The sequence below is a fragment of the Strongylocentrotus purpuratus genome, unplaced genomic scaffold, assembly GCF_000002235.5.
Source record: "Strongylocentrotus purpuratus isolate Spur 01 unplaced genomic scaffold, Spur_5.0 spur5_scaffold_3, whole genome shotgun sequence".
Taxonomy (NCBI): Eukaryota; Metazoa; Echinodermata; class Echinoidea; order Camarodonta; family Strongylocentrotidae; genus Strongylocentrotus; species Strongylocentrotus purpuratus.
In genome coordinates, this window is record NW_022145609.1 from 1,276,788 (window position 1) to 1,338,322 (window position 61,535).

The window sequence follows — 61,535 nt, forward strand, 5'->3', positions numbered from 1 at the left end:
ACAACCAGTTTCTTATTTTCTTATAAAGTCTATCGTGACAGCACAACAAACAAAACAAAACAAAATTATGATAAAATTTAGCGAAATAATTAGCGAAATCATGTTGCTATGGATATATTCTCTCATCTCCCTAAAATCATTTCATTGCTCTTGGGTTTTCGAAATGCCCTATGAGATAAGTTTTATATAATTTATTTATGTACTTAGGCAATTTACAATCCAGGTCGGCCTAATATTAAAGCTTATCTGCCATAGTTTACAGGAGGGATTAGAGCGCCCTGCAAGGTCACTGGACAGGTGGTTATCTCATCAACTCAGCTCTCAGTTAACATAAGAAAAAGAGGATGATGGGGGACCAATGGTCACCGATTATGAATTGTTTGTTATATAGAGGGCGCAAGTAGCTACAAGTAGTGCAGTGGGCCTTTAAAGAAGTTTGCATTTGAATGATATAAGCATTGATAATAGTATCAACATTTTTTAAAATATAGATTCAGGCATGTAGGGCCTACACATAAATGATATAAATAATGGAGCTGAACGAAATATGATAATGGATATTATAACCTGAAAATAATACTTTATTCACAGTTAAGATTATGCAAAGCATTTAAACACAATTACAGCACAAACGAAAAATGAATGAAAATTCGACGTTTATATAAATAAATGAATGTATGACATTGCACCAACATAATCATAAAATTGTAATGAATACATACACAATATAATATACAACGGAACTGGAAAGGATCAATCTTGCTTTTAATATTTATGATATCATAACGTCTTAAAATTTGCATATAATGTGCTTTCCGTAATGATTGTCAAATGTGTTATGAATAAATCTAAAAAAATGCAAAGTTAATCCAATTTGATAACAAGCGTTAATCCTATAAACACAGATTCAAGGTTTGTAAAGCAGACATCGTACTGGTTTCAACCATAAAATAAATGATTTCACACTGTAAGCTTTTAAGGCCCCTCTAAAGTGCTGGGAACCCCAAATTCACCCAACACTTGATGGTAAAATTTCACTTTAATGGTATCATAATGTAAAAGAGGATGTCATAAGTTGTAGTCTTTCATCAATATTTGACTTCATATACACTTGTTTTAAAAATCCTTGCAGAATGACAATCTCTCTTTCACTTTATGATAGAATTTAAGTAAAATTTTTGCCATCAAATTGTTGGGGCTCCCAACACTTTAGAGGCGCTTTAAACATTACAAAGCCAAAACTTCTATTTCTTGCGGATTAGCTCTCATTTTATTCACGGCTAAAATTGATTCAACCTCCGAAAGACATATTCGTAATGCCTAATACATTCGTCAATAATCTAATTATTATAGTTATTTTGAAAACAAATCAGTAGCATATGATTGAGAATTGAATAAAAATGGTGAATAAGTAGCACATCACTTTGTAGACATAACCCAAACGATGAGAATATACAATTATGATAGGAGCTAATAGGATCGAAAGGTCTGCCGAAAATTTCCAAAGAACAGCTAGAAAGAGAAAAAATAAGCAAATGTATGTCCCGAGCAGATTTCAATTTGCTGTCAACTCATTCGAAACTACTTACGAAAATCAACCTTAGGCAATTTCAATGTCTTGTACGTCACATTTTGAGTGTGCGAACATTATAATTACGTAATCCGAATATGATTTCTAATTATTCAATGTTCAATATTTATATTTATATTTATTCATTACATTCTCATTTATTGCTATGATACTTTTGTGTGTTAGTGGTACCAGTCACGATTAGCATTAAATGCTATTTTCGTCCTTGTTTTCACGAAGTGACGGTAGTGAGGAAAATCGTAACGCAAAGTGAATGCAATTTTTTTCACTACCGTCACTTCGTGAAAACAGCGACGTTTTCTGGTCCCATTTATCCTTTGTTAAGCCATAGGAAAGAAATGAGCCTGCCGCATACTCCTGCGGCAGACTTGCCGCAGATCTGCAGCAGACCTGCCGCAGACAGTCATCTTTTTCACATGCAAATTAGTTTTGCCGCAGACTTGCCGCAGTCTTGCCGCATACTCTTTCAGTATGATGAAGAGTCTACGGCAGGTCTGCCGCAGACTTGCTGCAGACCTGCCGCATACTCTTTCAGTATGATGAAGAGTCTGCGGCAGGTCTGCCGCAGACTTGCTGCAGACCTGCCGCATACTCTTTCAGTATGATGAAGAGTCTGCGGCAGGTCTGCCGCAGACTTGCTGCAGACCTGCCGCATACTCTTTCAGTATGATGAAGAGTCTGCGGCAGGTCTGCCGCAGACTTGCTGCAGACTTGCCGCATACTCTTTCAGTATGATGAAGAGTCTGCGGCAGGTCTGCCGCAGACTTGCTGCAGACCTGCCGCAGACTCTTCGTCATGAATATTCATATCTCATATAGACCTGCTGCAGACCTGCCGCATACTCTTTCATATCCAGTACGTGGCAATAAAGTATGCATGTAGGAGAACCAGTGATAAACTGATTGATACTTCATAATCGATATTGGCAATATCGATATTACCAATTAGGTAATACCAATATATATCGATATTACCAATTAGGTATATTCTATTCTCAATTGTATTAACTTCATCACATTGATCATTTGAAGTGTATTCAAGAGTAACATTTTAAGTGACACAGGCTCGTACACATATATATACTAAATAGTTTCTTGGTTAGTAATCAATATATCTATTGCTTAAACGTGAATGTAATTGTAACATGATCAGACAAAATAATCTATTGGTTAATAATGGCAAAAGAAAAATAGAAATCACAAAAATGATGTGCATTGTCTTAATTTGCTTAACAAATCATGATAAATGTATTTTTCTGTCACACGTGTAAAGTAATAATGAATTTGTATGAGATGATTGGTTTCAATTGGCCCTATTAGACTTTAATGGGATTTCCTGTGGCAGACCTGCCGCAGACTGTTCCTGTGGCATACTAGTATGCGGCAAGTCTGCAGCAAAATTTCATCCTGCCGCAGATCTGCCGCAGACTGTTCCTGTGGCATACTAGTATGCGGCAAGTCTTGGAGCAAAGTTTCATCCTGCCGCAGATCTGCCGCAGACTGTTCCTGTGGCATACTAGTATGCGGCAAGTCTGCAGCAAAATTTCATCCTGCCGCAGATCTGCCGCAGACTGTTCCTGTGGCATACTGGTATGCGGCAAGTCTGCAGCAAAATTTCTTTCTGCCGCATACTTCGGCATACTCTTTGCCGCAGACTAAAAGTCTGTGGCAGGTCTGCGGCATACTTTTCACTTTCCTATGGGAACCATTCACATTTGATTGTTATTTTGATGTACTTTTTGTTTTTGGATAATAAACTTCAAATTCAAACTCAAACTCAATTTGTATAGATCTATGGGGTATTGAAATTCAGTGGCGTAATGAGCAAAAACGTTTAGGGGGGGGGGGGGGCTGACAAAAAAAAAATCCGAATCACCCCACTCTAACATGCAGTCCCCGCCGAATGTTTCTCAAAGTGGGGTCTAGGGGCAAAGCCCCGGCGGGGTCAAGGGGCAGAGCCCCCGAAGCTCAAGAGGTATGGGCATCAGTGGCGGATCCAGGAATTTCTTACCGGGGGGGGGGGGGGCACAACATGGCATGGGGTGAAATGTAAGTAAATGGTTGAAGCGACAGAACGAGGCTTTAACGGCGAGGGAGTGGAGCGACCAAGCAGGGGTTGTGTCTGGGAGGGGATTCTGGCCCCCTCCCAGAGTAAGAAGCATTTGCAATTTTAGAAACAAATTAGACGCATTATCAGGCACTTCCTGGAGTAATATGACGTAAATTGCTTTCTCCTACCCCTTCCAAGAGGCCTTCTTGAATTCAGACAAGATTAAAAGTAGAGAACGGTACAACGAATCGTCTTCTTTCTCTAATAATTTAATGAAACGGCAAAGCTTCCGCGCTTCGCGCGGGTGGGGATTCGTTAGAAGTTAGAGAAAAGTGATCTGTCACGTCGTGAGACGTTGTATAAATTATGCCTTGATGCCGCACAATGCACAAAGACGGTGGTCCGGTACTTCACCGTAGTACTTGCAAAAATTATCTCGAGTGTATAAAGTGTGTCGTTATCGGGGGCGCGGCTAGATCTTTTTCAGTGGGGGAGGGGGGGGGAGGGTGTAGAGGCCACCGATTACCGACAAAACGAGCCACCAATTACCAACAAATATAAAAATGCCAATGTCCAAATGCCTACAAATTTAACCCTATAAACCCGGGGCCAGATACTAATTCATTTTTTCAGTTCCCCCCCCCCTGGCCCCCAAGCCCCCCCCCCCCACCAGTACGCCAGTGTTGAAATTGTCTTTGAGTTGATTTCTCGAAAGTAGTTGCGATCGTGTTTTACATAGCCTATGAAATAAATCTGCCTATGAAATAACAAGAGCAGTGGCGTGGCATGAATCTCGTCAGCAGTGAGGGACTCTGCGATCATTGGGAGGGAAGGGGGTGGTACCAGAAATATTGATTGACGATATGCAAGAGAACAAGTCCAGAAAATGATGGGATGGTATGGAAGGGTCGTATCACTTTTTTTTCGCTCACGTCACCCTTCCCATCTTGCTCTATTTTCACCATTTGATAGGCGATGGTGGGGGAGGGGTTTGTGGGTGCCTTCCCCTTGCAGCCATGGCCCCATGACCCATGTAGCTATGCTACTATGAAGGATAATAAATACGGCTTATAATACAGAAGGGCCCGCAACACTGGACCTCCACTCTTATGCATAGGAAAATTGATTGAGTTGTTCAAACGTCCACTATTCTGTTACTATTTCACAAAGAGTTTGGTCCAAGGATTAGAAGTTCTCCTTTCTGAAGTCCATCTGATATTTCAAACATTTAGTTCGGATAATTTTTCCAAGAGCAGGAGAGCCACAGAAGAACACGGTGATTCTGCCTTTCTCTTGCCGTTTCAGATTCTGGAAAACCTGTATTTGGAATCAAATACAAATAAAAACATTGATCATAGATTACGTTTATGTTTTAAAAAAGCCAGGTCTTTGCAAGTCATCACTGGTGCAATATATGACATATTATTTGTTTTGCTTCTTGCCCTGTGCCTATGATGATTTCTTTCTCTAAAGTAAGGTAAATAGAAGCATGCTATAACAGTGGGTCAGTTTTCTGCTAATTTTTTGGTTTTTATTATCTCATACTTCAAAATAGTTGTGAGTAATACTGTTTTAATAATGAAAATGCAAACCTGAAACCAAAGCGGAGCAAGGAATTTAAAAAAAAAGGGTAAGGGCGGGGGGAGAAGAAAGAGAGAAAGAGAGAGAGAGAGAGAGAGAGAGAGAGCGATGGACATAGAGAAAGAGAGAGGAAAGAAAGAAAGAGAGAAAAAGAGACAGGGACAGAGAGAGAGAGAGTGAGAAAGAGAGAGCGAGTTTGTACGATCGTGAATTCGTACCCAGTTATTTAATCATGGCAAGTGTAATTAAAGAAAAGATTAAAACGTACTTCTTCCCAATTCGGCCTTCCCGGCTGGGTTCTCGTCATCAAACCCGTGATCGTATCTCGCTTATTCTTCTTATGGATGAGATCGAGAGCGACGTGGAGTCCGATGGCCTTCATGTCACTGGGTGAGAGAGCTGATGTCATGTAGAGATGGATGTCGAGAAAGCGACCTGCTACGGGTATCTCTGCTTGTTCCATTTCTATGGCGTTCAGAAGGCTGATAAACCACTCGAAAGACAGCTGCTGACGATTGATCCAGAAAAAGTCCACCTTGGAAAAAGAGTTATGACGAAAGAATATAACTAGAAGTATCATCATCATCATCACCATCATAATCATCATCATCATCATCATCATCGCCATCACCATCATCATCGCCATCATCATCATCATTATCACCATCACCATCATCATCATCATCACCACCACCAATATATTAGGAGGAGCAATGTGAGATGGCAAATATTGTATATATAATTAATTCATAATTAGGTTTGTCAAATAATGATATCGGCATAGGAAGAGTAAAGCATACTTCTGAGTATTACCTTCTTGGTTTTAAGTATAGTTGCTGCATCAGCCACCCAGGCATGATGACAGTTTGGACAGTGCTTCTTGGCTGCCTTATATCTCTCGTGGATGCTCTGCAGAATAGAGGCAAACGGTGTGATACCTATTCCTGCCCCGATGAGTACGGCATGTTCAGCCTCCATGATATGCTGCGCAGGTGCCCCATACGGACCATCTAATATAACCTGCAAGATATATCATTTATCATTAAAATCCTGACCAAAAGAGATACACGTTCAGATGATTTGATTCCTATTCATATTGTCTTTTAGGCCTTGAGGCCTTATATTTTCTAATAATATTTTAACAAATAAGAACGTAGCATCCATCTAAACACTGCTGCAAGTTAGGGATGCAGTACATATTTAGAAAATAACACTTGGAACATCATTCACCTTGGTACTTGGTAGGATTCCTCCAAAAGACGCCGTAAAGGTGTTTAAACTGGAGGTGTGTCGTTGTGTGCGGCCACCAACATAAGGTGCTGGTTTTAAGTTGGTTTTAAGCGCAGATTTCAAAGTATTTAAGGAAGGTTGGGCTACAATTATTTAGGGAGATCTTTTCCGGTTAACTCCATTTTGAAGGACGGACAAAACGTGAATTTGTCACGTAGATACACAGCATTATGTCTTGCTGAAGAATATTGTATTATCTGCTCGTGTAAACATACATATCTTTTTCAAAAGAGTTTAAGGGATCATCTTTTATAATCATGTTAATTGTAAAGTGAGTAATGTTCTTCTATGCATTGTCTATATTGTATACAGTATGAGTATCATGTATTGTACTTTGGAACGTAAATGATATCACACTAATGGACATTATGTATGTTTAAAATATGTATGTTTGATATTTGATATAGAAATCAATAAATCAAATCAAATCAAATCAAATCAAATCAAATCTGTAATACTTTACCTCCATTCCTGTATGCGGAGCACCACCTAGACTCCTAGCAACATCCAATGAGTGCAAGGTGTGATTCCTTCTTAGCTTCTTACGACTGTTCTTCTTGCTCAACGGTGGACCTGACTTCCTGCCCACATTGTCATTGAGTTTCTTAGTAAATAACCTCCTACTCAGACTAGAGTCCGTCCTTTTAATCATCACCGGTGGTACTTCAGTGGTGTCTCCTTGCGGTGGGTCTGATGCAGTCGTGTCTAACGCTGTTCCATGACCGTTTGATGCCGGTATAGAAGACCTCATGGCATCCTGGATGTCTATGCTCTCGAGTGAGTTCAAGTGCTTCAGTTGGAAGCCTTTGCCTTTGACGAATCTTGACTCGGTGGTTCTTTCATCCACCGCGGTGACATGGGACGGTGATCCTCCATCTCTGACGGGGGGTTCGTCAGTCTTAGATGTAGAATCACTGGTATTCACAATACCTGGTAACTTCACTCTCTGAAGAGACTCGCTCATTTGTTCCGATAAAACATCATCTTTCCTATGGCTATTACACGGAGTCCCATCCACAAGAGTCGTCTTCGTAGCTTCGGCATCGATCGGCGATTCGGGTTCGAATCCCGAGTTCATTTCACCACTGATGTTCCGCTTTCTACCACTCGCTTTCTGAGGAGAGCCTTGACCAGTCTTACGTAATGGCGAATCTAAGGGGGTATCCCTCTGGCGAGATGGTGACCCAGAGGGCGTGGTCTTGGTAGAACATACTTCAGCTACAACATCTAATGGTTTGTCCATGTTCCTGTGGTTTAGACATGTAGTGATGACGTCATTGTCGATGTCACAAGGATCAGGCTCTGATTCTCGCAGCTGAGCAAGTTCACGTTCTTTAAACACATCGTAGAGTCTCTTTGTCCAATGCCCCAGACATCGTATGTGCAGGGATAAGAACTCTGGGAGAGTCGCAAAAGAATTATAAAAGAGATAAGAATCAAATCACATTTATCATGATAAGTACAGACTCAGAGAAATTTCATGAGATTGTTACATTGCATACTTGCTTTTCGTATACCTTAAGACTTATTTAATTTCAGCATGCAGTTTCAAAACTTAATTTTATACACCTTGAATTATCTATAAGGCAGTTAAAGCAAGTCCCTAATGTCTGTTGCACATGATGCGTCAATTCTGTTCCAGTCATTTTGATGGCAATGGTTTCGAATCCCACCGCTGCCACCATGATGAGTTTGAGGGTCTTAGTAATGGAAGATAACTCAGGATAATTTAGAGTCGGCAGTCTGGTTTGTTATGGTAGACATGTTATTTATTCAACTACAACGGATACTGGATATTCGGATGTGTAATATCGTAACAAATTCCATTGCGCCATTACCTGCGCTAATCAAACCCGTCTGGGCAAGTTGGTTCATACTCCTGCGACCCATTTCACGAAGCCTTTTTTCAATGACAAATGACAAAAATCAGTGACAAATCTACTGATAACCAATCAGAAGCAACGATTTCACTAGCATATACCGGAAACTGTCATTTGTCACTGATGACAAATTTTGTAAAATGGGGCCCAGTAAAACAAAACAATCTTCACATTGTTCGTTTTGTATTTCCTCACATGACGCAACACAAGCCGCGCCACTCGCTGACGCAGCCCTACGTCAGACTAATAACGCCTCGTGTTCAACGGACAAAAGTTTGAATAAAATGAATGAGAAATGTTTTCCTACCTAGCTGTTCTGGCGCACTGCTGATAGTGAACGGATGCCACTCATGAGATGCTATGGAAGGGATATTGACATAGATGTACTCTCCAGCGTGAAACTTGAAATTCGCGGGACGCTGGATGACAAGATGAACAACCTGTGAAGGATTTATCAATTTGTTTTCTTTTAATTTACAGTAATCAATCATTTCAATCTACTTATGTTAGCAAAGGACACCAATAATCTATCAATTTTGATGTTGCCGTTGTAGTGTGGTACGGTATGTAACTGAAACAGCTCCCGCAGGACTTTTGTGCCCAAATATATATATATATATATATATATATATATATATATATATATATATATATACATGTATATATATATTTTTGCATTTTGGATTCATTGGGGTCCAAGCTATCACAAATTGATGGGGTTCAAATTTTCCCGAAGACACCAATATACAAATTTCCTTATAGCGCTTTATATAAGCCATTTTGGCGCCCAATATGGACCCCCAGGAAATGAAGGAGGGGTCTGAAAATTTGAACCCCATCATTTTTGGCCAATTCGGACCCTTTTGAAGCCAAAACAGCAACTACAAAAAAAATAAAAAATAAAAATAAAATAAAAACAAATGGATCAAACGAAATTGAATTTTGACGTCACAATAAACATAAAACATATTATTACTTACGTTAGCTGGTAGCACGTATCCCTCTTGGATATGGATGATGCCAAACCGAGCTCTTCTATACATGCGGAGACGTAAGAAACGTTCTGCTATGTAGATCATACCTGGGACAATGAACCACATCCAAAAGTACTTGGAATGTATGACGAGCAAACACCAGAAGATGATACACAGCTGATGGGTCCAATAAAATACCTGAGAGAAAGGGAAGAACACCAGTCAGGTAAAAGATATTTACACCATTCGCTATGGGTTATAGTCACTCTTTATACGGGAAATAAAACAAAATTTCTATTTAAAAAAAAAACAATAATACAAAAAAATAAAAAAAATAATTGTCTATATGTGAACTCTGCTTCGTGTAAAAGATATAACGGAGCTTTTAATGCATAATTTAGATATGAGATCATGGATCGATAAACATATCGCCAGTGTACCTGAAATAATAAAATCGGAAATAGCCCGATTTCAACGAAACCAAATACTACATCATATCTTTCATGGAGAGGGCATATTTCAACGTTATGAGCCAAAGTTCTAAATCATTATTATGCTTTCCAAGAACTGTTTATGTGACTATTTGAGAAGAAAAAAAACAGAAAGAAAAAAGACAAAGACAAAGACAATTGTATCAGATACCTTTAAACATTACGTCATTTAAAAAAATCTTAGTACGAGCACACTTGCATTTAAATTATTAATACATGACATTGATGGTAAAACATCAAAATAAATTTCATGAGCCACCAATCATGATTTCAGGTATGAATACAATGCATCATCTATGAATCATCTCTAGTATTCACTGTATGGAGCTCAACTGATCGGTGGATGAATATGATAGTAGTCATATTTGTAAATCGCTTAATATTATGTTTCCAAGCGCTCTATATCGTAATTATTATTATCCGGGTTATTAGATTTCATTGCTATAATCCGCACAATCTCCACTTTCTGGGGAGTATTCAGACCAGGCGCCATTTTACAAGCGCACACATGCCAATCCGACCACATTAACATTGGCATCCCACCTGGTACCCATGATCTTACTTTGAAATATCCGTTTCTCCTGATGAAAGGTAAGGAGCATAGTATCATGACGACGAGTACCACTACCAGCACCAGACCAGTGATGTTACAAGCGCTCTCTACCAGCCCAACACCAGGCACAGGACGGGTTATGATCTCCGTGAGCGTCGTTTCATTCAGCATCTCTGCATGGTAGATCAGTCCTGTCAATAAAAAAAACCCCTGGACCTGTAATATTCAAAGCAACTTACATCCAAGTGTAAACATATACACTATTCTTGCCGTATTTATTTGTATCTTCCAATGATTTCCTTCTGTTACCATGGTAACATGATACTAAGTTACTACTGCAGCACTGATTGTAAAGATACAAACTGGATTGCTCGCATTTACAACCCTGGATTGGAATACCTTTAGTGTTGTAAAAACTTTCAAACCCGTGACGGCGCCCCCTGACACTATCAGAGCTATCTTTAATCAAGAGTTTGGACAACTTAGTTTCAGACTTCGAGTCGGTCACTACATGGCGTACATTCTTTTATTTTTTGCTTGCCTAACATAGCAGTATTCGCTATATTCACCAACCTGAACTGGGATGGCCAAACTCTCATGACCAATGGGTCTGGACATTATTGATTCGTTTAGCCCCGTGAAATAGGTCAGGGGGGGGGGGGGGGACTGGGATTAGAGCAGGTTACGGGTCAACTCATCTTCATAATAAGTTATGATCTATTTTACTGTGTATTATTTGTCTATATCTAAGTTTTGTTGAAATGCTTTTTAAAACTGAGCTTGTAAAACTTGCAATGTAATTTAGCTTTCGGGCTACCATTTTGCAGTTGTTCTAATAAAACCATATACTACTACTAGTACTACTTATTGTTAACAAGTACTGTTTTGAGTTCCTTACCGATGTTGGTAAGATGACCGGCGACATGAATAATCGTCAAGATGAGGATGAGAACACCTACAACTTTGTGGATGGTGACATGCTGATCGAGAGGGAGCACCGACATCAGGAATGTATTACGTAATTGCGTCAGCAGCTTTCGAAGCATCAGAACCAGCACAAAACAACAATTGAAACTAAGACAGCGACCTGTGCAGTGATTAAAACAACATAATTTTATAGTCATTTACAAGCTTTTACTGTTTCTTCTTTTGTTTTCGTAAAACCAAGTGTATAAATGGCAATAAGATTATTGCTAAATATGATGAAAATAGTTTTGTTGCTTTAAAAAAATAATTTATCCGTGGAATGATGATAATTGATTTATAAAGATCTGCACCATAATACTTATGACTTATCTCAATGATGAAACATGCTACAATAAAAGCAACAAGAAATTGTAAAGAATATGGAGATATAGACAAGGGGGAAAGAGTGTGTGTTGTGTGGGATTTGTGTGTGTGGGTGTGGAGGGAAAGATAGAGAGAGAGCGTTTGAAGAGAGAAAGGAGAGAATGAGTAGGATAAGAAGAGGAGGAGGAAAAAGAGGTAGAAGAAGGAGAGGAGGAGGGAGAAGAAAAAAGTTAAAGAAGGATAGAAGAAGAAGAAAGGGAGGGGGGGGGGTGAAGAAGAAAAAAGGAAGAAAAAGAAGGAGGAGGTGGAGAGAAGAAGGATGAGGAGGACAAGACGAAGGAGGAAGAGGAGAAGTAGAAGAAGAAGAATAAGAAGAATAAGAAGGCAAAGAAGACACAGATCTTAACCCACCTGTACTTCTCGCGATACAGAGTGCCACTGGATGCCTCTCATCATCGATGCTTTGATATCCTTCATAGGCACCCCATGCTGCCAGCCCAGCGTTGATCATCACGAAGACGGCTGCGAAGGTAATGACCGAGAAGTGATTACGGAGTGTATGATAGCTGCAACATGTCGAGGTAGCTGATTCTGGTTGGTGTTTCTTCGTCGGGTCATCGTCGCTGGTTTGAGGGTTTAGCCACTCAGCAGCACTTATGATGAAGAAAAAAGAGATGAACAAATCGTACATTAGTCGACTTAGAATGGAAATAATAGGGAATAGAACAGAAAAACCTCAAGTTCAACTGATGCAAAATTAGCCTAGTATATGACCATTGCATAAGATTTAGTTCCTGATGATGATCGTAAATTCAGTTAAAACCCGAAAATGATTCTAATCGTATTTTTCTTGAACGGTGATATTTATAAGATGAATATGACGTTTTTATTTGGTTTGAGATTGATACCTAAACGTAGGCCTATCAGAACAATAGTTTCTTCAATATTTATGACTTTATAAGCCTTTCCCGGACTCTGACAGATTTCTAATCAGTCTCTAGATGACGTGGTTGTTTATTTATATGGGACTAACGGGGTATGATTTATATACGGGCAGTGATGAGAATCATTCCAAGTTTTCACACTAGACAAATAATATTGTAATAAGTGTTATTGTCCTCAATTATAGACGATCAGGAAAGTTCGTGATTCTGTATTTGCTTGGAATGGCATTTTGTAAAGGAAAATTGATCCAATTATGTTAACAAATTGGAGAACATCCCCTCCCCGCCCCAAATGTTTTCTATTTTCTATTGGAAGTTTAGCTGTTGTGTAGGACACACAAGATGAATCAAGAGTGATTGATTGAGGTTTTTCAAAAATTATGAAATGAATACTCCGAGGAAATGATGACCTTGTTTCAGAGCCCTGTGGAAATTAGAAACGGATTATCCTGATGTCTTTTGAAAAGAATCAATAAGACAATCCGAGGAATTATTTTGGGAATCGAAACTGAATTTAATCCGGTTTGATCGATGATCAGATCACTACATGACGTCTTCATCATAACATACAAAAGGTCAAAGGTCATGATTATTTTGAGAAGATGGTATTTGACAGCTACATGTACATGTAGTACGAGAATACTTTACGGGTCTATTACCATTGCTATGAACTACCTGTAAGATCAGTGAGTTATATGGTTATATCAAAGAGATACTGGTTATATTAATGTAAATCCATAATACATCAACAAGATGGCAATGTGAAGATGCTCTATATGATTTCCAAACCAGCTCAGTTGGAACCGAGGACCAATGCAAAGGCTTTTCTTTCAAACCTTACCAGCAAACGTTCGACACTCGGTATAACATTTCAGGCCTATGAATATCACACCATTATATCATGGACCTACTAGGTCCATGATACTGTCAAACTTCCTTTAGGATAGGAAGTTGATTTCTCACGAGAGTTACATACGATAGTATGTAGAAAGTCGCATTATGGGTTTTTAAAGAATGTTAAACTTTTAAATATAAAAATTAATTTCGTGACTTTGTCAATGCATTATTTTTTCCCAAACACTTTGGGCCGTCGAATTCATGTACATGTACTACGTATTGCATTATTTCTATGCTCATTTTAACATCACCCTTACACCCTATGTAGGACACCCTTAAAAGTTACTTCATCTTGAAAACCAGTAACATCATCACCATCACAGTCACTGGCATCGTCCTCTACATCATGTCATATATCATCATCCATATCACAAACGCCAATACTTCCATACCACACCAAACCATCATCACACCCATGCACCACCACTACCACCACCACCACCACCACCACCACCACCACCACCACCACCACCACACCCCACCACCACCACCACAGCCACCAATATCGCACCAATCACCATCTCAATCATGACTTCCAGCCAGCCATAGTGACTCCCATCACCCCTCCATCATTTCACACCCTTATACCATTATCACCACACCCACCTCCATTTAAATCATTACTCCAAGCCAGCCGACCACCTAGATCAAAGTCGCGCTCTTCCACCTGTTACCATCCAGGAGATTAAATCAACATCGTCGCAACCTACCTGTACATTGATTTACGTATCCTAGGGAGTCTTAGGGTCCACGGTGCCTCCCACATAGCATCATCACCAGTCGCGTTATCTAAAGATCTAATAAATAGGTCACGAGGACGATAGGTAACCAGGCGTAACCTCCATTCTAATAATGGTATAATAACAGGTGAATTGGAGTTGGGGGAAACTCCTTTGGTAGGTAGAAGAGTTAAGGGAAACCGCCACCAGCATGCAAGCGCTATGTAGTCCGCCTTGGTTTTTTGAATGACCATAACAAGTAACTGAAGTTTATGTAACACATAACCTCGATTTTTGTATGTTTGGCTGTTTGAAACAATTTTCCATAACCAGGATGTTATTACAAGGCACCGTTTCTTGACAGAATGCCAGCATACTGACCTTACAGGGTTCAGTAAATGAAACAGTAAAATCAAACGACTTAAAAAACAGCAACTTACGAAACTGTTTACGAGTGGGCATATGTTTTTCTTCAAGCATTAATGTAAAATTTCTTCTGACATGAATTCATGAATTAATGTAACGAGTAGATTTGAAGAAAACTTACAATGAAGACCGCTTATAGCCTAATGTTACCATGGATACAACTATCGTAACTACAATAAGTTTAGGAGTGTTTATGAATTGCCCAACGAAATTATTATTTTTCCTTTTAATTATATGAAGTCATGTTGTCTGGTGTCTATCCTTGGTTGACAGTGCAAAACATTAATTATCACATACATGGCGGCTAATCTCTTAATCATCAAAATAGACATCATATTTCGACTATAATCAACTCGCTTCATCACACTTTAATTAACCCCCGTTTTAAAGACATATACATGTACACGTGAAAATGCGACATTAATTACTTTTTGTTCTCTTTTTCTGTCAGACTTTAAATTCACTACTTGTTTTATCTTGCTATCATGTAGTTATGTATGTACGCGAAGTCATCGTTTTTAAAACTTCAAATCATGTATATAATGATTTAATCTTCTGTTTCGTGTTTTCTCGCAAATAAATTTCAATCTAAGATCATACACCGACAAGCATTTGTTTTCAGAAATCAAGCCCCTTTGGATTCACGTAATTAAAAGTACGCAGTAGTTTTATGTGAATGGACCAATCAGAGGGTTTACTTCGAATCATGGGGTCGTCGAGTTGGGTCGGGTGGTCGCGTTACCCTACCTTGTGTGGAAACATATCATGGGATCTGCCCCTTTATTCATAACATGTCTTGGTGATGTTTGTGAAATAAAACCCTCTCATCTACAAATTGTCTGGTCCAATTTATCCGACACTGAGTGAAAACCATACGGCAAATCTACGAAAGTTCGCGTCATCTTCCGGTTTCGTTTCACGGAAAGTCCTGTAACGCGACCACCCGTCGACCGAACGCGACGATCCGATGATTCGTGGTTAGCCTATCAGAGTATGTATAGGGAAAAAATGATATGGTATTAGGGGTTAAATTCCCTGTTATAATTTCTAGCAGATAAGCTTTTGCCATTGCATTAGTTATTCCCACCACCAAGCATAATGACAAACAAGGTACGTGCTCACTGCTCAGACTTGATTAGTCCTTCACTAACCACTCTACATTGCTCTCCACATTTCAAACAAGTGAATAAAAAATATATAACTTTCATTATACTGAAACAAAAACTAAATCAACTTGTTTGCAAACTTAATTAAATTGCATTTTTGACGCCCCTTGGAGGAAGGATTTACCAACGAGAGTATTTGATTTTTATTTCGGAACTTAACCTAAATTATGCGGAGTGACTAGTCAAATTTTGCTTAAAGCACATGACTTACAGAGATCAGTGAACGAGTGCGATTCAATATGACGTTTGCAATAATTAATATTTGTACAGTATGAAGGCCTAATTGAAAATTTGTGCACGCTCCAATTTGAAAACACCTGGATGTAATAAGTATTTACACCCAATATAGAAATGCTGTGTTCATTGAAAACTAATGTGGTTCTGGCTCATCTGCGTATTCATCGTTCAGTTGAATGATTTGCCAGACATCCATTATTTTCATTCCATTCACCTCCATATCCATCCATTCATCCACTAATCAATCCATCCATCCTTTCATCCACTGATCAATCCATCCATCCATCATTTATCAAAAAATTAACAACACAATATTACATGTATAGCCAGTCCAAATCACATGGATATACCATTTAGTGAGACGAGGACAGATGAGGGAAGGGGGAGTGAGAGGGAAAGCGAAAAAGAGGGTGAGGGGAGAATGAGAGACGGAAAGAGAAGTGAAAGAGAGAGAGAGAGAGAGAAAGAGAGAGAGAGAAAAGAAAGAGGTGAGAGAGAAGGAGGGAGAGAGAAAGAGAAACAGAGAAAAAAGAAGAGAGAGAGAGAGAGAGGGAAAGAGAAGAGAGAGAAACAGAGACAAAGAAGAGAAAGAGAGAAGGAGGGAGAGAGATTTAGAGAAGAGCGAGGGGAAGAGAGACAGAGAGACAGAGAGACAGAGAGAGAGATTTAGAGAAGAGCGAGGGGAAGAGAGACAGAGAGACAGAGAGACAGAGAGAGAGAGAGAGAGAGAGAGAGAGGGGGAGAGAGAGAGAATTGACACAGGGCGGGGTTATCTATTTTGGTTCCATTACATTTGAATTTGGCAAAGCTGCAGATACAGTAGAAAAGCATTATTGTCACAGGTCCCGACATATAAGCAAGAGTACGAAAAGGCAGGCACATCAGATTGATGAAAGTATACATGATACAAAATGCGGCAGGAAAGCATCTTTTAAAGGCAATGATATTTGAGGATGCATGAGGAAAGTCATAAAGATTGAATATATCGAAATCATTTAGAAGAAAAAATATGGTGCAGATGGGTTGGCGTAGCAATGTGAAGACCGCTTGTCTATAAAGCCGTCTTCTTTTCTCCGAAGATAACAATTACATGGCATTCTTAAATAAAGATGACAGTATTTTAATCGTTAATGACAAATTCAAAATATTCTCTTGTATATTCAAGAATAAAAGCGCATATTATTCAGGATATTATTGTGATGCAAAAAATGAAAATCATAAAAACATCAGTAGAGAAGTTATTTACTTTGAGTCAAGCTTCGATGGAACGTTTTAATGTTTTTCAACACCCAAATGTTGTTCTGCTGCGATGAGGAGTGTATTGGTAGTATGCGATGCAGTTCTCTAATTCACTAATCCAATATATCGCATGAATATTCATGCTGAATACGCAAAAAGGTGTTCTTGATGAAATTGAGTGGATTAACAATCATGCAATTAAATAAGTAAACATGTGGCATGATTTAATTGCGGTTCCTAAAATAGACTGCATGCGATGCAAATCTTCACGCTGTGGATGTTTATTACTGACCTCAAGGCCAAGCGGATTAAACTGATTACAATATTAAAAAACCGGGAAAAAGCAACACGTCAGCTTTTTAATAGCTTTAATGTTCTCTTTGAAGTTGACTTGTCATGTTGTTACATTATTACATTTTTTTAAATGAAACGTATCGAACATTTGCATGTATGAGACTCAAGCGGGAGCCTTATATTGACTTTTGGATGATAAGCGGCAATGTCAATGACAATTAGTTTGATATTAATTAATTAAACATAATTTTTATCAAAACCAATCAATGTATTGCTTTTTATATACACCATCTGAAACGTCAAGGTAACTTATTTTAGATTTATTTAATTGATTTTTAATGAACCATTCGGCATTCATTTTCTAGAATCGGATTCGATATATACGTTTCAAGGACAAGCAATTTGATGAATCAACATGTATTTGATCCATTATCTTTAAGGGTATTTTAGTTGATTTAGCAATTGCTTAATTTTCCATTGCATGGTTAAATATGATTGCATTTATTGATTTTAAGAGCTTAAACGATCACAACTTAGTATTTACATTACTTTTGCAACCACCGTCAACATGCAAGCGACATACATTTTTTAAAGCACCGATTTGTAACACAATGAAAGCAGATTCTATGTTAAGACTAACTTTATAGTAAACAAATCGAACCATAACCATATGAATCAATATATTGTTTTGATTAGAAAAATAAAAACATAGACTTTTCACAGTATATACATTCAGGCGCGTACACAGGGGGGGGGGGGGGGGGGGGTTTGGGGGGTTAAACCCCCCCCCCCTTTGGTATTTTTTTTTGTGTGTAAACCCCCCCCCCTAAAACCTCCCCCCTTTGGATTTTTTTTTATTAAAAAAAATAAAAAATTCCCATGGCTGACCTAAAATAGCTGACCGTACCCCCCCCCCCCCAACGGAGCAAAATGTCAAATTTTCAAATTTCGAGACCAAAAAAAATAAATGAATAAGTCTCCTCTTACCCCCCCCCCCCCCCCCCCCCGCTTATTCAGCGGTCGGCTGCGTCGTTGCGATTTTTTTGGGACCAAAAGAAAAAAAAAAGTGACCTCTTACCACCCCCCCCCCCCCCCCGCTTATTCAGCGGCTGGCTGAGTCGTTGCGAAATTTTTCGGCCCGATTTATAAATGTTAAAACCCCCCCTTGAAAAAATCCTGCGTACGCGCCTGTATACGTTTAAAAATGAGTCAGCAAAATATAATTTTACGAATACACGTTAAAAATTTCAGCTCATAATGACGATAATTTTACAATTGCAAACTTATCTTGGGGCCTTCATGACTTGGCAATGACTATGATAACATCTAGGAACTAAAACTGCTTAAAAACGTATCGTTATACGTATACACCTTTATTTTCTTTGATAACTCTAAGGCGGACAATAATAACGTAGTTTCCGTAGTATAACAGACACACAGTCCATTTTCTCTGTTCTCTAATACCTCAGAATAACTAATTGTGTTTTCTCTTTATAATGAATACAGGGGGATTGTATGCTATAGCCTATTTAAAGGAAACCAAAACCTTCATACTAAGTTACTTTTATTGTAAAGCTTAAGATATTTGAAAAATATCAGTGAAAATTTAAACAAAATCGGGGAAGGAATAAGGAATTAAGAGCTTTTTGAAATGACTAGTCACTAGAGGGCGGTATTCAATTTGATGACATCATCTGTGGACAACTCTCCATGCCTTTTGTACATCAAATTTCATGTTTTTCCTTCTTTCTTGTGATTGAGATAATATACTTCCCTGAAAGCAAGATATAGAATGCAAAATGATATTCTACTTCACATGTTATGAAGTCGGATCAAGAACACAAATAAATACGAAGAAAACAAAAAAATTGTGAAATTTTATGTACAAAAGGCATGGAGAGTTGTTCACAGATGATGTCATCAAATTGAATACCGCCCTCTAGTGACTAGTCATTTCAAAATGCTCTAACTTTCTTATTCCTTGCCCGATTTTGTTCAAATTTTCACTGATTTTATTCAAATCTTTTAATCTTTACAATAAAAGTAACTTAGTATGAAGGTTTTGGTTTCCTTTAATATGCATTCACCTGCTTTCGTTCAAAAATATATTTAACGACGTTTTCAATATATCAAGAGGGTCAGATATTCATCATAAAGCAGGCAAAAAGCTGTAAATTTTTCATTATGAATATCCTTGGATATTAGACTGACGTCATCGATAACTGAGGAGAGATCGACGTAATAGCCAGGAAACGTCTGAACAACGTAATATTTCATTTATATTTGGAAAAAACTCTCTAAACTTTCATATTCTTCTTAACATCTGCCATTGCCATCATTCGCGCAAGGATGGTTCAGTTTTCTTGTTTTCTTTCATCGTCTTTCAGTGATATTTCTTTGACTTTTTGTTATTCAATTCTTTTCTCCACAAACGTACCAAACGCGACAATATATGCTGGGTAGTGATGGTTTAAGATCGTGATCAAAATACAAAACAATAAAACAAGAGTATGAAAATAAATGCAATGTTTTGAATGCCACTTAGATCTTTAAATTTACTTTTGTTCTCATTAAAAAAAGTGTCATAGCTTAAGGTATTGGTAGATCATTGGCTAAATGAGCAGATGGCAATAGCAGTTGTTTATAGCTAGGCTCATTATTATCCAGGGAACATAATATCTAGGAACGAAAAAGATTGAATTCGGAATATTTTATAAAATAACGTCACCCTTCCCATTCTAACCTGATGCTGAGATTAGCAGTGATGCCAGGGTACCGCTGGAGCTGCTCAGAAAGCTCTTCAAAGCTGACCTCACCATCGCCATCGACATCGGCATCGTCGAAGAGAATTTCAGTGAGCTCCGTCAATGTTTCATCACTCAGGGTCAACGCACTTTCAGCCGTGCATGAGTGAAGTACTGTCTTGAGTTCATCGAAGTCAATGAATCCGCTCCCTGATAGGGTTACAAAATGATATGATTTGATTTTTGTAGGTTGTCTTTTTAGATGTCATTTTAAAATCATTCATAAGTAACAAGGTCACATAGTGCCATTCATTAAACACCTCTCTCTCTCTCTCTCTCTCTCTCTCTCTCTCTCTCTCTCCATCTCACGATCTCTTGCTCCTTGTAGCTATTACAACCCCCTCAATATCTCCATCTCTCTGCCCCCCCCCTCTCTCTATCTCAATATAGCTTTCTCCTACACCAATGTTAATTTGCCCTTCGACGTATTTATTTATGTCTATTATGAAATCTCTCAATCGGGCTCCTTGTCTGATAATGATTATAAACCCGTCACAAGATCTTCTTTTAATACTGAGTAAACCTACTGAGGGAGTGTGTTAGAAATGGCCCAGCATCATCTTCAGCTGAAGTGGGAAGGCGCTTATCTTCTGTATACACAAACCTTTTTGAAGTACGTCACATGAAGTTGTACTCTTGTATATTATGATCGGTCGGGTACCAAGGATGATGAAGATGGGTGGAATTCTTGGAATGGATAATTACTATTTCTAATGATGATGCACTGGTGAATAGCTTTAAAGGTCACCAATGTACATAGACAACTTCATATTGAAAGAAAATACAACCTTTTATAAAAATGTCTCAGAGAACATCTATTTTATATTGTAGTCGAAACAAATGAGGACCACGTTGAAGGCCCATGGCTCAGATACATTGTTTGAAATATCAATGTCGTAGCTATGGAAGGGCATGGGCACGGGGTCCCTAACTTAATCTCGAAGAAAAAAATGATAAGGGGGACACGGAGGAAAAGAGAGAAAGGAAAGATGAGGGAAAGGCAACGTGAAAATAAAATGATATTACCCCCTACCACATTCTATCACTTGACGGCACTATTCTTTTTGATCCACCTAGTAAGACTGGTGCCCTCAGAGCCCCGTCGATAACTAGGTCCATTCTATGCCCCTGTCAGACCAGGGCCCTCTTTCATAACAATTTCAAAAACAAATTCTAAATCTATATTACGAATTTGCTGTCAGCCAATCAAATATACGATTTCAGTAGCTTATAACAGTTTGTGTAACATGTTATTGATAACAAGTTTTGTGAAACAGGGTCCATTTATGTATTTTGCATGCATCGAGCTTACCATCTGCGTCATAAACCTGGAAGAGAAAGTGAAGTTTCTCTTGTTCTGTTCCATTGACAAGAAGCCGCAGAGCGCCTATCAGTTCCTTCAAGCTGATACTCCCTGACTGGTCCGTGTCAATTAGCTCAAAGAACCGCTCAGCAAAGAAGGACTAAATATAGGGGAAATTAAGGTGATCAAGTTTACTTGCACTATAGTTAATGTATTCTTTATTTCATTCTCTATAAAAAATAACATTGAAACATACAAACATGATATACAGATAAAAGATCGATTACAAGAATACAAACGGAAGGAGCTAACAACATTTTATGGGAATGTGGGGATAACAAAAAGGGCAATTAGCTTTATGAACGTCAACCCCTTAAAAAGTATACACTGTATTGTTAAGGGGGAAAGGGAAAAGAAAAGCAGTGAAAACCTGAACACCAGGCATTCAGAGTCGATATAAAATTTCATGCTAAAGGAAACAAAATCAAAATGTTTTGTAAAACAAATCTATCTACAAATCTAAATCATGAGTAAGATCGCACTGATTCTCTCAATGATCCTTCATTGGGCGATATGTAAAGGACTTAAAATAATTTGCTGATATATCCATGCTGTATTTTCATTCATTTATTCATTAGAACAAATATATATATTATTTTGATTCTACTATAATACGGTTGTTGTCTTTAGTCAATGAAAATAAAACAACATTTTAAAAAATTCCTGTGGAAAGTTGAAGAACAGAATGATACCAAATTTGCTGAGGTAATTCCGTCCAAGAATTCTTTTTACCTTGAAGCTTTTTGTAAAATATAAATATAAATAATATTTTTATCTTAATTTGACAAGCCAAAGCAAGAGCACAAAGTGATCTTGAAAACGTTATATATATATATATATATACACTGAACAAAATATATTCGCTTTCTTTTCATCATAAATACTAAACCTTCCACCTAACATGCCTCCATGCAGCTCAACCCTTTCCTACAAACGTACTTCGCTCTGTCACTCTCGACTTGACTTGGTCACAAAGTGAGTGAAATTAATCAAATCTCAATTTGAAACATTCAATTTGGAGGGATTGCTAATGGCTGCAAAATACGTCAAAATGATTTCCCCTGCACCGATATGAGGTTATTAAGCTCTCATCCGAAAGTCATTGAAAATACTGGTTAATATCAGCAAAAACATCCACAACATGTATGCCTAGCCGTATACAAGGCTAGGAAAGTCATACACTTTTCATTACAATGATTTTTATTATTAACAAAAGCACGGCGACATTTCAATTTCGATGTCGGTGCTAATAAGCAGTAAAATAAAATTACATTGTTGGTCACATTTTTATTCATATTATTGTCAGAATAGTTCACTCTTAAATTGAATAATAGACAATAAATGTTAAACCCCAAAAGCCGAAGTCAATTTCGCAAACATAGAACCAATTTCAACCAGAAACTATACACATTCTATAGGAAAAACGATTTTAAAAAAAATAAAAAAATACATGTATATGTTTACGTATACAAAATTTCGATAATGAGAGCGATGTTCTTTGGTATGGTGAGTGAGTTATAATTAATTTAAATTAAATACTTTAACTTTGTTCGGAAAGCGTAGCTGATGCTTTTGATGTAAAGCGTTTTCACTCTGAAGTTGATGACCTTTCTCCATGACAGGTTACTTAGGGTGCGTTTAAAGATAAACTTGAGTTCTGGTAAAAAAAGAAAATGAATTCTCACAGAATCTAACGAAACTTACACTGAATGTTCAAGATTACAAATAAATGTCATGTGCCAAACAATTTTGGAAGAAAATGTATACTGGCTGAGTAATGAGCATAGAAAGATAAGGAAATCAGGGTAGTCCTAGCCCCGACACCATGTGTGTTGTCCCCATATACATCTTTCTGTGTAAGTGATTGTTACTTTACCAAGACTCTGCCAAATTTATGATGATTTTGATGACTCCAGAACCTTGCATTACACACCATTACTAACATGCTATATGATCAACTTTTCTGATCCATTCCACACCTTTTCTTTCACAATGCAATCGCATTACCAGAACTCAAGTTTATCTTTAAGCTTAAATTTTGAAGGCAGAATGAGCGATTTGTAACGCTCATCGTAATCGCAGTTCCATGGTGTACTGTTTATGCTCACTTCTCTGGCTCCTCCAGGCAATTCTCCCTGGGTGGCCTTAATTGGCCTTGCAGCTAGATTCGCAACCTTGAAATGCGCATGCTATGTAGACCATGATCCATGCGTAGACCCACTAGAGGTCAGTGCGTTGACCCCATTTAAACGCGTTTACAAATTGTAAACGCATCTTTTTGTGAGTTTACGATCGGCGATCGTGATCGCCGATCGTAAAAAGTTAAGCATAAACACGCCCTTAGTAAAATAAACATGCAGTTATGAAATTCAAAGAGTAGCCACTTATGTTAGCAAACAATTATTGAAAGGATGACTTAAGAGAAGACAATGAGGTACGAAAGGAAGCCAACATGTAAGTGCACAAAGTATTACAAAAGATGATTGATGTAACCAATGGCTAATGGAATGTTGCTATGTTACTGTTGTATTCTTCAAGTCCATTAAATAATTAATGGATCGGAACAAAAAGATGACAAACATTACGTCTTGGTTACATGTATATGTCGAGGACTTTTATCAAAATATCTCAGGAGGCTGAAGACGGGGCAGAAAAACATTATTGTCGAGAATTTTATCTCAATTTTTTGAGAGATAGTGTGTTTATCCCAAACAGATCATGAGACACCCTGAGGTCGTAGCCTCTGAAATAACATTATCTTTATCTCACATCGTTTGTTGAAATTGTCAATCATCTATTTCAAGATGTGAGCGAGCCAGCTTGATAAACAACAACTATCAGGATTCGATGCCATGGTCTAATCTCTGTGTTAGTGGTGTTAAGATATGGATGCATTTACACGATAGGTGGAGCTCAAAGGCAGGGCCGACGGAGTTAAGCCAATCAATTATGATCTCGTCTAGTGGATTAATCAAGCGATAAGCATGACAGCACTCAACCATCATTCCTGAACCGTCTTATGGAGGTCATGAAAAGGTTCAGCAATTAGAAGACCTTCTTTCAATTGCTTTTTTAAAATAAAATGATAAACTAAACATTGTAAACATGACTATTAATTTAACCCATTGTCTACCAGAACCGAGGGGTTCTTCTTCTTCTTCCTCATCCTCACCTTCTTCTGGGTCTACTGTTTCTTCTCTTTACAAAAATGTATTCGTCAAATGTAGGCAAATAATTGTATTGGAATGAAGCACATCTCATCACTATAGGTCTGTACAGATACTCGATACTCGTACTGACATCATTAGAATCAACAACTTTCATCACATCTTTATCCCGCCAAAATCTTCGGAAGAAAAAAGGATGAAATGTTGTTTTTCGTCTTGGGACTGGGAGAACCAAAACACAATTTGTTTCTCAGGCAAAGGGTGTCAGAGAGCAACTTAGAATAGATGTTATGGGACGAGGATATGAAAGACTAGATGTTAAGGTTCACAATACATGGCTGAAAGTCAAGCCCGTCTATAGCTGAGTTATGCCTAAAGCGTTTCATATGAATTATAAACGCACTTAATAATTTGCCGGGTGTATTTTACAAGAAATAATACAAGTTGTATTAAAGGTTAAGTTTCCCCGTATTTTGCCTAGTACTACGTCACCAGACACGTGATCGATGACAGGAAGGCTACGTCATTGAATACGTCATTGTACTGATCCTTTGTACCTTATTAAATATTACATTATACTGAAACGATCATGAATCGGTTCAGGGTCGGTTTAAAGTCGGTTTCAGCGGTGTGACTGAGGAGGTATGGCATGTATTTCGGAACTTGTCCCTTTCGTAAGCACAGTTTTATTTTAACGAATTTCATTTGGGCCAGCTATTTATAAATAAAAACGAAAATAGGTCATTGTATGAGGGGGAAAGGGTTTTAATGCAGATGACGATATGACGACAGTGGGTTTAAATAAACCATCACATATTATATTCCACGTTCTTGTTTTCTATCCTTTAAGATGGATACGGGAGAGGATAGACCCGTTTTTCTATCAGTTTAATAATTATTACCTTCATTATCCCGATATAGTGTCTGGAAATGCGGGTTTCAATGTAAAGTGCAAATCGATTCGAAGCCCCCCTATGTTGACTGTCTGACTTTCATTGATCCAAGCCGCTAACACCTGTTATTAACGAATAAACGATATCTTTATGATATCACAATGCATTCATGCCAGAGGCAATTTTGATGCATTTTCTTTTACACAAAAGGTTCCGCTTTCATACGCCGTCTCATGCCACATCGAGAGAAAGTGCCCATAGCCCCATACCATTAATTTTTTTCTTTAATGGAGTGTATTGACTAATCTGCATTTGACAAACCAATCAATAATTTTACCGAGCTATTAAAGGTAGATTTTTGTAAAAATGAACCCGCAGAGAATGACAATAATAACATTAATAATAATAATAATAATAATAATTAAAAAAATAGTAATAATAACATAACAAAAATAATAATAATGAATTTGTTTACCCATGGAAGCCTCATCAGCTGTTAATGCTGTTCTTTCTGAGGGCCCGGCTGGGATTCGAACCCTCAAACCTTGGATTGAGAGTCATGTGAATTAACCATTCTACCACGACACTCCTCCACACCTCAATATTCACATCGATGCAATTTCTTTATCCTTCTTTCATCATCATATATTTGTTATATACATATGAAATAAATACAACAAACTTTTAATGCAAATGAAATAATATTTCTGAAATTTAATTGAATATATATTTCAATGTTTGTATGACTTTTATAGAACAAAAACATGTAAGGAGAGCCTCTACACCGAAATTATTTGACATTCCCCAGGTAGGCCTATATATTTCTTTCCGTTTTTGTTGTTTATGTACCATTATTGATATTATTTAATGTCATGTTCTTATACTATTCATAAACAAACGGAAAAGGGAATTTAATGTATTTTTATATTATTCATAAACAACCGTATATTGGTTTTCAATGTATGAATACGACATACCTTCTTAACGTTCAGTGCGCTTTTGAATTCTTCCAAGTCTATCTGATTATCATCGCCAGCTATAGCATTAAATCGCTTCTCCAATTTCGCCAGCCATTTCTCGTCTCTTTCTTGCCTAAATGGTGAATAGAAGAAGAAGGAGAAGATGAGGAGGAAGAAGAGGAAGAAGAAGATATCATACACACATTTAGATAGACAGATAGTTTATTGGTTTCCACGATATCTCATTTTACGAAGAGTAACCTATTGATACAACAATCATCAAATCCAAACGATTACTTAGAAAATATTATAATACATTTCAATGAGGAACATTTATATTCCATTGTTTTCTATTTGATATGCCGTGGTAACAGTCGGATACTTTTTAAATTTTACCGAAGAATGTAAAATTAGATTATTGTGTCCTTGAAAAAGATATCATAAAAGGGCAACTTCAATGTTATAAACAATGACGCTTATTATTTATCTCGGACTTAATCGGATAAGCATTTGGCTATTTTCATCATTCATTTCACTGCCAAGAAGAAAAAAAATCTTGGTAATAACTAATAAGTGGCAAACAACATAATTTATAAAAATCAAATATCTTTTTCCACGAATTGGAGAATATTATATTAGATCTTAATGATCCTCTTGTAATTATGTGTGGGGATTGGAACCTACTTCAAGATTTTGATTCGGACTCTTGTAATTACGTTAGATTAAATAATAAAAATACTCAGCGCAAAGTTTTGGAAATGAAGAACAGTTTTCATTTAATTGATCCATGGCGCTGTACCCATCCAGACATAAAACAGTTTACCTGGAGACAACCTAGTCCTTTAAAACAAGGGCGACTAGATTACTTTTTGATATCAAACCAGCTATTTTCTTTAGTATCAGATTGTAAAATTAATAATAGCTATAGATCTGATCATGCAGGGATTAGTTTGGATCTTATGTTCGGTACTGGTCTAAAGAGACACAAATATTGGAAGTTTGACAATTCTCTCTTAAAGGAAGAGCAATATGTACAAACTGTAAAGGATAAAATAAAAGAAACTACTTTAGATTATATTGAAAAAAATGAACAAGATTATACAAGGTTTGAGGATATTGACAAAAACAGTTGTAAATTTATTCTCAATGAACAAGTTTTTTTTGAAATTCTTTTGATGGAATTGAGAGCATGTACTATTATATATAGAGTAAATAAGAAAAAAGAAATTGATAAAATAGAAAAACAATTAGAGGACAAGATCGAACAGTTGGAATTGAAGTTGAATTTGGGCATTAGTGATAAAGATAGCATATTAGAACAAATGATATCCCTCAAAGAAGATTTGGAGACAAATACCATACCCCCTCCCGCTCTGTCCTCTCTTTCTTTCGCAAACAACTTACTTTCGTCCTCACTTCCCCCTCTCTCTTTTTCTCTCTGTACTAATTTTCTGTACTAAATCAATTTACACATACAATAATAACCTCTAAACCAATTTTCTTCAATCTATTGTTCATGTGACGTCATTCAGTAGAACGATGTGAATTTAAGTGAACAATTGTTTCACAATCCACCTCAAATTTACACTTCTCTGATGAGTTTATTCACTCGATCTCGTACGTAAGTGATTGTAAGCAACTGATATGACCAGCGTCCAAGCTGTGTGTCTTGTATTGATCCTTCCCACCTGCGCTTAGTGTGTTATTGGATAGGGAGACAGGTGCATGGAATCTGATAGATGGTGTTAATCGGTGCAACAAGCTCCTCACCCTTTGGCGATACATTTGAACTTTGAATCGCTATGTTCTGAAGCTAATGACTTATGTATAAGAGGTCAATGATCCTAGGTGAAACGATTTTTCTCCTTTTAAACGTTTCGATTTATCTAGCATTGCATCGATCCTCGTGAGCGTTGATCTCATATATTCTATACCTGCCGAACTATCATCAAATGTCCATTCAAAGTGTTTTGGACATTAACTTGAATTGTACCGCCGAACGTATTGTTTACGTATCTTGTATTTTTTTAAAAATAAAATAATGAATATATCCCTAACCCTATGGCGATAAAATCTAAAACTAGGTGAAATAATGCAATCTTCTAAAATAATGTTAAGAGATAAACTCAACATCCATAAATAGCATTTATAAAACACAAAAGAAAAACAAAGGGAAAAAATTGATAAATTCTCTTTCTATTAAAAAATATTCATATTTTGACCTGCAACTTTCCAGTAAGCATTTTCAAGTAGTTCAGACAGACTGATGTATACGCCAAATCTATTGTCGTTTTTTAATCAAAATGTTAATTAAAACCTTAAATGAAGTACGTTAATTCAAGAATGCATAAATGTGGAACATGTATACAATGATGGAACATGATCAAAACTGAATAAAGACTCTATAATATCAGTGTAGCATGAATACAGTTTAACAAATTAATTTCATATTACAGTCAGTAACATAAAAATAAGTTTCTGTGTTCAGAGAAATATTTTTCTTCACATGTTGTTGTACAAGCAATTGGAATTGACCGTCGATCTCCAATTCTATATGTATATCTCCATCTATCTCTCTTTCTAGCTCTCCCTCTCTCTATCTCCCTCCCCCTCTCTCTCTTTCTCCGTATGTCTTATTTCCCTCTCGTTGTCTCCACCGAAATATAGATTCTCTATACTTTCTGTCATCCTCTTCTCATACAATAAAGTTCTCTGTATCCAAACGCTTATAATACTGTTTGACCAATCTTTTCCTGTGTTTGATCTCTTTCTCTCCCTTGCTATCAATCCACCTACTTATCTACTGAGCCATTCTCATCTCATCTCTTACACCTTACCTGCTCAACCTCCGTCTAAGAACCGACCATTTCCTGCTAATAAGGTGTTCTAACTCGTAAATACTCCCTCTTCTCGTCATCTTGGATAGAATTCTTTTTCCTCCTTCTTTGATCAGACACTTATGTCTCTTCAAGTGCTTCGATAGTGCTTATGAGCACGTAGAACGTGAAAAATCCAAACACTATGCTTCCAAGAGATGCCTACTCGGACTAGAGCACATCCCTGTGTATCCTTTGCTCTTGAAGGCTCTTGCCTGGATACTCGGTAACGCTGGTAACGGATGATGCGATCCTCTGGAGATGGTTTGCTATTTGCTCCCGATCAAAGACCATTCTCCAACGACGACCAGCAAACAGAGATGAACTTTCCGACCAGTCTCACAAAGCAAGCCTACCACTACACTAGGTAGCCCTCTCATGTTTATTACCAGTTAACTGCATCAATTACCCAACGCTCTGGTCCCTTCAAAAGTGGATGGGAGAGCGTTTGATTCACTTGAAAACCAACGGTACTTAATAGATAACACTATAAGGAGCAAATATCTTGACCATGCCGCTAAACGCACCAATGAAAGTTGCTCTTTACGCAGAGTATTTCGGTGATTCGGATTAAGGATACCTGCACGATGTTTGATGCTATCAATCCAATTGATTATGGGTCCCTGTAGAATATCAGTTTCCCCTCTCCTATCATTTCCTCACTTCGCGCGTGTTTCCCAAACACCCCTCTTCGAGGTCCGTTCGTTGTCATTAATAAGTTAGTCTTAACATTCAGACGTAGCCTGACTCTTTTCAAACCATGAAAGTTGGGGTATATTAATATCTTGAATCCGCCGAGGTATAAATCAGATCCGAACTAATTATCTTTGGTTCTTTGAACATGCTTCACATAATACTTGTCCTTGATTGATTTAAAAAAAAATTGTAAAGCCCATCGAAATATTGACGGTATGCGCCATATAAATAGGATTTATAATTATAAATTGATGATGATGGTGATGGTGATGATGACGACGAAAGTTATGAATTTAATCCAATTGTTCATTGAACAATTTAGATGAATAAATTTATGCTTCCCAGATCTCAAATGTTTTAAGGCTACATCCATTTTATGGATTTCCTTTCTTCAAAATGAATAGATTGTTGTTTACATTGCCAACTATACCTCAGATTATATCAAACGATGATAAATAGTTTTTCCTGACCCAAGAGTGTAAGTTGACATGTGCGTTTTAACCTACAGTTAATTAGTTCTTGCTTTATCGAAGTCAACGGTGAAATTAATTTGCTTTTTCTTTTTTCTAGCATGAGTGATGAATACAACATATGACGTGTCATGACGATTACAAATGAACATGCATCAGTTTGTCGCCATGTTTACAAACCAATTAGACATGCTAAGCACGTCTTTAGAAAGACATGACGCCGATTTTAATATTAAAGGGCTCCCTCCCCTCTCTCCCTCTCTCTCTCTCTCCCCCCTCTCTCCCCCCTCTCTCTCTCTCTCTCTAGATCTCTCTCTCTCCTCTCGCTATGACTTACCCATTCTAGCCTTAGGACGACGACGACAATTTTTGATGATAGAGTATCTGTCTCCTTTTATTCTCTTATCGACGGTTTCTCTTATAATCTCTCTCTTCACCTCTCTCCTCTCTCTCTCTCTCTTCCCATTATTTCTCTTTCTTTCTTTCTATTTCTCTCCCTCTCTCTCCCCTCTCTCTCGCTATATCTATATATTCCTTTCTCTCTCTATCTCTCTATCTCTCTCGTTCTCTCTCCCTCTACCTTTGTCTCCCCTCCATATATTCTCTTTATCCTTCTCTCCGTTCAAGTTACTATGATCCAAATAAAAATACTTGAAAAGAAAAGCCCCAAAATAAATTTTCGATATACTTACGATTTGGTCATATCTGATCTGTGATTGTCCAGTTCACATGTCTCTCTACCCTCCGGGTCTTTACTCACCTCCCAAGCCTGTCTCGGATTCTACAACAAACAACCAACAAGAAATATAATGTGAGCAATTATTGTTTAACGAGGAACGTGTTAGGAGGGGAAAAACAAGGTATTTTGCAAGAATTTATAATTTCACTATTTGTGGAAACGTCGCTCCAATCGTACGGAAGGAGATAATTCGATCCTGTTTTTTTTTTTTTTTAAATCCTGAGAACCCGTCAATCAAATATCAAACATAAAGTGTAGCAAATGAAATTACCTGTACGCTAATTTATAAGGGACCTATCCCCAAACATTGTGGTCTGTATGGTTAAAATAGGTACGTGGCTATTCTATATAAAATTAAGACCCTCAAATACTGTGAAAGTCGGGCGCCTGGCTTTCCGCTCCCCAGGGAGTGGAGAATGTGCACACATTGCGAGCAGGCAAGCCTGAATCCGATGACTGAGGTAATAAGATTATTTCTGTAAAGCGCTATAGATTTCGTATATATGTATAAATCGTTTTATGAACCGAGAATAAAATTGTTATCATTAGTTTTTCTGCAAAGAGGTATATGTGTAAACACAATCTATATTAGGCCTTTTAGAGGTGTTTTAGTCTAGACCTATGATAAACTCTCAACCGTATAATCTTTAGAAATGAGTCCCTATAATATAGGATTTCCCGGCCAAATTCGAGTGTTTGTCATTCGAATTCATTTACTTTGCATTTAAGTTAGCGCAGATCGGCTTTGCCATGCCAATTATCATTCAATTTTCCAGTTTTTGTATTTAATTTAGGATTTTGGTCGAAGAGTTTCATAGATCTGTCATTCAATTTAGAAACTGCTCAACTAGCATTCAAATTAATATTCACTTGTCGAAGCGTAATTTTTATCATTCAAATTAACACCTATCATTCGTATTCGTAATATTTGTATTCAAGTCAGGAATGTTAGGGGGAAGAATTGCAACAAACTTTTACAGTTTTTAAATAATGTAGTTGAAATGCATGATTTGCCATTGGGGTCTAAGCTGTTATTCCATTTATTTATTTTGAGGACAATGCAGATATGGTGTAGTCAGACATTAGGTAAAGAAGGGGCGAAATCAAGGGATATGGCATTTCTGCACGGACATGTTCATATACCCGGGAAAGGTGGGGGTACCCTCAATCGCCCCTTTTTACTACAGCTCGGAATTTTACCAAAGTAATTCACATCGTCTCTTATACCCGGCACACCCCTCTGTTTTTCTTAAAGAGTTTCATAGTTTACTTTGCCCGCCAGCAGATCGATGGCTAAAGACATGGCTAAATAATGAATCATGTTCAAATTGTTGACTCTAGTCCCTAACCCAGTCACAATATTGTACCCTTCTTCCATAATGAAATTATGATAAAATTATGATAAATTTATAATGAAACATAAGACAAACAACTTCCTCACATGAACATTTACAAATATACTGAGACCATCAAGTCCGTAGATGCAAGCCGTTTTTTTCTTCTTCACAATCAAACTTAAATGCTGATGAATATCAGATAAGTATTAGTGTATAAATGCAAGAAAATAAAGTATGATGAAATACACATGAACAAATAATCTTGAAAGAAAAAGAATGAGCTATAAAAAGTGTGAAATAAACGAGAAATGTATATTGACCATCAATTGAAGTGCACAAAGTGCTAATTTGAATGCTACAAATGAATAAGAATGCTAAAAGTACGTCGTCGCGTTGTCAGAAAATCGTGTTGCGCCAAATCGAATGACCAAATAGCAAAAGAAGCACACTGTTCATTAATTTGAATGAAACATACGTAGATTCTAACGAAAATTCCATAGATTTGAATACTAGAAAAGGGAATATAAACCCGAGATATACCTGACTGCACTAAAACCGTCGAATTTGAACGCAAGACAAATTAATTTGAATGACAAACTCGCGAATTTGGCCGGGAAATCCTTTATAGTGGCTTCGATGACGAGAAAGACCTATCCTTTTGCTAGAGTAATTTAAATTTAGATCAAGCGCTAAGTAATAACTTTACACAGCAATTTCATAAGCTGATTATATTAGAGCCTTTTAGAGGTGTAAAGATCTATAGTATGATAAATTCTCAACCGTAAAATCATTAGAAATGAGTCCTTATATAGGATTTCTCGGCTAAATTTGCGAGTTTGTCATTCAAATTAATTTGTCTTGCGATCAAATTCGACGGTTTTAGTGCAGTCAGTTTATCTCGGGTTTATATTCCCTTTTCTAGTTATCAAATCTATGGAATTTTCGTTAGAATCTACGTATGTTTCATTCAAATTAATGAATAGTGTGCTTCTTTCGCTATTTGGTCATTCATTTGGCGCAACACGATTTTCTGACAACGCGACGGTGTACTTTTAGCATTCTTATTCATTTGTAGCATTCAAATTAGCATTTTGTGCACTTAAATTGATGGTCAATATACATTTCTCGTTTATTGCACACGTTTTATAGCTCATTTTTTTTCTTTCAAGATTGTTTTTTCATGTGTATTTCATCATATTTCATTTTCTTGCATTTATAAACTTATACTCATTAGATTTATCTGATATATATTCCATTTAAGTTTGATTGTTAAGAAGAAAAAAACGACTTGCATCTACGGACCTGATGGTCTCAGTATATTTGTAAATGTTCATGTGAGGAAGTTGTTTGTCTTATGTTTCATCATAAATTTATCATAATTTCATCATAATTTCATTATGGAAGAAGGGTACAATATTGTGACTGGGGTAGGGACTAGAGTCAAGAATTTGAACATGATTCATTATTTAGCCATGTCTTTAGCCATCGATCTGCAGGCGGGCAAGTAAATTATGAAACTCTTTAAGAAAAATAGAGGGGTGTGCCGGGTATAAGAGACGATGTGAATTACTTTTGTAAAATTCCGAGTCTGTAGTAAAAAGGGGCGATTGAGGGTACCCCCACCTTTCCCGGGTATATGAACATGTCCGTGCAGAAATGCCATATCCCTTGATTTCGCCCCTTCTTTACTTTATGTCTGACTACACCCATCTGCATTGTCCTGAATATAAAAAAAATGGAATAACAGCTTAGACCCCAACGGCAAATCATGCATTTTAACTGCATCATTTAAAAACTGTAAAAGTTTGTTGCAATTCTTCCCCCTAACATTCCTAACTTGAATAAAAATATTACGAATACGAATGACAGGTGTTAATTTGAATGATAAAAACTACGCTTCGACAAGTGAATATTAATTTGAATGCTAGTTGAGCAGATTCTAAATTGAATGACAGATCTATGAAACCCTTCGACCAAAATCCTAAATTAAATACAAAAAATGGAAAATTGAATGATAATTGGCATGGCAAAGCCGATCTGCGCTAACTTAAATGCAAAGTAAATGAATTCGAATGATAAACACGCGAATTTGGCCTGGAAATCCTATAATATATAGTGGCTTCGATGACAAGAAAGGCCTATCCTTGATTGATAGAGTAATTGTAACTTGGTAAGCAAATAACTACCGTTAGTGAAGGTGATGGGACAAACTATCACTTCCGAGGCGATCTGGATGTAGCTATCTTTCCGAAGCGAAGCTGAGGAAAGATAGCGTATACATTCTGATCGACGAGGAAGTGATAGTTTGCTATCGCCTGAAACCAAAAGGTGATTATTTGCTTCATATTCCACATCAAAAAACAATTTAGCTACAAAAAGAAAAGGACGTGTATGCATCTACATAAAAGACACCATGCCCAAATTCACACCAAAAAAGTTTAAAAGTTTAACCCAACCCCTTGAGGGTACGGTGGGCGCATGTGTTTGCTTTAATTGCGCTCATTGGTAATGCGCGCTTAATTACGCCTGTTTTAGTGCGCTTTTAAATAATCTTCAGTGAAAGTGCGTTGCCCTGTGTAGATAGTACCTCTATCTTCAGTGAAAGTGCTTGCACTGTGTAGATAGTAGTACTATCTACACAGTGTAACGAACTTTGTGCTTCTCCCATCAATAATGGGCGAACTATCTTTCATCACGCGATTTACTTTTGACCACTCGTAGAGCAAGATTCTTAGTATGTGGAATACAATGCTTAATAACAGTGTTTTTTTTTTTATAAGCTGATATTTGTAGATAAATTTGCTAAAGGTAGAGATGTTAGAGCCGAAATGAAACAGTTGCAAGCCTATGCCTATGCACGCAAACCGTGCATGCTGATATAGGCAAGGCGCTGTGTGTATATAGTGGCTTCGATGACGAGAAAGGCCTATCCTTGATTGATAGAGTAATTGTAACTTAGTGTTAAATAACAGTTTTTCACAGCAATTTGATAAGCTGATATTTGTAGATGAATTTGCTAAAGGTAGAGATGTTAGAGCCGAAATGAAACAGTTGCAAGCCTATGCCTATGCACGCACACCATGTATGCTGATATAGGCAAGGCGCTGTGTGTAAAATTAAATGTTATTGACAAGATGAGCTCTGATTGGCTGTATGCACATGAGTTCATACTGGGGGTCCAGAGCTCAAGTGGGAAAAAAAATTACGCGCCCCGGGATGTGGAGGTGTACCCAGAGTTGGGTGTGTACGGGGGTTTCCCCTACATGCCCGACTCTTCATGAAGAGTGCAGTGACGTGTCTTTGACTGACTCGCGGGAAAAGAGTTTGAGATTGAGCGCAGAGCAATCTTCGACGGAGCATGTGGTGTACAATGTTTCATGTCCCCTTGATTAATCCTGTTTAGCTGTAGTTGTGACACTGACCGTGAAAGAAATATGCAGATGGGGTTAATGCACCATTATTTCATGAAGCAACGTAAATAATGACGTATTTAAGGATTCCGAAGTAGTTTTCATAGTTGTACGGCACAATGAGGGTCGTATTTAACGTTCATAAGAATGACTCTCACTTTTGCCTGTTCGCAGATCAAATAATATCCATCTCTCATCTTATAAACAGAAACATGAGAGAAGCTCGTCAGTTAACGTTTTGTTTAATTGATAAAGAGTAAATAAAGTTCTGGCATTTCAAATTTGGAAGATCATCATAGCAGGTTCACACCGAAACAAAAAATCACTCAGAGACATCGTAGAAAGGGTATCACACGAGGGTTGTTTTAACACCAGAATTCTTCAAAATGCGTCAAGAGAATAGAAAACTATTGATTACATTTGATATTTTAGTATCCAACAAACATTTTATGACCATAAATTATCAGTTTTGTTGTCAATACGTTTTACTTAATTAATATTAGCTTATGGCATCTGATTGGCTGAAATCATATTTGTCAAAACGATTAAGCATTAGTTATTGATAAGGAGTTTTATGACACAGGGTAGGCCTAAACATTGTACTTTCTTAGCGATCGATTGTAGGAATGTGTGGGAGGCGATTGTATCATATCTCTCACCTCCTTTACTCTCTCTTTCTCATTTCATTTTCTCGTTTTTCCTTCCCTTCCCCCTGCATGCGCTTACGCCATCCTCTATCAATCTCAAACTCATCTGTCGATGTCTGATGTGTCCGAGGTTACACAAGGGCCAAGCCAAGCAGACAGGGGTAAGTGCCCCCTACGAAATATTAGCAAGAGGTGCACAAACTGAGAGACTATGAACAAGCGTTCAAAATGTTCAAGTTTTAAAAAATTTGCTCGGTCGTTCCACTCCTTCAGAGAATGTACAATTCAATGCTCCAGTAAACATACACGAAATAATATATCTTTTTTTTTGTTGAGAAAAAGAACGAGTGATATTTCGTGGAATCCCAATATCGCAGAAAAGTGGTGACCAAAAGCCAGACCAGAGGTTGCCAAAGAAATTGTTACAAGCACTTTAGAGGAAAATATTGTATAGTAAAAAAATATGTGATTTTATTGATAACATTGTGCGTCAACTGTATTTGTTCTCACAACTTTATTTTGATGTTTGAATGTAAATAAACACCTCATTAGAGGCACACAAAAAAAAATCATAAATAGGGGATGAAGTGGAGAGGAGGGTCAGATCATAGACCTACTAAGAAGAGAGAAAGGGTTCGTTTGTGTTAATATTATGTTAACATGCTATAACATCTGGTGCATACGGGTAGACTTATAAATCATAACTGGAAATTTAATGGAAAAGAAGAAGAATTTCTAGGATTCTGTCGTCCCTTTAGCTTTAGGACCCCATACCATAGGTCCATACCCCTGGCATTATCACCTATTAAAAGGATTCATCTTGAAATCTGATTCATATCTTCTGTCAACAAACCCCTTTCTTCTAAAAGCATGACGGAAAGCTAGCTTTATACTGCGTGGGTCGAGCCACTGACCCTCAGTAACTCCGGTCTTGGGTTTCGTGTTGTAAAAGCTCACGGTGTTCAATCATTTCAATTCTATTCATCTGCCATCGACAGACTGGTCTATGTCCCTCCTAGGCAATGGGCACGTGGGGAAACCATTGACAGCGTCTGGGGTGACCTTTCAAGTGGTCTAAGCTAATGGTCCGTAGAAACTGTTGGCTCTTGGGTTTCACCAGGTTTCACTGAGAAGATTTGAGAAGACATCCGATCGAAGGCTTGTGTCAACGCGCCAAATTAAACTCACAATGCAACATACTTCATAGACGTAAAGGCTCGATTACATCTTGGGTGTAAGATTTACAGTCTAGTTACAACGGTTGCACCCAGGGGCGTACGCAGGGGGGGGGGGTTTGGGGGTTCAACCCCCCCTTTGGTATTTTTATGTGTGTAAACCCCCCTAAAAAAACCTAACCCCCCCCCTTTGGATTTCTTTTTTTTAATTATTTAAAAAAAAAAAAAAAAATATGTATGCCCACGGCTAACCTAAAAAAGGTGACCTTACCCCCCCCCCCCCCAACGAAGAAAAATGTCAAATTTTCAAATTTCGAGACCAAAAAAAAAAAAAAAGTGTCCGCTTGTCTCGTGGGCTGTCTATATAATCCCAGATAAATCATAAGCAGGATTCTATTTAGTTATCTTTCTTGATTATGTTGAAATATTTGTCTTTACCATGGCAAGATTTTACTAAGCGGTCAGATGGAGGGTGTACCAAAGAATAGTTGATAGTGTATGTGTTGAGAGGGGTGGAGGAAACTGCCAATGTCCATATTTCCTGAAAAATCAGAGAGTACAAAAAATATCTAAAAAAAGAAGCAACTTTTCGGCCCAGAATTTATTTTTCACACACTAAATAAATCAACTTGAAGGTATTTTAGTTATCCATCTTTTGACACCATTTCCATTGGTGATTAGTGGTTTTGATTAAAAATTAATTTGTAAAACTCGATGTAAACACTTATACACATGTGGGCAAAAATGAAATTCTTGTGGAAATTAAAATCTAGATGATATAAAATTCTTTCATATGACATCAAATTCATGGTGGTTCAAGGTTTAATCCTTAAATCATTATTCACAAAATACTATTTTTCATTAAAAGGGCCTAGTTTTGGACGCCCTCTCCGATTTAGGGTGTTCGCTACAAATTATTAAAAAACACCTCTGAAATATTGTGTATCAGGATAAAATTTTTCAAATGGCAGGGAACTCAAAAATGATATTTGATTTCGGCCGCTTCATTCTATTTCGTTGAATTAAATCAAGAGGGGGGGGGGGATTGGGGATTCCTGCAAAGGACTGTCGGTAATCTTTCTTGAGCTTATAGTTGTAAGGAGAACTATAATAATAATAATGATAATAATAATACATATGATTTATAAGGCGCCAAATCCACTTGATAGTCAAATGCTCAAGGCGCAGCTTGTGCAAGAGATGAAATACATACATGATACATATACAAAGTGCGATAGGAAAGGTACAGACATGAAAGGTTATGGTAATCAATTATAAGCTAAATTAAACAGATATTTCGTAAGATTGTTTTTTAACACTTCAGCATAACTGCTATTCTTAATCAATTGAGGGAGAGTATTCCATAATGAAGGCCCAGCATGAGCGAAGGTTCGCTCCCCCACTTTGTTTTAACCCTAGGAGTAACAAGTAAGCCAGAGTATAGCGTCGGTTGGAGAGGATGGCTCGACGTTTCTGCAAATCTGCAATTAAGCGCAAAACTTACGCTTTATTTTGGGATTCGCAATGATCGCAACTTTCTTGCAACGCCCCATAGGTCACTTTAATGAGTCGTGACACTTCACAAGTCAACGTTCATCTAACCAACTATCCTAACAAATGAAACTAAAAGAGGATTCTACTTTTGTTGACGAGAATGACGTTGTGAAGTCGAATGACGGTTGCAAGTGTTTTTTAAGTTTTATTTAGATATATTTATTTAATATAGCTACGCTATATAATTTAATTGTATATGTATTCAACTTGATGGATAAAATTATATCACCATGTCCATATCAACTCAATTGCAACTTATCCAAATAATTCATAAATAAAACAATTTCATACAAGAAAAGTATCAATGGATGTTTATCGGCAAAATAGTATCATGACTCAGTGTTATCCCATTAGATTTGTTTGAAGCTGTAGATTTATTGAGGAGACGTGATGGCTCACTGGTAGAGCAAAAAGTATTTGCCTGCAGTCAAGTAAAACACAATAATCAACCGCTATCTACTGGTGGTAGCGCTTTATTATTTTCTATATTTAATGAAGAGGGCGACCTCAATGTGTGTCTCTACCCTGAGTATTGATCGAATTTACAATGCTATGATGTCAGCAAACGTGTCACATTGTCCTCACTTTTTTCACTCAAACCATGCCGGGGTAGCATGGATCTCTGTGGGCATATCTGATTTTCATTATTTTTAGGGATTGGGGCGGTAATATTCAATTCAATTCAAAGTTTATTCAACACTCTTGATAAAATCATTTAAAACATACATATACAGAATGGAGTTATAAAAAAAACAAGAAAGTGATAACAAATACAATGTCAATTTATAAGAGCATTTGGGATAGGCAGAAAGGAGAGATTCCTTATATAAAAGCCTACCCCTAAAAATACACATACAGTAAAACGAGAACAAAAGAACAGAACAAAAGAACAGGACAGAACGTACTAAAACTTACTATCATGCACGATCAGAATTTAAAAAAAGTGTCAAAATTTGCCCATGCCATTAATACTGATTATTATACTTATTTAACAGAATATAAAAAGTTTTCGGTATCATTATTTATTTAGTTTAATCATCCTTTGGAAAATTTGGGGGGAAAATTTCATCGGCCATGTTTGCTCGCTTGCTTGTTACAGGGATGTAACAAGGGTTGCTTCACCGGGTAGAAGTGGTAGACACTGGCACTGACCAATTCATTTATACAACCCCCCCCCCAACAAAAGGGGGCAATTATTTTTCATTATTTTCTGCACTAATTTAATAGTAATTCACATTTTAAACCTGCGGGAGCTCTACCGCTAGTTTTGGCCTACGTCAATTCTAGGCATGCACTATTGGTCTTGGTTTGTTTAAACTCATTGCTGCGTCTTGATCCGGGGTCTCGATAAGCCAAGTAGATATATCTTCACAAAATACAAGGAGTGGAACTTACCATTATTTTTGACGTTGAATTTTCGAACAAAAAGATATGGTTCCGCAGTCAATTAATACCATCTAGAGTTTTATGAGAAAGGTTGTTCACAATAAATTGGTCACACCAGCAAACACAAACTCTGTATAAGGTCCAAGGATGGCAAGAGCGAAGAAGCCTGAGCGGGGGAGATTCTCCTGAAAGTTCACGTCCGTGTCGAATGGTTCCTTACATAGCATGCGTACCGAGCCTATACACCGGTATCATCCACCTCGACAAATGCTCAAATGTTGAAAGCTGTCCCCCAAAATTTGATCAACTTTGTAAAAGTCTAGAAATAGTTACTTCGTTGGACGAGGATTTACTTTCAAACAAGTTTCAAAGCCTTGCTGGTCGGAGGTAAATTACAGCAACTAGTAAACGGTAGCTAGCTGCAAATGTTCATCTTTGAATGACAAATGGACTTAATTGGATCCTTAAACCTTTCTTATACGTCCAGGAGAATATACTCGACCGGAACGTCAACTTTTTCAAAGCTGGTCAAGCGAAACAACAACGATTGGTCATTCTTGCTGGCAATTTTTTTTACGCAAAAGTTATCAAACCCTAGAGGGCAAATATCCTGCCGTTGAATGGACGTTATTAGATAGCTTTCATTGGCCTTCATAGAAAAGTTGTGTTAACACCGCCTTTTTTAATTCCCTGGTCAAGCGAAACAATATCGATTGGTCATTCTGAATGGTTATTCGATTGCATGATAAATACGGTTAAGAATTAGTACAACAGGATCCCTGAACTGGCTTGACCATTGGTGCACCCTTTCCTGTCAATCAAATAGCTTTACAACCCATGAATAATATTATTCCTCAGTGAACAATGATACTCAATTTTCTTTCTTCCTTTTTTATTGGGGGAGGTAGTGCCGTTCAAGGGCTGAGGTTTTCTTAACAATATATAGTCATGGTGATTTACACATTTTTTGCCGTAGATCCAGTGAACATACAAAAATCGGGACAATTTGATATGAGAATATTCAGACTCCTATACTGATGAGACGGGCTGAGTAAGTATTATATGTATTTGTAATTTCCTGCATTACTATTATGTCAGGCAATTGATACGGTAATGTTAGAAACAGGTCCGAAAGCCTTCTCAACATCTGATAGTAAGGTGTGTGGTTCGACCAGGTGCCGTTAGATCTCATATTGCGCTGTATTGTAAGCAGGTACGATTATCACCTTGAAGGATTATGTACCTGTTGTACTACTCAGAATAGTCGCTCTCAATGTTAAAAATACTATGAAGACAAATCGTCTATATATCTTGCTATAATGAAAAGACAATATAGTTTATATCTGCAAGATGATTTTCAAATTTGTATAATTTTTTTTTCTTATTTCCACGGTACATGACCAATCATTTAGGATTATGCAGCCTTTTCATTTCCATCCCGTGTACTAGTTATATCTCAGTAACATCACAACTAGACTGAGAATTCCTTGGGTAATCCAACATTATTGAAACTGACAGCGTTAAGACAAAATGTCTACAAAGGTACACCACAGATTCTCTTTTGTCACTGTACTCTTCATTTCGTAAAATATCAAAATATTTTGAATCAAAACATTCTGATCAAGTTCAGAGAAACAATTGCATTCTTTTATCGGAGATCTTAACGCTTGAGAAACGATTCCACAGAGAAGTAATCCTTCAAAAGTCTTCTTTGAGACATAAATATAGCTTTCAGGATGCAAAAGCATCCAAAACGATTATCCAACGACTAAGAAAGTATGATGAGTACGACGGTTTATTATGACGAACAGTTATGATGACGACAATTTATACTGATGAAATCATGTTATGATGACGATGAGCTTTGATCATTTATACGAGCATGGCATGGCGAGATAATGATAACGAAGAGCTTCAATGAAAAGAGATATTACAACGACAAACTTTAATAACGGCGAGCTCTTATGGCGACGAGCTTTGGTGACGTCGAGCTATGATGACGATGAGCTTTGGTGACGTTAACTGTAAACGTTTTATAACGAGGACGATTTCAATACACTATTACCAGCCGATGAAGTATTACTACGCTGATCACAGGATCAGAGAATACCATGATGTGACATGAAGCATTCTCTTTCCGAACTGACCCAAAACCAAACTTCGAAGTTGAGGACGAGATGGATATCTGATCTGTCTCCTCCTCCCATGTACTCCTGATTCTTCACTTCCATCTTCTCTCAACAAGAGATGTCACACCAATTCATCATCATTATCCCCCGCAGAGTGGTCGAGAGCTACAGGAATGCTCTCCTAATTCAACAACTCAATTCTATCTCAATTTACTCTCACACTACGTCATGGACGACTTTTAGTTTTAAACTTTTAGACGATGATCGCAATATTATATCGTATGTTGGGATCCAGAAGGGCGTTAACTCGGTGTAAATGATGATAGTTAATATACTACAGGCTCAAAACGAACAATATCCGATATTTGTAAAGGTTTTTAGTCAAGATCAAGACACTCTATAAAGAATCATACGGAGCAGATTAATTAGCATACTTACCACAGTCGCGTAGGCCGGTTGTATGTCATCAAATCCATAAAGAAAGACTTCACTGTTTTGCTTTCAAATTTTGAATAAAATTGCGATGCAACGCACTACAAGAAGGATCGTAAATACTAGTATTTGTGAGTATCGAATCTTCAACAATATGAGGAAAGAAACTGTCTACTATAAACGGAAAGAAAAATTACATAGACAATCCCAATCTAAAACTGACGAATAAGACGATGGGGTTTGATAAAAACACAACGACAAAGAAGGATAATAATAGTTGCAATTAAGTAGGTGACACCCAACTCACAACGCTGACATTGTTTCCTCGGTTCGGCAGTCGGATATCAGGTATCCGATACAGTTCGGTGGGACAAAAGGGTTTTTATGACAGGGTGCAAGGAGAATATAAACACTGAAGTTTGAATTGAAACACGAATATATCCTGAAGTGTCATCGTAGTGTGTCTAGTGAAAATGAAACAAGAAATGTTATTGCTGTTCTGAAACGATCCTGGCCCAAGCTTTTCTCTGTATAGTATGATGCAACATGATATAGGTACAGTGGCGTACCCAGGCCTTGGCGGCTCATCTCAACTAATTGTGATCCATTTATTTTAAAGCCCCCCTAAAAGCGTTGAGAGCCCCAAATTTGATGGCAAAATGTTACTGAAATGCTATCATATTAATGTGAAAGAGAATGTCAATTAAGACAGTTTTGTAAAGATCCCCACCCCCCCAAAAAAAAATTGTTTTTGAAGACAAATACTGATAAAAGAATACATAATTTTGGTTTCCCGTTGTACGCATGCAGGAAACCTAAATTTTGTATTATTTCATCAATTCCTTGCAGAAATGTGTTTTAATTGACATCCTCTTTCACATCATGATACCATTTAAGTGAAATTTTGCCATCAAATTTTGGGGGCTCCCAATACTGTAGGGGGCTTTAAGTAAACAAATTAATCTCTGATGCCTTTTTTCTGGGAGGTGAGGGTATCGCCCAAAGGGCTCAGACTTTGACAGAAAACAAATGTAAAACTATGTAAAAGATTATCTTTCTATATTGTGAGTTTCTTGAATCCGGTCATCGGATTCAGGCTTACCCGCACACAATGTATGCACACTCTCCACTCCCTGGGGAGAATTTGACTTATCTGCTAACTATTTGAGGGAAAATGTCTTGGACAGGAATCTTTCAGGAGGAAAAATTGCCGCTTTGCTCTTCATTCAAATTCGCTAGTATGTAGACGGCCTACTGAAAGGTATAAAAGTATAGAGCAAGTAGAGTAACTGATTTTGTTTGTTTATATCTAACAGTAACGAAATAATTTTTTTAGTGTCATTCTGACAACAGAAAAAACAAGGATTGCGTTTATGGGTATTCTTTTTATACAGATTGGATATCACAGAAATTAATGGAGACCCATTTTCCATTCCGATTTTAGGTAAAGACTGTCTTTTCTTAAGGGTATGCCGTTTTTTTTTTCCAATTCGTGGTTGCAGAGTGAAAAAAAAAACTTTCTCAGCTGGTCAAAATGAATGAAACAACTGGAGCCATGGCAGGTGCTAAAAAGAAAAGAAAAAACCCGAGACAATAAAATTTTCAATGAAAATGATAATAATGAGTGGCATCACATTTAATGTAATATCATCCATTATGGTCACATCGTGTCAAATTGGCAGTGACATGTCTGGTTTATCTGTCTGCTAGGTGAAGATGATCCCATCAGAGAGTCGTCATACTTCTGACAGATGTAAAGGGTTATCACACCCTAAGGCATATTTCGTGATTTCATCTCAATTTTCCTTTCTTTTCATCGATTCTTTGTAAGGATCTTGTTCGTTGAACCCTAGAGGTGAGATGATTTAGGTTCAAGGAGAAAGTATATGACAAGTGCATGTAGATTCTTTCACCTCTTGTCAATTCCTGTTTTAAACAAGAACAACAGAGCCATCCAGGATCACCTCCCTCAGCCATCTAACCTCACTCAGTGGGAGTGCAAAAGTTGAGATTTAATTTTCGATGGACAGCGGTTTTGGGAATAAAATCCGTTCGCTATAGTGGGCGTGATGAGTATAACCTACAGATTGAAATGCTCTTACCCCCCCCCCCCCGAAATAAATATCGACATGCCCGACGATTTCATAACATGATTTATTCATCAATTGGCAAACAATATAATCCAAGCTTCGAAATTTGCATAAATTATTATTATTATTGGCAATAAACACAATTAAATATTTGCTAGAGTATAATACCAACATTATCAGTTTTATCGTCCATTATTAAATTTCATCAACGCAAATCACCAGTACCTGATTTCATTTTTTTGGTTTTGTTTTTTTGCTGTGGAGTATAGAAAGTGAAATGGTCAGAACAACAGTGCAACCTCGTGTAAGGTCGAATGAAAATAGCGAGAAGATGTTGAACGATTTCATTAGGACAATTCAATTTGTCGTAAGTGGGATGATAATTCAAATTCATGCTCTCCTTGGCTGAGAATAGATTGAACATGTAAGAGCCAATTACATCCTGTCAAAAAATAAAGCAATGAACCTATTTACCTACTTAGCCTTAGTGAGAATGAGAGAGTGAATAAGAGAGGGGAGGGAAGACGAGAGAGGTAATTAAGGGGAGAAATAGAGAGGGGTAGAGAGGAAGAGAGAGAGAAAGAGAAAGAGGGGGTGTAGAGAGGAAGGGAGAGAGAGAGAGAGAGAGAGAGAGAACGTGGGAAAGAGATAGAGAGAGAAAATGAGGGGAGTAGAGTGGAAGGGAGAGAGGAAGAGAAAGAGAGAGAGAGAGAGAGAGAGAGAAAGAAGATAAAGAAGACAGGGGGGGGGGATGTCAGTGAACAATGTCACAGATTAGAAATGTTTGACATGTTCAGGCCCCGTCTTTGAAAGAGATGCGGTTGACCAAAATCATTCGAAAACTGACAATTTTCTCCTATTTGCCATTGATATCTATTTCAAGAATAGTTGTGATCGATTCGAGTCAATCACACACTTTACCGTTCTTCTTTTTTTCTTTTTTTTTGAAGGGGGCTTGGGCAAATTTGTTATGTCTACCCTGTGTAAAGCGAGAAAAGATAGAAGAGAAATTCATTGTCCAAGGAAAAGGGGAGGCAAATATTTGTGGAGGTCCCGCCCTCTATTGGCAGAAGTGACCAAAGAATTTGCATAGTTATATTCAGGGACGATTCTAAAAGAATAATTATATTCGGGGATTGCGGGGGATGGGGGGGGGGGGGGCTTTGGGGTTCTCTCTTGCCTCTCTATTTGTTTTTGATCACCCAAACCCGTCTAGAACCGCTGATTAAACATCGACTTACTCATTATTAGACATGATAATCATGTCTAATTTTTAGATCGCAATCATTGCGATCTAAAAATGTTCAGTATGATAACTCCCTAAACCATTGTGGAGTTTTTAAGAAACAATAAATTATTTGTCATCGTCTGCTTCTTCTTGGTAGTAGTTATCGTATATTGTTGATTAAATCGCTTTTTCGTGACAGTTTTCCAGCTATTTATTTTCTTCCAACATAAGGAATATTCAACCATACGCTTTTGAGAGGTTTCACTGCAATTTTTCATCAAGTTCTGAGAAAAGTGGAAATGTATTCTCTTTGTTAGAAACAATGGTTATTTCTTTCTCTCTATATGAAATACGCTACTTTCAATATTGCAAGAATTCTTTTTTATAATGGCATGACAGTTATCACTGTGATACAGGTTAATTGGGGTCGGAAAACCATACTCACATATTCCGATATCGTTTATAGCCAGGTTTGAAGAAAATTGACAAAACAAGAAAATGCAAACATTCCAAACAATCATTTGATTTTAAATTGCACTCATATGCTGGTGATATTGTGTGTGTTCTTGCGCCTTCCTTATTTCTATCGCTCCCTTTGAATGATAATTCAATGATTCATGGTTAATGTACCGACAAATCAATCGCCTTGGTTTGTGGATAAGAGAAGGGTTGATATCAATTACTTTTAAAGATCGTAGGGTTAGTCATATGATGAACCACACGTGCGGTAGATCAAATAGCGGCCGCCTTCAGAGGTGGCAGGTGATCCGGAGTGATATCAACAAAGGGGGGGGGGGGGGCGGGGGCACTTGCCCCAAAATCAAAGCCTTTGCCCCTTCCCCCGTTAGTAAGATCACGTAAAAAAAAAAAAAGTATAGGTCACAAAGCCTTGACGTTAACTTCCCCCTCCCCTCGCCAATGTTTCCGATTGCTTTTTAGTTTCAGCTGTCCTCTCTCTCTCTCTCTCTCTCTCTCTCTCTCTCTCGAAATTCTTCCACATTATTTTTGATACGTCGCAGCTCCCTTTTAAACTCTAGTTGCTGTCACTGCAGGTGGAGTAAATGCCCACACACCAATAGCTGTTGCTGATGGATCAATGATCTAAGCGAAGCCATTAACCTTACGTCATCACGTGTTAAAGCATTTTCTAGTAAATAGATCACTATCAATCTCCTATCAAAGATGATATCATCAGCTAAGTCTAGTACCATTGGTGAATACCAATATTTAACCAAAACAAATGCAAAATGAACTGTGAAACAAAATAATGAACGGTTTAAATTAAAATGTTCATGAAAGTTCGTGAAAATGTTTTCTTAGGATCCACCACGCAAGGTGCTTAATGTCCTCTAATATTTTCCCGGCTCATTGAATTCCTTCCTGTACCCCATTAATACACCTGGGTGGAGGATAGCAAATGTAGATTAATGCTTTGCTAAAGGACACTAATGGAATGCTGAGGCTTGGACCCGTGATCTCTCATCTCCAGTAAAGCGACTACGACACCTATCTTTATGACGTAACAATACACAAATTATGAATACCTATCGGATTCTCTAAACCTAACCGCGGAGAGTAGATATAATGATTTATGATTCATGTCAACTATATCAGATGTCAATAGTACAATTGTGTCATCGAAATATGAAGATCTTTGGTGAAAAAGAATGTTCATTGTGTAAACAGACGTTTTCTATAATGGCCTAGAGGTATGAGTGACGTCCCAAGGCAATAGGATTGGATTCCAGCTTTAATAAATACTGACTTCTCATCTCTAAATGTTGACAGAAATCGGTAGGTTTTGTGTTGTGTGGAAATGGTACGTGTGGGAAGCATGAATCTATCAACAAGAAACACTTTCACTGGGATTCTCGTCTGTTTTGGTTGCCCTTGCAGTGAAGTGATCCCAGGAATCTGGGAATAATCCCATTTTTGAAGTATACCCTGGTTACAAATCTGGAGCGTAGATCCTATATCCGCTATTCACCCATACCATGTATACAGCAGAATATACTTCAGCCTATGAAGGCGTTCCCCCAAACAGAAAAAACTAAAACTAAACAAACATATTATATATAACAATATACAAAACGGAGAAGAAAAAAAGAAAGAAAACAAAACGGAAAAAAAGAGAAACAAACCACCTAAACGAAAAAGTAAGAAATAAACACTACACAAAAAAATCAAACAAATCAACAGAATAGATTTGGAGAAACAGATACAACAAACAAACGAGCGGAAAGTAGGGAATCAACGCGCGCGCTCTCTCTCTCTCTCTCTCGCGCACTTTCCCCCTCTCGCACTCTCTATCTTCCCTCCCCCTCCCCCTCTCTCCTCTCCTCTCTATCTATCTCTCTATCTTCTCTCTCTCCTATCACCCTCTCTCTCTCTCTCTGATGTCGAAATAGCCTACTTTGAAATGTATTTGAGCCCATGAAACAGCTTGCTCTAAAGACATTGATTTTTTGTCATCATCTGAAAAAGTGACTTGGAAGGGATATTCACAAAGAATGTTTCAATAAAACCATAGCCATTGTAAAACCGTTCTGCCTCGGAGGTATTAATGAATCAGGTATCATTTTTAGATTTTACTGATCCAGACCTTAGCCCAAGGAGTTCTTGCTTAGCCTAGATATATACATGCTGGGAGCTTGGTAGGGTATGTACTTAGTATTGAGAAACTTAACGCTCAGAATAAGATTTCCCTGTTGACATGAGCAGGCTCACCTTTCAATCATGTGCGAGTCTGCTTGCTTTATGAGAATTATTAGATAAATGTTAATACTTATAAAAAGGGTAAAAACAAGTACTTTGACAATAACGCACATATTATGATGACAATCATTAATGTACCAGAGTACCAATTTAGAATATCAATTTATCTTATACTAAATAATATCAGACAAATTATTACATATCCACCCTGACAGTTAAAATGAATATACAACTGGATATTCATTAAGAAGACTCTATTATATGAAACTTAATTTCGATTTATTATATCTATTTAATTCCATGCAAGATAAAAACAATATTTACAACTCTGCGTGGTCTCGTCAGAATCATTAAAAGGCATTTCACACTACTTTCTCTCGCAAACACATGAACAATATTTGTATCCTTATATGACTATATCTTTTAAAATGAAAGTGTTTTTCACTAGTTATTTTCTCTTTATTCTAACATTTCCGTTTTGTTTGACCCCCAACTTGAGTTTTGTTTCATCTGGACATTGCTTGTGCTATGATGTCTTTACATTATTGGTGAGAGAGGGTCTCTTCGTCTAGGACTTAATTTAGCTGAAAGGGGATGTCCTCATACAATGCAAATACAGTGATTCATATAATGTGAATAAAAGATTACTGTTGTTGTTCATTATTGTGTGTATTTTAGTGTACTTATAGTTTTTCTTCTCTATGCGCCTCGAACACATTATTCATGTGTAGTTGGCGCATTACAAATACTCTATATAATAATAATAATAATTATTATTATTATCAACACCAACACCAGCAATACCTTTCCGTCCCCTCAGACTCTTCGGGGTTTTAAGATGATAACACATGACCTTCAGCAAACAGCAAGGCAGAGGATGAACCGTGATATTGATTATCAAGGAAGCTCCTAATCACAGAACTAGATAATTCCTTCTAATTCTCACGACGCATGTCGCTTCTTGTTTCATCTATCTTCATTTGAGAAGCCTCTCACTCGGTAGAAAGTAATTTGTACTGCACATGCAGTGACGGATTGTAAGCGAAAAGAGTGAACTATGAGAGAAGCATTCTGTTCACTTCTGTCAATACAAGACGCGTGTAAGAAAGGCTCCGAATGGCACTTCCGTGACCAGATGATTCAACCTTTTTTTGTCGAACACTTGGAACAGATTTATCGAGGGCAGACTTCCTCCCCCCCCCCCAAAAAAAAAAAATCACAATCAGAACAACAAGAACAACAAACTAGCAACAACAAAAAGGTGATTTTATTTGTAATTGCGTTATATCGTTTGATATGAATTAACCTCAGGAAATAAACAAATAATGTGTTTACATATTTTGTAACCTAAATGCTGTTTCATGTCTATTTTATTCATCAGATCAAACTGGAAATACCTGTTGATCACGTGAATGTATTGAACCAGTTGATGACGGTTTGTAATCAGATTTAAATGTTCATGATTGAAAACCTTCGAGTCAGCTCTCTCGGGCTTCTCTTTCTCAAACATGTGGAGCAAATAGACATATGTTTATAAACCAATGCACCTCTTTCAGGCATTTATTAATATTATTCTTCAAAACCAGATCAACTTCATGTAATTCTCATCCAATTCCATAGATTTTTATGCTTGCCATGAACCGTTCATGCAATCTTAAACAAAATGACCCTCTCTATACATCTTTTAGTAAATTGTCGTGACGAGTGAGCTAGTGAATGAATTGGTGAGGAATCATAACAAATTGAAATTCAACAAAGTCAATGTATATACATGACTCGGAACGAAAACAACAACAAAATGATAATGTTAACTTTAATATTCACTGGTGACCTTTTTGGATACACGGGAAGACCTATTTCATCCACTTGTACTTTTCTTTACTATGATATATTCCTGAATACGATGCCGGAATTGGGTCGGTATCATAAAGAACCGACTAATATAAAGAAATGGATTAAATATGAATCAAATTAAAAAGTCTGATTTGTTTTCTTTGGCAATTTTTTGATTCTTCAAGCATTTGTCAGGTTACGCTCCTGTTCTCTGTAAATATGTGTGTAAAGGTATTTTTTACTTAAAATTTCCAAGTAAAAATTGAGGCGATTGACTAGCATGTAAAATGTTTGAAAATATAAGCTTTTTATGAAACATCGATCTCCTTTTTACCATATTTTTAAAATACACCATGCGTATCATATTGGAAATATTCATGTCCATAAAAAATCGATTAAATATGTGGTTGGATATATAGCACAACAACCTTAAATAGTATAGCACACATTATAGTTAGAAATAAAAGTAAATAAATAAGAGTATGCATTACATACACATCATATAATGTATGTTATTTTAGTATGCTAATTGCACATTGATATTAACTGACATATAAAGTGAAAATTTGATCTGTCTGATATATCAGGTCATGTTGATAGGTCATGCTATATACAAAGTGGAAGGGATTATTTCTGTGCTTAGCAGCATAACGTGATAATTGACATAGAATTCGGAGCTGTGTTACTGTCAAGATACGTCCCCCAATATGTAATGCTCAGTATAAACCTGGTATACTGGCCTTTCAATTACTAATGTTCATTTATAAATTCACATTCTCAGCATGTACCAAATGTGTCTATAAACTATGTGGGATTTAGATCATATACATATTAAATCAGATAAGAGGATGAAGATTCTTGGTATCGTTTAGTCCAAGGGTTCTCAAAATAGTTCTTTGACGACATGATGCATGATAATACTTCATGCTCACACTTCTGCCCAATAAATCATTCCAGTTTCATCGTATTTTTTCCCGAACATTCAAAGAGCATTGACCTATGTTCGTTTCTCATAGGGTAACAACATGTGTTCAATTTTGGATACGAGTATTTTAGATAGCCAGAAATATTATTAATGATATTCTATGGGTAAAAGGTTTCCATACTTGGACATCCATAGAAATTGTTCTGTTCCACCTGTATGTTGAGAAAAAAGAAAAGGCCATCTTAAATCGTTTTTCGTATTGCCTAACAAAACATATCCGAATTGCCAATCTGCTGATCTCCATATCAAAAGTGATCTGACTTTTCTTAGGTTAATTCATTTATTATTCTTTACTGGATTGATACCAAACTTTCTTTCATTCGTTTTTCTGAAGAAAAAAAAATCCCTGCCTTCATTCAGATCAGGGGGTGTTTCACAAAGATCCTAAGTTGAACTTATCTCTAAGTTGGACTTAACAATTATGGAAAGCCGTTAGCATCCTTGACAATATTTTGTAAAAGTTATTCTAAAAGGCATAAAATGTTGATTCAGATCGTTCATATTTTCAATTATCATGGGAGATTTCATGTTCTTGATGTGGAATTTATGAAAAGTCTAAAATACTTGAATTTTTGCTTTTGAATATACTTCACTATAAGGCTATACATATGGCTCTTCATAATATTTAAGTCCAACTTAGAGTTAAGTTCGACTTAGAATCTTTGTGAAACACCCCCTGATGTACTTTGTATGAAGGTGGTCATATAGAACGACTCCGGCCTGGACAAGAGATTTGAATCAGCGACCTCTATCAAGCAGTTGTACTTTGTACGAACTGAAGGTGGCCATTTTGAACGAAGACGAAGATCTAAATCAGTGACCTATATCAAGAGGCAGATGGGTCAAATTAGTCACCGACACCCACAAGTCCACAACACTCAAACAGAAAGCAAGACTTAAGCTTAATCTTCAAATCTGGTTATGGCAGAAAATAGAACGCCGCAAGTTCAAATGAATCCTTCACCAAAATGTTCAATATATGACATAAATGATACCTGCCGAACGAATCTAAGTGAACAAAATCAATCTTTTCGTCTCGACCGCGAGCAGAGCAGACCCTTATTTTCACTAAGTGCAATTTCGAGTTTTGTTTACCTCATTTACATTTTTCTGATCTAAACTACGCCAATATTCGGACATGCTATTCCTCAGTACTCTTCAACTTTAAAAACACAAGATAGAAAGTGAAACAGGACTTTGAAAATTCCGTTTTCTCTCAAGGGATCTACAGGTATAAGAAGAAATATTTGAAAGCAAAAAGGAAGGATTGAAAAAGACAAATTATGATTTTTCGTTAAATTGACATGTGAAAATAATGTGATGATGAATTATCTACCAGGTCATGATGACTGACAGTGATATACACCATTTGTTTAACAAATGGAGAGTCATTTCTCTTAGTTGGAGGTAAAAGAAAGTTTATGGTCACCAATTTGGAGGATTTATAGATTCTGCGTGCCCGGTTCAGAGTCGTTACATCACGATGAGACGCATTGCGTGCATGCAATATCAAAGTTGATTCAGTATTCGTGATAAGTAGTTTGACAAGGGGGACATGGTTGGCATAGTTTGTAAGTCATAAAATCACATACAATCTATCAGAAAACAACATGAATGTCATCTAGAGTTGATATTGGGTATTTCATAAAAAGATGGAAAATTTGTAATTTTAAGCTTGTGCCTGCTATCGCAATTTGAATATGTGCTGATACAGGATATATTCTTTTAAGACATTCTAGATTTGTTTTAAAACAAAAGGAAATTCAGTGAATTTGTGTTATGATGTCTGTAGTTCATATTTTATGATCGTAAATAAAACCAACTAACCAACACCGTTATTGCTAGTTAGTGTTATAAGGCAATCCGTCAATTTCGACTATTATCACTGACAAATATAATCTGCATACCTACATGTATAAAGGAGATAATTATATAAAAAGTATAGCAGCGATTAAAGGAAACCATACTAAGTTACTTTTATTGTAAAGTTTAAGATATTTGAAAAATATCAGTGACAATTTGAACAAAATCGGGCAAGGAATAAGGAAGTAAGAGCTTTTTGAAATGACTAGTCACTAGAGGTCGGTATTCAATTTGATGACATCATCTGTGGACAACTCTCCATGCCTTTTGTACATCAAATTTCATGTTTTTCCTTCTTTCTTGTGATTGGGATAATGTACTCCCCCGAAAGCAAGATATAGTCAATGCAAAATGATATTCTACTTCACATGTTATGAAGTCGGATCAAGAACATAAATAAATACGAAGAAAACAAAAAAATTGTGAAATTTTATGTAAGGCATGGAGAGTTGTTTACAGATGATGTCATCAAATTGAATACCGCCCTCTAGTGACTAGTCATTTCAAAAAGCTCTTACTTCCTCATTCCTTGCCCGATTTTGTTCAAATATTCACTGATTTTAATTTTAATAATTATTATTATGATACTTCTGCTATTACTACTACAACTACAACTACTATAAAGAGGTAAATAGAGAAGAAGGGGTAGGAGAAGAATCATTTCAGCGATATTATTGAGTATATTCTCAATGACTGATGCATACACATAATTTGAGAGATTGTTGACGGAGACGGTTTCAGATTTGAAATTTGAGAAAGAAGATGGCATTTTGAAGGGCAAGTTATACGTCGCAGATTAAAGAACATGTCTTAGACTATCTAGAGAAATTTGTTAGAAGTTTGTAGGACCTAGGATAGTGGAGATAGAAAGGAAGATAGAAAGGCCTTAAAATGGAACAGAAACGGACAAAATGGCGCCTGGACGTTTACGCATGAGTGCTTTCAGAAAACGAAAAAGTAGGTGACCTAGATTGGATATCAGAGATTACGCCTACGAAGTTTGAAAGGAATCAAGCAAGAGAAAAGGACCTAGATAGGAATAACAAGCACTACGTGCAAAGCGAATGGGATTCTGGACGACAAGAAGAAGAACCAAGAATATTAATAAGAAGAATGTGAACGAAAACAAGGCAATGACGAAGGTTCGTCATTGCAACAAGGATCTGCTACTATAGTATACTACTAGCGACAAAGTACAAGCAGTCAAGAGTGTAGACGTAAGTAGCTGCGACGAAATACAAACAGTCGTGCGGAGAGAGGTAAGTATCTGCGACTAAACCAATCGTAAGAGGATGCAATCTATCATCGAGACTGAATAAGAGGAGAGAGGTGATGGTTGAGAAGATTAGTGAGGATATAGAGTGTGTCACATACTGTTTTATTACAACGTGATAGATCTAGAAAGAATACAATCCTACCTGACAAGCTGGACACACGCTTCCTTGTCAGAGTTACTTACGGATAGAAGTCTGCATGAGTGAACCCATGGGGAGGTAGGGGTCTCAGCGGTTTGCACCCACTCCAACAAACAATACTACAGCGCCTAGAAACATTATGTAAATGTTACTATCATCATTATCATCATTTTGTCACCATCTTCATCTTCATCATCATCATCATCCTCATCAATATCATCATGATCATGATTATGATCATCATTGTCTTCATCATCATCATCATAACCTTATTCATCATCATCGTCATCCTCATCACCATCATCATCATCATAATCATCATCATCATCATCATCATCATCATCATCACCTGTCATAATCATCATCATCATCATTATCATTATCATCATCATTATTATAACAAATTGAATTTTTCACTGACTATTTCACTACATTCCTATTTCGAGGAGTGCCAACCTCTATACATTAATGATTTTATGCACATCTCCGAGTCCTTTCTCTATTTCATTACCAGAATAAATCGTGATCTTAAATGACAAGATAATTTACAATCTCGAGGTCCCATGTCCATTTGCAAGATGTATTATAACGCAATATCGATGACACATTCCGCCATAGATCGGGATGAAAGAAGGGGGGGGGGGGGCTACAGAGCATATTTTATGCAATTAATGATAATCGGCTCTTTGATTGTAACACAGAGTTACTCCTGAAGACGGCCAATTCACATAATATTATATCAAATCCAGCAGTCACAGCTGCAATCATTTAAAACAAAAAGAAGTAGCGGAGTTCAATGATCATTATAATCTAAATCGATGTGGAATTCACGGGGGCGTAATATAATGTGCATACCAAGAATGTATTGGAATTACAGATGTATGGAACAGAGATATGAAATTTAGCGGGATGTCTAGTTAGATATCATTATAAGATAATATGATGAGGACCTAACAAAATGTTGATCTTTAAATTAAAAAAGCAAGGTTTAAGCATTCTTGTCTTTTCACGAGCTCAAGGCGCCTGCCTGTAATGTATGATGGTATTTATTCTTCATGTATAGGGTATCTTTCGTTTAAAATGTTTGCCTATTTTTTAAGTTATTATTTTATGAAGAATAACAAATCATGCAGTATTTGTAAAGTGGTATAAAACTGCTCTCACTTTGGTTGTTTCTTCTTTTAATGAAAATATCATAAATAATCAGAACACAATCTTTTTCAAACTTTGCTGCATAAAAGTATGTCAGTAATGTCAGGACTTGTCATTGAGTTTTAGATTGCTGTAGCGATACCACTTTACACTTTGCCAAATCAAAAATGAAAAGAAAGAAAGAAGAAAAATACCAAACAGAAATATTTACAGAAAAATAGAAGAAGAAAGGACTCCCGGAATTCGGCTTACGGCATATTGAATTGAATCTATTAGTAAGAATATTGGTCTATAGAGACGAAATGCGGGTCATTCAGTCGGTCATATGATATCATCTAGATTGTGATATATGATCTGATAAAACTAACAGGTGGAGACACTTGAAGAGTTCTGGGACATTCGTGTCTCTGGAGAAGACTGACTGGAAACAGTAACAAGCCCACTTTATTCAACGCCCCCATATTGGGATCGCCACCCCTTCCCTTTGTAACCCACTTTCACTGATCCATCGTCTTCTTCTCGACAGGTTGTTTTTAATTGAACCCAACTTCTCATAACATTTTATATTTGCATTCCGTGTCCATATTTATTTGTGGACTGCATGGCTTTTGAAATAAGGGCGACACCATTCAATGTTTTTTTTCTTCTAAATAGTAATATGCATTATTATTGTAAAACGAATATATATATATATATATATATATATATATATATATTTATATGTGTACCTTTTTCTTCTTCATTGTATTCTAGGGTAGAAGGGCAGAACATGAATCAGTAAAGGGATTCGACGGACCATGCATACAGATTCCATAGTTAAAATAAAACAGTATCATCGGAATATATAGGGTGAAACCGTGTCGAGGTCTAGACGTGTGGAGGGGGTTCTTTTTCCCAATCTCCACCTCCCCCCTCTCACTCTCTGATTATATTGCCCTTATAATTATATGTCATTCGATTGCAAGGATTGGGGTTGAGGGGTTGGGGGGAGGTAGTGAATATCGAAAGATCTGTAGGTAAAGTTTGTATATAAAATGACAAACTTTATACAACTCGTTTTAGATGTGTTTGTAAAACTGATCTACCTACACACAGTGAATCATGTTTCCTATAGTATTGTTTCTCAATCCCTTTAGTATATGTTTAGATTGACACATAATTCAACTGGATTTGTAACAAAGTGTATTAAAATTTAACAATAGAACCTTTACGCCACATATCGTGTTAAAATAAATCCCCCAATATTATCTTCTTTGTAAATTAGTCTTCAGAATGAATAATATCACAAAAAGTGTGAACACATTTGTCAGTTCCATTGAAAATGTGAAACCGACCTTTTCACCATGGATCTTTTAGATCCGTGGTTGACCATACATTGCGAGACAAACGAATATCACTAGAGATATTATTTTCGATGAAAAGGCTCGTTCACACATGGTGTCATTCCATTTTGTCATATAAATGTACAGTCGTTTGTAATATTCTCATAAATGATCATTGAACTAGATTGATCTTGAAAGACATGAGGGATTGTTAAAACTTCGATATGAATAAGTAATATTATTCAAATGGAACGTAACGTATAGTATGTTGATGTGCAGCACTTTCGTAACATTGTCTTCTTCAACCTATGTTTAGAATGTTTCTATTAAATTATTAATATGTTACCAACCATTTGAAAATGTATTATTTTTTTTTTTATTGTACTTTTTTTTATAGAAACTTGACTAACCATTCTAGCTATATAAATACCCCACATGATCTTGACCTGAAACTTGAGGCAATGTGGAAGATAGAGATCTCAGTTTGAGACCTTAAGCAGCTTTCAAAAGGTTCCTCATGACTCCTGAGAAGAATATACATTATACACGTGTATACTATACAAGGATTATCAGTCTGCACGATGTCCCGATATTGAACAAAAATAAATGACTGTGCGTACTTCAGTTTTTGCCATTCATAAATATTTTGTCTGATGTAAGGTATTTTAGAAAAGGGTATTTTAAGTTTCAGCGGGTTTTTAGAAACTATTATAATTTCTTGTAATTGTGTAATATTTTATTCCAATTAAAAATTACATTCCTGCCAGGAGTATTGCTATCAAAATTATTATTATCAATAGTTTATATTGATTGAATTAAATGTACAAGATGCATGTTTGAAATGCTTTCAATCTTAAAATAGAGATAGATATTGTTTTATTACTCACCATGAATTCGCAGACCGAAATCGATTTGATAATGACGATTGCTTTTTGGTCTATTTATAAAATGATTATTTTTCGTAATAAGTATGTGTATGATAATAGAGATTTGAATTTGATTTATTTAAGAGAGAAATGACTAACAGAATAAAAATCAATTTACATTTGAAAGTACAAAATATGAAATTTCCTGCGAATTTTCTTAGTTATATTTAAACAAATAATTTGTGTATTATTGATGTTCCATTTTTTGCTAAATTGTAAGTGAAATTATTTTATTGTTTGAATATTGAATAAACGCCTCTGAATGAGGACAAAGAGAAGAACAAAATGTTTGATTATGATCAGTTCGCTTTATGTCAATCAAAATATGAAGTTTCTCGTTTCTTGTGTTTAGCAAGCTATAGTTTAGCGTTCTTTGTTATTTCACTAATCAGGCTAATTGTCTGTGAAATAATAATTTTCAGCCGCTCTGAATGCAACATAAAAGGAAAAAAATATATTTGGTGACAGTTTTAGTAACCATCTATAATAAAAGACGCAATGAGACTCATTACGAAGTATTTTTTGACCGATTTGTCATGTTCATCATGAAAAGTGAAATTTTGTGGAAATCGATCCACAAAATATTACCAAAATTTGCAATGAAAATAACGCAGACGATATCTGAATAGTACATATTTCTGATAGTCTACCATAAATAATTGGGAAGGGGAAAAGGCTGGCACATCAAGCATCAATTCATTGTGTTAATAAAGTTGAAAAATGAGTCACGGGGAAGAATAGCGAGAGATTGATATAATAATAGAAAACTGTTGCAAGCATTGGAGGTATGTGGATGTATGAAGATGTATTTTTAAAAAGGATTATAATATAGCCTCAGTCCTTTAGATGCATTATAATAGAACTGAGATAACATGGGCGACAGCTAGAACTCGTATACTCTTCAAGTATGCAAGTGTGTTTCTTATCATTCACCTGGCTACCAAAACCGCATTCAAGTTATTTATGAAGAAAAAAAACCTGACCTAAAAAACCTTTAGAATTGGATATTTCCTAACATTACAACATGTTTTATATGCTCACATGTCCGAGAACATTCGATAATAATAATATTGTCAAACAATAAAATACAAGGAAATAATTCAAACAAATAATCCACGGTTAGTTTAACTGAAAAATATGGACGGGGAGATTGTATCTTAAGCTGAGATCGAAACAGTGTTCTATATGAATATGAATAAATTAATGTCTAAATCGCACAAGAGATGGCATTAATAAACACGGTTTGTTATCTGAATAATCATCCTCTTTAGCTGCAAATAAACCCATGATCTTCAGTCAATCATGAAAGATAAATTATTATTTGTTTTGTGTACAAAGATAAGCACTGTTTATATCTAATTAATGAATTATGAAGTAATTGAAGATTCGTTCATTCTGATAACGTGAGTAAGGTGATTATTTATAAGCAATATTATACGATGGAGCATGATGATGATGATGAGTATGTCTTCCTCTTCTCCTATATGCCATATCCTGAGACGTTGACGACCATGGAGTTCCACAACTCTCTATCCCATATTCTATGAAGTAATTCATTCTCCCCGAGATCAATTCCACATTCAGAAATCCCACTGAGTATATATACTTCTTTATATATCACACATCTCTGATAAACGGAATTCAATTTCTTTGTCTATCATGGATAATGAACAGAGACAGGGTAACAACCAGCGTATACTATATACCGAGCACATGTGATGTGGTCTTTTCAACAACTATAATCGCTTGGTATAAAGAACAACTATATATCGCCAAAACTACTGGTCTTGACTCATTATTCTTGCTGCTGTGAAGAAGCAAACACAGTATACTTTACATGAATAAAAAGAGATTGGTTGCTACAAGGTGACCTTCCGCCATCAGTACTTTTGAAGGATGAACTTCTGGTGACTTGGGTTATAAAATATAAAACAACAACTCCTTTCTTCAGCTCTTACTATTGAAGATTTTCAACGTTATATGTGTTTAGAAGATGCCAAGGACAGAATAGATTTCGCTCTCATAAAGTGAGGGATACGACTGACCGTAAAATGATCTGTTTATGTTGTGATAAAGAGTAACATATTTCATTTTTCAGAGTAGAAAATTGTCCATGATAAATCTTGTTTTTCGGTTCGCTGCCTGTATCTATGATTTATACGTTTCATTCATCCTTAACGGAAGTTCAAAATCCTAAGATACATGCAAAGTGCAAGCAATATTATATGAACTAAAAGTGTTTGTGTGGTAATATACTTTATGGTTATTGGTAAATACATACCAATGTATAACTTTTTCTAAAAAATCGTCCTTATCTAGACCCGATTAATAAAAGTTATGAAAAAGTG

At 36.7% G+C, this 61,535-nt stretch overlaps 1 protein-coding gene across 2 annotated transcripts; it reads right to left on the minus strand.

Annotated features, from left to right (window-relative positions):
• Nucleotides 1–4,321: 4,321 nt before the first annotated feature.
• LOC752031 (NADPH oxidase 5) lies at nt 4,322–42,322 on the minus strand. 2 transcript variants are annotated; one of them, XM_030996518.1, is made up of 14 exons: nt 41,107–42,322; nt 31,542–31,630; nt 26,826–26,940; nt 21,738–21,888; nt 20,365–20,575; nt 12,111–12,352; nt 11,308–11,496; nt 10,419–10,600; nt 9,372–9,563; nt 8,699–8,831; nt 6,975–7,909; nt 6,035–6,241; nt 5,490–5,756; nt 4,322–4,957 (listed from the first exon to the last, which is right to left on the minus strand). In XM_030996518.1, exons 1-14 carry the CDS (start codon nt 41,107–41,109, stop codon nt 4,826–4,828), a joined length of 3,048 nt encoding a protein of 1,015 aa, XP_030852378.1. In that variant the 5' UTR covers nt 41,110–42,322; the 3' UTR covers nt 4,322–4,825. The 2 variants fall into 2 exon arrangements, with proteins under 2 accessions (XP_030852378.1, XP_030852380.1); XM_030996520.1 differs by lacking the exons at nt 31,542–31,630; nt 41,107–42,322 and adding an exon at nt 29,645–30,515.
• Nucleotides 42,323–61,535: the final 19,213 nt, after the last annotated feature.

Excerpts from the sequence above, each read along its gene's own strand:
- LOC752031 (XM_030996518.1), bottom strand. Across the intron at positions 21,889-26,825 it reads GCGCACTGAACGTTAAGAAG|TCCTTCTTTGCTGAGCGGTT; the intron begins GTATGTCGTATT and ends CCCTATATTTAG. Across the intron at positions 8,832-9,371 it reads GATACGTGCTACCAGCTAAC|GTTGTTCATCTTGTCATCCA; the intron begins GTAAGTAATAAT and ends AATCCTTCACAG.